The 71410-nt window shown below is 46.0% G+C and overlaps 6 protein-coding genes across 6 annotated transcripts in view; all 6 read right to left on the bottom strand.

Moving 5' to 3' along the window:
* LOC307243072 (protein NLRC3-like) overlaps positions 1-6460 on the bottom strand; it is a 7971-nt gene extending 1511 nt beyond the window's left edge. Inside the window, exons 1-7 of the mRNA XM_080017722.1 lie at positions 6396-6460; positions 6193-6306; positions 5147-5222; positions 4777-5008; positions 1750-3553; positions 1449-1622; positions 1-82 (exon numbers count right to left, since the gene is read on the bottom strand). The exon at positions 1-82 is cut by the window's left edge and continues 92 nt beyond it. Coding sequence (XP_079873848.1) covers positions 1-82; positions 1449-1622; positions 1750-3553; positions 4777-5008; positions 5147-5222; positions 6193-6306; positions 6396-6445 — 2532 coding nt within the window. The 5' untranslated portion in view covers positions 6446-6460. The remainder of the gene's footprint in view (positions 83-1448; positions 1623-1749; positions 3554-4776; positions 5009-5146; positions 5223-6192; positions 6307-6395) is intronic.
* An 11765-nt stretch (positions 6461-18225) lies between these two features.
* LOC307243479 (NLR family CARD domain-containing protein 3-like) lies at positions 18226-24833 on the bottom strand. Its single transcript, XM_080018304.1, has 6 exons — positions 24676-24833; positions 21495-23298; positions 21194-21367; positions 19664-19837; positions 19399-19445; positions 18226-19150 (listed from the first exon to the last, which is right to left on the bottom strand). The coding sequence occupies exons 1-6, from the start codon at positions 24710-24712 to the stop codon at positions 18621-18623; spliced, it is 2766 nt and encodes a 921-aa protein (XP_079874430.1). The 5' UTR covers positions 24713-24833; the 3' UTR covers positions 18226-18620.
* Positions 24834-26008: 1175 nt separating this feature from the next.
* LOC307243071 (uncharacterized protein) lies at positions 26009-27604 on the bottom strand (the record flags this gene model as incomplete). Its single annotated transcript, XM_080017721.1, has 4 exons — positions 26009-26126; positions 26216-26332; positions 26445-26539; positions 27470-27604. The coding sequence occupies 4 exons, from the start codon at positions 27602-27604 to the stop codon at positions 26009-26011; spliced, it is 465 nt and encodes a 154-aa protein (XP_079873847.1).
* Positions 27605-33244: 5640 nt separating this feature from the next.
* Positions 33245-41187, bottom strand: LOC307243477 (protein NLRC3-like). Its single transcript, XM_080018302.1, has 9 exons — positions 41094-41187; positions 40891-41004; positions 39791-39866; positions 39421-39652; positions 36395-38198; positions 36094-36267; positions 34583-34756; positions 34318-34364; positions 33245-34069 (listed from the first exon to the last, which is right to left on the bottom strand). The coding sequence occupies exons 1-9, from the start codon at positions 41141-41143 to the stop codon at positions 33531-33533; spliced, it is 3210 nt and encodes a 1069-aa protein (XP_079874428.1). The 5' UTR covers positions 41144-41187; the 3' UTR covers positions 33245-33530.
* Positions 41188-50481: 9294 nt separating this feature from the next.
* On the bottom strand, positions 50482-61868 carry LOC307243070 (sorting nexin-30-like; the record flags this gene model as incomplete). Its single annotated transcript, XM_080017720.1, has 5 exons — positions 50482-50652; positions 51122-51280; positions 52062-52101; positions 56060-56307; positions 61827-61868. 5 exons carry the CDS (start codon positions 61866-61868, stop codon positions 50482-50484), a joined length of 660 nt encoding a protein of 219 aa, XP_079873846.1.
* Positions 61499-69614, bottom strand: LOC307243478 (protein NLRC3-like). The gene is made up of 9 exons (XM_080018303.1): positions 69549-69614; positions 69346-69459; positions 68323-68398; positions 67953-68184; positions 64927-66730; positions 64626-64799; positions 63096-63269; positions 62831-62877; positions 61499-62582 (listed from the first exon to the last, which is right to left on the bottom strand). The coding sequence occupies exons 1-9, from the start codon at positions 69596-69598 to the stop codon at positions 62056-62058; spliced, it is 3198 nt and encodes a 1065-aa protein (XP_079874429.1). The 5' UTR covers positions 69599-69614; the 3' UTR covers positions 61499-62055.
* Positions 69615-71410: the final 1796 nt, after the last annotated feature.

Raw genomic sequence — 71410 nt, 5'->3', positions numbered from 1 at the left:
CTCTCTCAGATGGGACGGGTTGGAGCTCAGAGCTGAGGCCAGAGAAGCCACGCCCTCTTGTGTGAGCAGACAGCCTGACAAGCTGCAAACAACATGAAGCACCAGGTGTCAACATCAGGAAGACGGTTGCTACGGCAACAGACACTGACACATAACACAAGTTCAAGAGATGGAATATTGATGTGAGCCAGCCTGCGCACACACACACACACACACACACACACACACACACACACACACACACACACACACACACACACACACACACACACACGTTAGGAACTTATAATAATTCATCTACAAAGACATGATTGTGAGAATGGACTCATGGTTCTATGATTTGGCTTCAGAACACCTGGATTATGCAGCTTCACATTATGTTGAGTCCTTTTGTAAGAGCCAGAAATTTACTAATACATTGTTATGCTCTTACCTACACTGAATGTATTTGACTTAAGAGTAAAAACTAGTAATCAGTCAGATGGTAGTATACTGACAATGTGTATGCATGTACTAATGACACTGTGAGGTGGCTCCCTCTGCAGGCTGCTGGAGGAACTAAGGAACACACCTGAACTCATTTCAGTTCAGGTGTGGCTGCACTGGGAGCAGTGAGCACACACACATACAGATACTCAGAGCTCCTTGGTTTGAATTATAGACTTATTTTGTTTCACAATCTTGGCTGTGGAACAAAAGCATTGATTACCTTTATTTTTTGAACTACTCTGGACATTCAGCTCATTGGAGTTGTTTTTGGGTTACAATGAACATGGTGCTTGAAGACAAATCCCTCATTCAGTCCCACAGTGGTTATTATAAGAACATTTCATGGGAAATTAACCATTTAAAATAACCGCGACACCTTTGTTTTATTCCACGTTCACGTCTCTTCCAATATATTCTCATGTATAATTGGTAGTTTTGACATTGTGTGTTTTGCTGTTCTTAATTCCATGTCTCTCTTCCTCACTCTGCACCTATTGCTCTCCTAGCCATCCTGGAAGGAGGACCCCTCTCTCAAGTCCCTTCTCAAGGTTCCTTTATGTTTGTGTTTGGGATTCTGGGAATTTTTTCCTGATCCTTAATTGAGGGTTGGGGGGGTCGTCATCTAACTGTCCTTTGAATGTGAGGATGTAAAGGTGTGTGAGGCAGTAACTGTGATGGAAGTTGTGACTCTTTGGAACGTTGTTCAATGACATTGTTTGGAAAAAGGCTGTAGTTGAACTGTACGAGCTGTCTAAGAGATATGGAAGAAACAAATAGTTTTAACTAATAATGATTACCCTGATATGAGTATTATTTTCATTAATGTTATATTTATAATAATAAAGTGTATATATTATACGTATGTAATATTTTATAGTGTATATTGACATAGTTATCTACAGTTGTATACAAAACACAATATGACTGAAATATTGAGGTCAAGGTTGAGTAACACTGACCTGAGAGTGTCCAGTGCACAGTGTGGACTCCCCAGTCCAGCAGAGAGCAGCTTCACTCCTGAATCCTGCAGATCATTGTTGCTCAGGTCCAGTTCTCTCAGACGAGAGGAGTTGGAGCTGAGAACTGAGGCCAGAGCTTCACAGCTTCTCTCTGACAAATTACAGCCACTCAGCCTGCACATCAACATGACACAGATAAATACATAGTTTGATTTTAGATATACACAAATATTTACTTCAAATATCTCACCAGATTTCAAACAGTGTACAGTTAATATACGTATGTTATCTGTGCACCTACAGAGATGTTTTGGAGGCTTTGACCACGGGCAGCAGCCTCAGAAGAGCCTCCTCTGAAGCAGAGTATTTCTTCAGGTCAAACACTTCCAGCTCCTCTTCTGATGACAGTAAGATGAAGAGCAGAGCTGACCACTGAGCAGGGGAGAGCTTCTCTCTGGAGAGACGTCCTGATCTCAGGTGATGTTGGATCTGCTCCACTAGAGAACGGTCATTCAGCTCATTCAGACAGTGGAACAGGTTGATGCTTCTTTCTGGAGAGAGATTCTCACTGAACTTCTTCTTTATGTAAAGAACTGTTTTCTGATTGGTCACTGAGGTACTTCCTGTCTGTTCCAGCAGGCCTCGTAGGAGCAGCTGATTGGTCTTCAGTGAAAGGCCCAATAGGAAGCGAAGGAACAAGTCCAGGTGTCCGTTGAAACTCTGCAAGGCCTTGTCCACAGCACTCTGGTAGAGGGATTGTAAGTCAGGTTTCTTTTGAAAAAACTGAGAGAACTTTGATGTTGCCTGTGGTTCTGACAGCAGATTGACACCGGTGCTGGTAAACGTCATAAAGACATAAAGAGCAGCCAGAAACTCCTGGATGCTCAGATGGACAAAGCAGAACACCTTGTCCTGGTAAAGCCCACACTCCTCTTTAAAGATCTGGGTGAAGACTCCTGAGTACACTGAGGCTGCTCTGACATCAATGCCACACTCTGCCAGGTCTGCTTCATAGAAGATCAGGTTTCCTTTCTCCAGCTGCTCAAAGGCCAGTTTTCCCAGGGACAGAATGATCTTGTTGCTCTCTGTATTCCAGCGTGGATCTGTCCCAGATCCTCCACGATACTTGACGTTCCCCTGTATGGACTGAACCAGCAGGAAGTGGATGTACATCTCAGTCAGGGTCTTGGGCATCTCTCCTCTCTGGGCTGTTGTCAGGACGTGATCCAGAACTGTAGCAGTGATCCAACAGAAGACTGGGATGTGACACATGATGTGGAGGCTGCGTGATGCCTTGATTTTTGAGATGATGGCGTCAGCCTGCTCCTCCTCTCTGAATCTCTTCCTGAAGTATTCCTCCTTCTGTGGGTCGCTGAAGCCTCTCACCTCTGTCACCATGTCCACACACTCAGGAGGGATCTGATTGGCCGCTGCGGGTCGTGTGGTTATCCAGAGGCGAGCGGAGGGAAGCAGGTTGCCCCGGATGAGGTTTGTCAGCAGAACGTCCACTGAGGTGGACGCTGTGACATCAGTCCACGTCTCATTGTTCTGGAAGTCCAGAGGAAGTCGACACTCATCCAGACCGTCCAAGATGAACACAACTTGGAAGTTGTCGTAGCTGCAGATTCCTGATTCTTTGGTTTCAAGAAAGAAGTGATGAACAAGTTCCACCAAACTGAACTGTTTCCCTTTCAGCAAGTTCAGCTCTCTGAAGGTGAATGGGAAGGTGAAGTGTATGTCCTGGTTGGCGTTGTCTTCAGCCCAGTCCAGAGTGAACTTGTGTGTTAACACTGTTTTACCAATGCCGGCCACGCCCGTTGTCATCAGTGTTCTGATTGGTTGATCTTGTCCAGGTAAGGGTTTAAAGATGTCTTGACATTTGATGACTGTTTCTTCTGTCACTGTTTTCCTGGAAGCTGCTTCAATCAGTCTGACCTCATGTTCCTGGTTGACCTCCTCACCCCCTCCCTCTGTGATGTAGAGCTCTGTGTACATCTGGTTCAGAAGTGTTGCTTGTCCTGCTTTAGCGATTCCCTCATACAAACACTGGAACTTCTCCTTCAGATGAGACTTCAGTTGACGTCGGCAGACAGGAGCAAGAATTACTGAATGAACAAACAACAGAGAACATCAATGAGTAGATGTTAAGGTCAATGAGGGTCATGTCAATATTTCCTGCTCAACGTGTACAACTCACAAACCCATGTTGTCTATTTAGCTCATCACAGTTGGAACAAGCAGACTGACTGACTGGATGTGTGTGATGTGGAGGTTAACTGTGCAGCTGCTTATAAATCTGCAGCTTTACTCATATGAACATGTTCCACCATGACAACCAACATGTAGCTTTACTGGCTTATTAGTAGAACACCATTCTACTCTGATACCGAGGTGTAGAAATATCCCATTAAAAAGGTACTAGTACTACTATAAATCTCCCATTAAAATGGAACTACTAGCAGTCTCAAAATGTAAACACCTTATTTGTTGCTTCAGTATTGATTATATATTATTCCACGTGAAACAACATGAAAGTCCGAGTTTCTAGACTCAGTCATAGAGTGATTCCCAGCCCCTATACTGTCTCCTTACTCCCCACTGTCTCCTAGCGAATGTGTCCTTGCGACTGTGTCCTTACTCCCCACTGACTCCTAGCGACTGTCTCCTTGCAACCGTCTCCTAGCGACTGTGTCCTTGCGACTGTGTCCTTGCTCCCCACTGTCTCCTAGCAACTGTCTCCTTGCAACTGTCTCCTAGCGATTGTATCCTCGTGACTGTATCCTAGCGACTGTCACCTTACTCCCCGACTGTCTACTCGCGACTGTCTCCTAGCGACTCTCTCCTAGCGACTAGCTCCTAGCAACAGTCTCCTAGCGACTGTCTCCTTACTCGCCCACTATGTCATAGCAACGGTCTCCGAGCGACTGTCTCGTAGCGACTGTCTTCTAGCGACCGTCTCCTAGCGACTGTCTCCTAGCGACCGTCTCCTAGCGATTGTCGCCTTACTCCCCTACTGTCTCTGAGGGTCTGTCTCCTAGCCACAGTCTCCTAACGGCTGTGTCCTAGCGACTGTCTCCCAGTGATTATCTCTTTACTCCCCCACTGTCTGCTAGCGACCATCTCCTAGTGACCGTCTCCCAGCGACCGTCTCTCAGCGACTGTCTCCTAGCGACCGTCTTCCAGCGACCGTCTCCTAGCGACCGTCTCCTGGATGTATCTCTGAACTCTACATGTAGAGCTCTCATTTTCTTCTCAGAAACAGTTGTACTAATCAAGCAGAGAACCAGAATGGAATGTTCCTTTAAATGTGTGAAGCACAGTCTCTTACTGCTCTGCAGAGAGTCAGCCACATCCTCCTGCTTCATCCTCCTCAGGAAGTGCAGTGTGATGTTCACAACTCCCTCTCTGGCGCTCCTCCTCTGCTCCTCTTCCTCAGCGTCCACCTCATCATCCTCTTCATCCCTCTGCCTCTCTGAGCATCGTGGCTCATCTGGACTCAGAACCATCCGGAGCCTCTTCAGCTCCTCCTTCACAAAGGTGACCATGTTGTCCTCCAGCAGCTGGAACAGAAGAACATCAGTGAGAACTTTACTGTCCTGGATTCACATCCCACTGGTGTGAAGAGGAAGCATGGAGACCATCAGCACCACAACACATGCTGCTTCATGTCATTTGGAGCTTGTTGGACATTTACACACCAGGAATAAGGAGTCCAGGTCTGTTTGATGCTGCTGTCCAGACTGAGCACTGGTGACCTCTGACCTCTGCTGGTCTCTGTGGAGAACACACACACACACACACACACACACACACACACACACACACACACACACACACACACACACACACACACACACACACACACACACACAGTTAGAGGTGGTGTCTTGTAGTAAAAACACTCTTGGATGTGACAGAGTTTGAAGGTTCTGATGGGACTGAACAAGGAGCCGGGACTTTGACTCACAGAGCGACCCACCACACGAGTACTGTTCCCAAATACATATTCACACTCCACCTCCTTAGATACGGTGCTATGCTTGGCTGTTCTCACCTTTCTTTTCCTCTCCATTTCACTGTGGTTCACTACAACACAGTTGTTTGCTCAGTTGCACTCCCATCAATGAAAACAAGGCGGTATTCACCAATCGTGTTCTTCAAAACTGACGGACAAGTTCAAGTTTGGAGGGGTCACTGGTGCAGCCCCAGCCACACCTTTTTATTTGACACATTTGGATCGTTCCACACAAATAGAGATATATTTAGAGACAGAATTCAACATTTTAACAAATGGAAATATACCATAATAAGTACAAGACATTAATACAACTAAAACTACAATTCATCATAAAAAAGCAACAGACGGGATGAGTCATTTTAAAGGACATGTCCCACAATGCATCAGGACAGGTTGCCATGGTTGCAGCAGTTGATATCAATATCCAATATCACTGGAAGCTTGAATTCAGTGCACTACACGTTCTTTTAAAGTTGAAGTAGTCATTTCTATATTTTATACCTACCTACATTTTTTTGTATGTGACAAATAAAAAATCTTGAATCTCTTGAATACATGGATGTACACAACCATTTAAAAAGTGCCAACAAAAGCCCTCCCTGTCACTGACGTTGTGCTTTAACGCTGGTTCTGAACAATTCATTTGCTCCTGACTTGTTGCCTCTGCTCAGTAGAGAATGATAACAACCATCTCCTCTGTTTCCATCTTCTGTTTCAAAGTCCTACCTCTTCTCCCTGGAGGGGCGGCCATCTTTGAAGAGAATAGGAACACCCATAGACCAGTCACTCTTCATGGAGACACAGCTGGGTTCAGGACAGTCTGCTCTCTCCTGATGGAATCTACCAGATGAACAATAAGCAGCATCTGGACGTTAGGATTTGAGGATGTTTAGCTGTTTTATTTGATCAACTATTTGGTAAATCCTCACCTCTGCTCCGTACACTGATCTCCATCTTTAAACTTTAAAGGTGGAGCCATAGAGCGGTCACTCTTGAAGGAGACCCCACTGGGGGCAGGAGCCTCTGGACTCTCCTGCTGCTCTGGGCTTCAACACAACACACACAGAGCTTTTCCTCAGACTCATGAAGGTGCAGTGACATCACTGCTGAGCTCTGGGATGGACAACAGTCCCAGACGCTCAGAGATCCTCATCTTACCTCTTAGCTTTGCTCTGGCCGCCATGTTCCCCAGACAGAGTTGTTTTAGAGGTGGGACGCCCCTCCTCTCTCTCCTCACACACATTCATGGTTGACTGCAGACCTTTAAATTCAGATGATGTCATGATGATGTCACAGTGTTTCGGCCCGCGGGCCAAACAGGTTGGGCGACAAGATTTAAACAGAAAGAGTTTACAACAAGCTCTGCATGTCACTCATCACAACACACGTTGCACTTCAAACCAATAACAACAACACCTGCATCTCTGTCATCAGAACAAGCTCTGTATTTCTACCCAATCAGATGCAGCGAACAGCACCCTTCACTGATCACATTGAATGAGGGATGAATGTTGATCATCACTCCTCCAGTTTCAGAGCATTGAACTCAAACTGGAATGATTTACCGTCTCCAACAAGTCACCGTTCATCCATTGTGTCCAAACAGAAACACACTTTTCTTGACCTTGGCTCATGTGACCATGTGGTGGTCTCTCTCTCCCGCTCCATGAAGTGGCTCCGTCTCTCTCTCGCTGGTCTATCATCTCTGCTTTGAGATTCTGGAGTCGAGCTCTAGTGCTGAGGTTGCTGTGTAGTGTATCACTGCTCGTATTGTAGTATTGCAACTTGGACTACTGGACTGACTCTGTACATTTCACTGCTATTTGCTGATCTGCCAACAAGCTTGTGTTCCAGACACACCCCCTATTCAGGTAAGTCCTCTCTTATGTGGGCGTGCTCTTAGCCAGGTGCAACCCTAATCACACGAGCAGCTGTATTCTATCACCTATTTATGGTCCTGCCCTTGAAGCGTTAGCTTCAAGCCTTGGCCCATTTGTAGTCGCTCTCGTGTGAAGACGCACGTCTACCTCTGCACGTCAACCGAAGCAAGGACACCGAACAAGGCAAACCTGCCTTCTTTTTCTCACTCCATACAAAATGTGCTACAACCGCATCCCTACAACTTCAAGGTCACCCAGAAAGCGTCGTTATACCATACGCCGATGCAATCCGGGTAACCTCAGGTCCCTGCAGCAAACATCTTCTGCAAAGACCTCCTTCTCTGTTGGCTTGTGGAATTGTCGATCTGCAGTTAACAAGGCAGACTTCATTTCTGGTCATGCCAACCACCTCTCCTTAGAGCTCCTTGCTCTCACTGAGACATGGATTAAACCGGAAGATAGCGCAACCCCGGCTGCACTCTCCACTAACTACTCATTCTCCCACACATCCAGACCATCTGGCCGTGGTGGTGGGACTGGCCTGCTAATTTCCAACACATGGAAATTTAATCCACTGCTGCCTTTAAACAACTTTGCCTCCTTTGAATATCACGCCGTCTTGGTGACTGCTCCGGTGAAAGCCTATGTGGTCGTCATCTACCGTCCACCAGGACAACTAGGTGACTTCCTACATGAGCTTGACACCCTGCTGTCATCACCCTGAGTGTCCCATGCTCGTCCTCGGAGACATGAACATCCACTTGGACAGTGCGAGCTCGGCTGACTTCCTGTCTTTGGTTCGCTCGTTCGACCTAAGACAGATCCCGACTCCACCGACTCACAAGGCTGGCAAAGAGCTTGATCTCATTCTTGCTCGGAGCTGTACCACCGACAACCTATGGGTCACTCCTCTTCATCTCTCTGACCACTTCTTCATCCACTTCAATGTCCAGCTACCAAAACAACCCCCCACCTCCCCACCCATGGTTACTATCCGCAGCAATCTCCGCAACTTGTCTCCCACCCACTTCTCCTCTGTGCTCTCCTCTTCTCTTCCACCCCACGGCACTTTCTCCTCTCTGCAGGTTAATGATGCCACTGACTCCCTCTGCTCCACCTTGAGCTCATGTCTGGATAGCCTGTGTCCACTATCCACCAGACCTGCTCGTTCAACCCAGTCGCACCCTTGGCTGACACCCTCCGGACAACGCGCACTGACCTCAGAGCAGCCGAGAGGAAATGGCACAAATCCAAAACAACTGAGGATCTTGCAAGCTACCAGACACTGCTGTCCTCCTTCTCTTCCAGCATCACTGCTGCCAAGAAGGCCTTCTTCAACGATAGGATCAACGGTGCCACAGACACACGTAAGTTATTCACCACCTTCAAGTCTCTGCTTTACCCTCCACCACCTCCCCCAGCTACTAACCTCACTGCTGACTGCCTTGCCTCCTTTTTTACTAACAAAGTGGCAGCCAATAGCAGCCAATTCACTAAACAACTTACTCACAACCTGTCTTCTCCAGCCCTAGGCTCATCGTTCCCTGGTTTCACCCCCCTCGCTGAAAGTGAGGTATCTAAACTACTAACATGTAGCCGTCCTACTACCTGTCCGCTAGATCCGATCCCATCCAACCTCCTTCAAGCCATATCACCGACTATCACCCCGGCAATCACACATGTGATTAATTCTTCCCTAACTTCCGGCACTTTCCCTTCCGCTTTCAAAGCGGCTCGGGTCGCACCACTGCTCAAAAAACCCTCACTCGATCCCAATCAAGTAGGAAACTATCGGCCGGTCTCTCTCCTCCCATTCCTTTCCAAAACCTTAGAGAGGGCGGTCTCTAGACAGGTTACAGAGTACCTGTCAAGAAACAACCTTCTTGATACACTTCAATCTGGCTTCAAAAGTGGTCACTCCACCGAAACAGCCCTGTTGTCTGTGACAGAGGCCTTAAAAACTGCTAGAGCTGCTGCCAAATCCTCGGTTCTCATTCTGCTAGACTTATCAGCTGCTTTTGACACTGTCAATCATTGCATACTCCTGTCCATACTCTCAAGTATGGGCATAATGGGCTGTGCACTTTCCTGGTTCGAATCTTACCTTACTGGGTGCTCGTTCAGTGTGACATGGCGAGGACAGCTGTCTGTGCCTCACAACCTCACCACAGGGGTGCCCCAAGGCTCGGTGCTAGGACCCCTCCTCTTTGCCATATACACCACCTCACTGGGCCCGATCATCCGCTCACATGGCTTTTCATATCACTGCTATGCGGATGATACTCAACTCTATCTGTCCTTCCCGCCCGACGACCCTACTGTCTCGACGCGGATCTCGGATTGTCTCACTGACATATCCACATGGATGAAGGATTATCATCTTCAACTAAATCTGGCGAAAACGGAACTGCTGGTCTTCCCGGCCAAACAAGGTATTTATCACAACATTGATATTAAAATCGACTCTCTATCTCTTGTTCCTACCAAGGCTGCAAGGAATCTTGGTGTCATTATTGATGACCAACTGACATTCTCGGACCATGTTGCCGCCGTCTCCCGGTCCTGCCGCTTCGCACTACTCAACATCCGAAAAGTCAGTCCGTACCTGACCCAATATGCCACTCAACTGCTGGTACAAACCTTGGTGATGTCCCGTCTCGACTACTGCAACGCCCTCTTAACAGGCTTGCCGGCCTGTGCGGTGAAGCCACTTCAGATGATACAGAATGCGGCGGCGCGACTGGTGTTCAACCAGCCAAAGAGGGCACATGTCACTCCGCTGCTCATCGAGCTCCACTGGTTACCTGTAGCCGCCCGCATCAAGTTCAAGTCTCTGATGCTGGCCTACAGAGTGATTGCTGGGAATGCTCCCGCCTACTTAAGTGCTCTTGTAAGAGCACATGTTGCCCCCAGGATGCTGCGCTCGTCAAATGAGCGTCGCCTGGCTCTGCCGGCCATACAGCCACGGCAATCCAGGCTATTCTCATTTGTAGTTCCACGTTGGTGGAACGAGCTGCCAAAAATGACCAGAGCGGGGACCTCCCTCTCTGTCTTTAAGAAGCACCTGAAGACCCAGCTCTTCAGTGAGTACCTTCTGTCCTAATCTACAATTACTTAGCACCACCTTGCAGTATTTATTGCTACACCAATGTTGTTATTACACTAATCTCTGTCGCAATGTAGCTGAATGTTATTCTCCCTTGTAAGTCGCTTTGGATAAAAGCGTCTGCTAAATGACTAAATGTAAATGTAAATGTAAATTCTCTGGCTTGTGTTGATGTTTCTTTTTTCTCAAACGTTCCTTTCTATTCTCTACAAGTTAGAAAGGAATGACTTCCTGCAACACCACATTGTCTTCCATTTCCCGTAAATCTCACCCCTTCCAGTAAGACAGGCAGATAGACAGGTATATCTTAGGTGAGGCATAAGCAGTAAGGCAGGTATGTAAGCAGTAAGACAGGCAGATAGACAGGTAAATCTTAGGTGAGGCATAAGCAGTAAGGCAGGTATGTAAGCAGTAAGACAGGCAGATAGACAGGTATATCTTAGGTGAGGCATAAGCAGTAAGATACAGAATGCGGCGGCGCGACTGATGTTCAACCAGCCAAAGAGGGCACATGTCACTCCACTGCTCATCGAGCTCCACTGGTTACCTGTAGCTGCTTGGTTACCTGTAACCGCTTGGTTACCTGTAGCCACTTGGTTACCTGTAGCCGCTTGGTTACCTGTAGCCGCTTGGTTACCTGTAACCGCTTGGTTACCTGTAGCCGCCTGGTTACCTGTAGCCGCTTGGTTACCTGTAGCCGCTTGGTTACCTGTAGCCGCCTGGTTACCTGTAGCCGCCTGGTTACCTGTAGCCGCTTGGTTACCTGTAGCCGCTTGGTAACATGTAGCCGCTGGCATCAAGTTCAAGTCTCTGATGCTGGCCTACAGAGTGATTGCTGGGAATGCTCCCATCTACTTAAATGCTCTTGTAAAAGCACATGTTACCCCCCGGATGCTGCGCTCATCAAATGAGCGTGGCCTGGCTCTGCCGGCCGTACAACCACGGCAATCCAGGCTATTCTCATTTGTAGTTCCACGTTGGAGGAACGAGCTGCCAAAAACGACCAGAGCAGGGAGCTCCCTCTCTGTCTTTAAGAAGCACTTGAAGACCCAGCTCTTCAGTGAGTACCTCCTCTCCTAACCTACAATTACTTAGCACTACTTAGCAGTATTTATTGTTACACTAATGTCTCTGTCGCAATGTAGCTTGAATGTTATTCTCCCTTGTAAGTCGCTTTGGATAAAAGCGTCTGATAAATGACTAAATATAAATGTAAATGTAAAGGCAGGTATGTAAGCAGTAAGACAGGTACATGTATTTCTCCATATAAAGCTTGAAACTAAGCTCCTTCCCTTCTCCGACCTGGTGTTCTACATGAAGCGGATGCATCAAATGTTTTTCAGTCCAAACTGTGGAAGCTCTTCAAATAGAAGGTAAATGATCAACAAGAACCAACGTCACATTCTAGCTTTCTTCAAAAATACATGAGCTCATACAAATATGGTGTCGGGAGCTGTGTTCCTACCTGTGTTCCTTCATACGTCCACTGTTCCCTGGTGGCTTCCAGTCCCTTCAATCCACTGAGACATTTGACCTTCTTCATGTGTGGAGAGAAGACGCTGCTGTTCCTCCACAGTCCGTCCTGGCTGCTTGTGTTCATTTGTTCCTCCTCAGTAAAACTTTCCTTCTCAAGCGTCGTCACATGAGTGTGAAGTCAAACCGGTCCAACCTGGAACCGGGAACCAACTCCCACATCAGCGAGTGCAGACGGACTGAGCGGCAGGTGGAGATCTGGCTCCACCTCTAAAGCTCAGTGAGCAGGTACGACGAGACACACACACACTCAGACACACACACACACACATACACACGCACACACACACACACACACACAGACACACACACACACACACACAGACACAAACACAAACACACACACACAAACACTCTCACACACACAGACAGACACACACACACAAACACACACACACACACACACACACACACACACACACTCACACACACTCACACACACTCACACACACTCACACACACTCACACACACACACACACACACACACAGACACACACACACACACACACACACACACACACACACACACAGACACACACACACACACACACACACACACGCACACACACACACACCTGACTTATTCACAAACACACACTCAAAGCACTTCCTGTTTCCAGAGCGGGTGTTAAGCGTGTAGTAGCCCTATTCACGCTCCGCCCTGAAGCTGACGTCCAGCTCCTGCTGCGGGGAGCTGAGCACCATCAGGCGCTGCCTCCGCAGGGACTGCACATGCTGCAGCGCCTCCTTTCTACACCCCAGCGGGGGGGGCTCCGCAGATCACCGCCCCGGTGCGCAACCGGGTCGTCCACCGTGAGGCCGCTCTCCACCGGTTGGGGCGCCAAGCGCTCCCGCTCCGCAGGAACCACCATCGTCCCGCTCATTCTAGCGGCGACAAACAGGTTGTGGCCCCGACCTCCGGGGCCACAGCCTCCAGGACCCGCTCGGCACTCACACCGGGCTCCGACTGAACCCTAACTAACCCTAACCCTTTGTCGGATTCATGGAAACACACGTAAAAACCTTAATCCACAGAAACTCGTGACCACGTGGAATGAGTGGATGCATTCATGATCTGGGAAGACGTCAGAAAAACAGAAGCCGTGATACGGTAATTACTCACAGAAATACCACAACTTTTTTCGTACTTCATGGAAACACAACTTCTTGAAAACGTATTCCAAGGAAATAGGTCACCAATAAAAATAGGTAAGTTTGACTGCCTTGGTAAACCTCCGTAAATGTAATTGACGCGCACGAGACCAAACGTCACCTGCCGTCACTGAGACCACACATGTACTTACACACAACAAGGTGAGTTATAACAATGACATGGTTTGGTTTAAGGTAAAAAAAACTTCATGTATAAACAGCGTCCTACAGCTAAATATAGCAGATTTTGATGAAAAGACAAAACGTGTTAAGTATTGAAAAGTTCTTCCACAATAATTCTAAAGACAAACTAATGTTAAACTTCCATACACTTTGTCTGCGTTACAATATCGGCAAGTCGTGTCCTAAACGGAATTTTCCAATTGTAGACTGTTAACAGAAAAAATACAATGAAGTAGTAATTAATTTAAATTAAAACTAACAAGTATTCATTATGTTTGTGAGGTGACATGTATTTATTATTATTGTGATGTAAAGTAATTACACGACTAAACTGGACCCCGTGTATTGCTGCCTGCAGCTATATTTATTATAACAATGCAAGAACAGCAAAACAATGCACGGGAGAAAAATGAAACTGGATTGAACAATATCAACACAAATTGAAGGGAAGATTGATGAAACAGAAATAAATCATGGTTGATATCAAAAACTTTAACAAAGGCAAGGAATAATTACAAAAACCAAAAATAAAATATATACTGTAGGGTATTTGTTGGAATTTCACCAAATATTTAAACAAAGCGGTTAAACATTTATTGACCTTTTTGGTTTTCTATTGATTTTAGAGACTCCATAATGAAGCGCACATCGAAAATGTTGTAAACATGGAAAGGATTTAGCAAATCTTTGTTAAGAAATATAAAAGTTAGCCATAGGATGAGAAAGTTAATGTGCTGTTATGATCTACAAAACTGAAAATATGCAATGCCAAATCTTTCCAAAATGTTCTAATTATCTTACAGTCAAAAAAGTAATATTTGACCGTTTCCTCTTCCTGTCCACAACATGTACAGACACTTGAAACATTTGTACGTTTGGTAATAAAGGAGTTTACTGGGTCGATCATATGCAACACTTTAAAACTAACCGTGTTTTTCCCATTTTACATCATCAATACAAGACATGGAAAGGCAATTACGTACAGTGTTTATAAACTATGTGATAAAAACACTGAATATTCAGTTCACTAACCCTAACCCTAACACGGAGGAACCAGGACAAAACCTAAAAGCAGGGTGGAGTGGTTGAGTGAATGTGGTGTGGAAGGTGTGGAGGTGTCTCAGTGTGTCAGAGGAAGCATTTTGAAAAGCTGTATGAAGAAATATCACTGAACAGTCTGACCTCCAATCAGAAACAAATACCAGAAAAATGAAGAAAATTCGAAACAATGATCAAGAACGATCAGAAACCGCTTGATTACCAAATGACAGTAAAAGAATGAGGAGACAACATTAAAATGCTCAAATCAGGAAAGCCATGCGGTCCCGACAGTCAACTGTTCAACCTGCTCCTTCAGGCTGCTTCCGCGGGATCTGGAGTCGGGGGCTTATTTCCCCAACACACCTGTCTCCTTGTTGGCTCCAGGAGACAAACTGGAGCCAACAACTAGCGAAGCATCTGTGTGAGCAGTGACGTGGGGAAGGTTATCAATGCCTGAACGCTGCTCTTCCTTATGGAACACAACGTCCTGAGTAAAGGACAAATTGGCTTCCTCCCAAATCACCGCACTACTGATCATGTTTACACACTACACGCCCTCATCGATCAACACCCCCCCCCCCCAAAAAAACAATAGATTTTAGCATTATTTATCGACTTTCAGAAAGGCTTTGATTCAATCTGACAAGAGGGATTATACTGTTAGATTCTCTCAAGCGGTATAGGGGGTAAAGTTGATGACATCATTCAATCAATGTATATAAAAAATAAGTGCGGAATAGAAATTGTCAAAAAAAGAAGCAAGTTCTTCACTCAAGGGCAAGGTGTTCACCAGGGATGTAACTTCTCTCCAACCCTCTTCAACGTCTACGTTAAAGAGCTAGCCGTGTGGTTGGAACAATGTGCAGCCCTGCAGGCCACACCCTAAACAACAAGGAGGTGAAATTCCTGCTCTATGCAGACGACCTGGTGCTGCTGTCAGCCACAGAGCAGAGTCTGCAGCAGCATCTGGATCTGCTGGAGCAATACTGTCACAACTGGGCCCTGACAGTAAACTTAAAGAAGCAACAAAATAATGATGTTCCAGAAAAAGCCCAGATCTCAGCAAAACAGACACACGTTCAACCTCGGAAACACCGCACGAGAACACGTCCTGTCCTATGAAGACCTCGGTGCCTCTGGAAACTTTGCTCTGGCGGTGAATGCACTGAAAGAGAAGGCCTGCAGAGCCTTTAATGCAATTAGAAGAAACTTTCACCAAACAGACAAACCAACCAGAATCTGGAACAAAATATTTGATAGTATAATGGAACCGATAGCCCTGTATGGAAGTGAAGTGTGGGGTCCACTCCGTCAGCACCACTTCACTAGATGGACAAGCGTCCTATAGAGACCCTGCACGACACATTCTGCAGAAGTACATTGAACATACAAAGAAAAACAGCCACCAATGCATCAGGGCGGAATTAGGTCGATATCCATTCATAATAAACATTCAGAAAATAAACATTCCATTTTGGATGCATCTTAATTCAAGTCCCCAAGATGCACTGCAGCTTGAAGCACTGCAAAGCCAGGAACGGAACCCAAAAAGAATCCCCTCCGTCAGCTGCTCGTGAGACTTACTGAGCAACCAACACAGTTCCATCTCACACCACAACTTCATTGCTATCTTGGCAGTATGTAAACACACGAAAATGATTGTAATGTGATGTAATTATTGTACGATCATATAAAGAATGTTACTATTTATTATGTGCTCATTTGAACTTACGTATTTCTGGTAATGATGATGTGTAACGACCATTTTTGAAGTAGAAAAGTCCTGACAAATAAATAAATGAGTAAATAAATCGGACCCTATAATAATGCCGACGCAGTACCAAATACACACCATTACGGACCAGATCTTTCCGGGTCCGATAAAGTCAAAGAAAAGAACCTGGAGTTTTATTTTGGAAAGTGCTGAATCCTCTCGATTGGTTTAAGTTCCTCTGAAGTATTTTGGGAAAACTACCAATGAAGAAAGACTGTGCAGTGTCACCGCTTCCTAAGATAATATATATATCTGCATATCACACAAACCACTGCAGATGTTTTAGTACAGAACAAAATAACAAAAGAAAAAACTGCTTTGGCCGTTCATTTACATTAATTATTGCGTTGGCGAAATCACGTTCTGACACTTTAATGGCTCAAGGAACAAGTGTTCGACGTACGTGTTGATTCGCATATAGAGCAAAGAAGTGAGATCCCATCACACGTGGTGACTGAGACACGTGGAGAAAGATTCTAATGCAAGATGTGAACAAACGGACTAAGAGCTGTCCACTTGTGATCAGATCGCCCAAGACGCATGTTCATGCCCGGTGTGAACGATCCCCTCTGCGGCCATGCATTGAGCTAAGCTAGTTAGCATGAGATACTGGAAGGTGTATTTCCCTAACTTGACAGGAGCTAGGCTAGCCCATCCCCTCTGCGGCCATGCATTGAGCTAAGCTAGTTAGCATGAGATACTGGAAGGTGTATTTCCCTAACTTGACAGGAGCTAGGCTAGCCCACCCCTCTGCGGCCATGCATTGAGCTAAGCTAGTTAGCATGAGATACTGGAAGGTGTATTTCCCTAACTTGACAGGAGCTAGGCTAGCCCACCCCTCTGTGGCCATGCATTGAGCTAAGCTAGTTAGCATGAGATACTGGAAGGTGTATTTCCCTAACTTGACAGGAGCTAGGCTAGCCCATCCCCTCTGCGGCCATGCCTTGAGCTAGGCTAGTTAGCATGAGATACTGGAAGGTGTATTTCCCTAACTTGACAGGAGCTAGGCTAGCCCATCCCCTCTGCGGCCATGCATTGAGCTAAGCTAGTTAGCATGAGATACTGGAAGGTGTATTTCCCTAACTTGACAGGAGCTAGGCTAGCCCATCCCCTCTCATCTATCTCAGTACTGGTCGTTCAGGGATGAATCTGGTGTTGACCTTCTCTTCTGATTGTGGGTGAGATGGATGGACCAAAAGTGAATTCCTCTCAAACTTGACGTGTACATATACTGTGGTATCCTATTGTGTAAACTTCATTTTGGAGGATTTCTATTTTTAAAAAGTGTAATAGAAAGCTCAAGATTCTTTGGGGGGGAATTATGATTTTGTAAATATTTGTAATTAATGAAATCAACGTCTTTCAAATGAATCCACACAATTACACTTAAAGTTTTCAAAACATAAAAACAGAATAAAGTATAATGTAACAAAGATAAATACATGTTTTGGTGTATTATTAGTAAATTGGCTGCACGCTGTTCTTCCCTGAATCCTTTCACTCTCAGACTCAGCGTGAAGCACTAAACGAGCCCCAAAAGCCCAAACTCCACCTCGGTGGAGGCTCTGTAGGCGATGTAGGTCTCCATGGTGGAGACGTGCTTCTCGGGGTCGTCCACGGTGACCGATGGGCGGTGCGTTTCCGTGGCGACGTAGAGGTCGAGGGCGTCGCCGTCCGCCTCGTCGTCAAGCTGCAGCCGCTTGAGCAGCGACGACGCCGACGCCGACGGTCAGTCCCCAATCCTGCCGGACGGACGCCGTTACCGTGACGACGACGACAACGCCTCATTCTACGTCGATGGGAGCAACACACACAAATACATACACACACACACACACACACACACACACACACACAAATACACACACGCACACACGTATACACACACGCACACACATAACACACACATGTATACACACACATACAAATACACACACACGTATACACACACACACACGTACACACACAAATACATACACACACACGTATACACACACACACAGCACTAACATGGTATTTTGTAAAGTAAATAATGACATCACTGCTCCATCAATAACACAACAGATGACTTGGATTCCTCATCAACTGTTTCATCCAATTTACTTTAAAAAGTTGTTTTTAAAGATGTCACATCAAGAAAATTCAAACTTCCACATTCAATAGTTTTCATTATCACACATATTTGAACAAAGTGAGTCTTATGTTCCCATCAAAACATGAAAAGCATTTCTAGAGAGTTATGAAATAACAGTAACATGCAGAAGACTGAACAACAGCAGGTTGACAAACATCAACATGACTCCAACACTTATTTTGACAGTAAAGTTATACACAGATGAAGGAATAATTACTATAAAAACATGTCATGTACATGAATGTACCACAGCATGGAAAGGCAATTACATACAGTGTTTATAAACTATGTGATAAAAACACTGAATATTCAGTTCAGCTTTTAGAGAGAGGATACTACACCTCCTCCACCTATAACAGAGACACTGAGGAACCAGACCACCACAACCTAAAAGCCGGGTGGAGGGGTTGAGTGAATGTGGTGTAGAAGGTGTGGAGGTGTCTCAGTGTGTCAGAGGAAACTGAGTAGAAGGACAGAGTGCCAGCAGACCAGTCCACATACACTCCTACTCTTTGAGGACCAGAGGACGGAGGGAGATTTATGACTGTTCTACTGTTATTGTAGCAGACACAGTAACCATCATTAGAACAAGACAGAATCCAGTACTTGTCATTAGATCCAAGACAGCAGTCATCACTCCTTCCTTTCCTTGTGATTCCTCTGTATGTCATTCCTATATCAACCCCTCCTTTCCACTCTACCTCCCAGTAGCAGCGTCCAGTCAGACCTTCTCTACACAACACCTGTCTCAAGAAGTCAAATCTGTCTGTGTGATCAGGATGTGGCTGGTCCTCTTCAACCATCATCACCTTCCTGTTGTTGTCGGACAGACAGAGTTGTCTGTTTGCTGTGTTTGGGTCCAGTGTGAGTTTAACAGCATCTGGTGGAGAACAAGACACAAAACAGCAACAGTTTATAATCTAACATCCCTGTTTGGTTCATATATTGTGGATTGATCAACAGACAGATTGTCCATTTATCAGCAGTGTGATGAAGACACATGATGTCCACCATCATCTTCATTCTTAGTAGGATGTGAATGGATGGACGTCCCGTACTGCTGTGTGGATGGACTTTCCATCTAAATAGTTGATAAATAGTAATGAATCAAACTAAACAGACACTTACACTTCCTCACTCCTGGTTTCAGCCTCCACGCTCCACCCTGCTCCACCCTGGGAAGAACACAGTCAGAGCAGAACGTTCTCTGAGATCAGGGAAACACGGACATTAAGAAGCTTCCGTATCCATGGTTTCCCATCATGCATCGGTCATATGTGCTGTCTAACAACAAAGCATGTTCCCCAGCATCCCAGTATGATTGACCACATGGTTGTAGAGCGTCCTCCTTGTAGAAGAGCTTGTCAGGGAGTGTCAGCTGGTCTCTTCATACCTGAGAGTGTCCAGTCTCCAGCGTGGCTCCTCCAGGCCAGCAGAGAGCAGCCTCACTCCTGCCTCTCCTGGGTGGTTGTAGCTCAGGTCCAGCTCTCTCAGATGGGACGGGTTGGAGCTCAGAGCTGAGGCCAGAGAAGCCACGCCCTCCTGTGTGAGCAGACAGCCTGACAAGCTGCAAACCACATGAAGCATCAGGTGTCAACATCAGGAAGACGGTTGCTACGGCAACAGACACTGACACTTAACACAAGTTCAAGAGATGGAATATTGATGTGAGCCAGCCTGCACACACACACACACACACACACACACACACACACACACACACACACACACACACACACACACACACGCTAGGAACTTATAATAATTCATCTACAAAGACATGATTGTGAGAATGGACTCATGGTTCTATGATTTGGCTTCAGAACACCTGGATTATGCAGCTTCACATTATGTTGAGTCCTTTTGTAAGAGCCAGAAATTTTACTAATACATTGTTAGGCTCTTACCTACACTGAATGTATTTGACTTAAGAGTAAAAACTAGTAATCAGTCAGATGGTAGTATATTGACCATGTGTATGCATGTACTAATGACACTGTGAGGTGGGTCCCTCTGCAGGCTACTGGAGGAACTAAGGAACACACCTGAACTCATTTCAGTTCAGGTGTGGCTGCACTGGGAGCAGTGAGCACACACACATACAGATACTCAGAGCTCCTTGGTTTGAATTATAGACTTATTTTGTTTCACAATCTTGGCTGTGGAACAAAAGCATTGATTACCTTTATTTTTTGAACTACTCTGGACATTCAGCTCATTGGAGTTGTTTTTGGGTTACAATGAACATGTTGCATGAAGACAAATCCCCCATTCAGCACCACAGTGGTTATTATAAGAACATTTCATGGGAAATTAACCATTTAAAATAACCACGACACCTTTGTTTTATTCCACTTTCACGTCTCTTTCCAATATATTCTCATGTATAATTGGTAGTTTTGACATTGTGTGTTTTGCTGTTCTTAATTCCATGTCTCTCTTCCTCACTCTGCACCTATTGCTCTCCTAGCCATCCTGGAAGGAGGATCCCTCTCTCAAGTCCCTTCTCAAGGTTCCTTTATGTTTGTGTTTGGGATTCTGGGAATTTTTTCCTGATCCTTAATTGAGGGTTGGGGGGGTCGTCATCTAACTGTCCTTTGAATGTGAGGATGTAAAGGTGTATGAGGCTGTAACTGTGATGGAAGTTGTGACTCTTTGGAACGTTGTTCAATGACATTGTTTGGAAAAAGGCTGTGGTTGAACTGTACGAGCTGTCTAAGAGATATGGAAGAAACAAATAGTTTTAACTAATAATGATTACCCTGATATGAGTATTATTTTCATTAATGTTATATTTATAATAATAAAGTGTATATATTATACGTATGTAATATTTTATAGTGTATATTGACATAGTTATCTACAGTTGTATACAAAACACAATATGACTGAAATATTGAGGTCAAGGTTGAGTAACACTGACCTGAGAGTGTCCAGTGCACAGTGTGGACTCCCCAGTCCAGCAGAGAGCAGCTTCACTCCTGAATCCTGCAGATCATTGTTGCTCAGGTCCAGCTCTCTCAGACGAGAGGAGTTGGAGCTGAGAACTGAGGCCAGAGCTTCACAGCTTCTCTCTGACAGATTACAGCCACTCAGCCTGCACATCAACATGACACAGATAAATACATAGTTTGATATTAGATATACACAGATATTTACTTCAAATATCTCATCAGATTTCAAACAGTGTACAGTTAATATACGTATGTTATCTGTGCACCTACAGAGATGTTTTGGAGGCTTTGACCACGGGCAGCAGCCTCAGAAGAGCCTCCTCTGAAGCAGAGTATTTCTTCAGGTCAAACACTTCCAGCTCCTCTTCTGATGACAGTAAGATGAAGAGCAGAGCTGACCACTGAGCAGGGGAGAGCTTCTCTCTGGAGAGACGTCCTGATCTCAGGTGATGTTGGATCTGCTCCACTAGAGAACGGTCATTCAGCTCATTCAGACAGTGGAACAGGTTGATGCTTCTTTCTGGAGAGAGATTCTCACTGAACTTCTTCTTGATGTAAAGCACTGTTTTCTGATTGGTCACTGAGGTACTTCCTGTCGTTTCCAGCAGGCCTCGTAGGAGCAGCTGATTGGTCTCTAGTGAAAGGCCCGATAGGAAGCGAAGGAACAAGTCCAGGTGTCCGTTGACACTCTGCAAGGCCTTGTCCACAGCACTCTGGTAGAGGGATTGAAAGTCAGGTTTCTTTATAAAAAGCTGAGGGAACTTTGATGTTGGTTGTGGTTCTGACAGCAGATTGACACCGGTGCTGGTGAACTTCATAAAGACATAAACAGCAGCCAGAAACTCCTGGATGCTCAGATGGACAAAGCAGAACACCTTGTCCTGGTAAAGCCCACACTCCTCTTTAAAGATCTGGGTGAAGACTCCTGAGTACACTGAGGCTGCTCTGACATCAATGCCACACTCTGCCAGGTCTGCTTCATAGAAGATCAGGTTTCCTTTCTCCAGCTGCTCAATGGCCAGTTTTCCCAGGGACAGAATGATCTCCTTGCTCTCTGTATTCCAGCGTGGATCCGTCCCAGATCCTCCACAATACTTGACGTTCCCCTGTATGGACTGAACCAGCAGGAAGTGGATGTACATCTCAGTCAGGGTCTTGGGCATCTCTCCTCCCTGGGCTGTTGTCAGGACGTGATCAAGAACTGTAGCAGTGATCCAACAGAAGACTGGGATGTGACACATGATGTGGAGGCTGCGTGATGCCTTGATGTTTGAGATGATGGCGTCAGCCTGCTCCTCCTCTCTGAATCTCTTCCTGAAGTATTCCTCCTTCTGTGGGTCGCTGAAGCCTCTCACCTCTGTCAGCATGTCCACACACTCAGGAGGGATCTGATTGGCCGCTGCAGGTCGTGTGGTTATCCAGAGGCGAGCGGAGGGAAGCAGGTTGCCCCGGATGAGGTTTGTCAGCAGAACGTCCACTGAGGTGGACGCTGTGACATCAGTCCACGTCTCATTGTTCTGGAAGTCCAGAGGAAGTCGACACTCATCCAGACCGTCCAAGATGAACACAACTTGGAAGTTGTCGTAGCTGCAGATTCCTGATTCTTTGGTTTCAAGAAAGAAGTGATGAACAAGTTCCACCAAACTGAACTGTTTCCCTTTCAGCAAGTTCAGCTCTCTGAAGGTGAATGGAAATGTGAAGTGTATGTCCTGGTTGGCGTTGTCTTCAGCCCAGTCCAGAGTGAACTTGTGTGTTAACACTGTTTTACCAATGCCGGCCACGCCCGTTGTCATCAGTGTTCTGATTGGTTGATCTTGTCCAGGTAAGGGTTTAAAGATGTCTTGACATTTGATGACTGTTTCTTCTGTCACTGTTTTCCTGGAAGCTGCTTCAATCAGTCTGACCTCATGTTCCTGGTTGACCTCCTCACCCCCTCCCTCTGTGATGTAGAGCTCTGTGTACATCTGCTTCAGAAGTGTTGCTTGTCCTGCTTTAGCGATTCCCTCAAACAAACACTGGAACTTCTCCTTCAGATGAGACTTCAGTTGACGTCGGCAGACAAGAGCAAGAATCACTGAATGAACAAACAACAGAGAACATCAATGAGTAGATGTTAAGGTCAATGAGGGTCATGTCAATATTTCCTGCTCAACGTGTGCAACTCACAAACCCATGTTGTGTATTTAGCTCATCACAGTTGGAACAAGCAGACTGACTGACTGGATGTGTGTGATGTGGAGGTTAACTGTGCAGCTGCTTATAAATCTGCAGCTTTACTCATATGAACATGTTCCACCATGACAACCAACATGTAGCTTTATGGCTTATTAGTAGCACACCATTCTACTCTGATACCGAGGTGTAGAAATATCCCATTAAAAAGGTATTAGTGCTACTATAAATCTCCCATTAAAAAGGAACTTATACTACTATAAATCTCCCATTAAACAGGTACTAGTACCACTATAAATCTCCCATTTAAATGGTACTACTAGCAGTCTCAAAAAGTAAACACCTAATTTGTTGCTTCAGTATTGATTATATATTATTCCACGGGAAACAACATGAAACTCCGAGTTCCTAGACTCAGCCATAGAGTGATTCCCAGCCCCTATACTGTCTCCTTACTCCCCACTGTCTCCTTGCAACTGTCTCCTAGCGACTGTATCCTAGCCACTGTGTTCTCGCGACTGTGTCCTTACTCCCCACTGTCTCCTAGCGACTGTCTCCTTGCAACCCTCTCCTAGCGACTGTATCCTTGTGACTGTATCCTAGCGACTGTCTCCTAGCGACTGTCACCTTACTCCCCGACTGTCTACTTGCGACTGTCTACTAGCGAATGTGTCCTCGCGACTGTGTCCTTACTCCCCACTGACTCCTAGCGACTGTCTCCTTGCAACTGTCTCAAAGCGACTGTGTCCTTGCGACTGTGTCCTTACTCCGCACTGTCTCCTCGCGACTGTCTCCTTGCAACTGTCTCCTAGCGACTGTATCCTCGTGACTGTATCCTAGCAACTGTCACCTTACTCCCCGACTGTCTACTCGCGACTGTCTCCTAGCGACTGTCTCCTAGCGACTAGCTTCTAGCAACGGTCTCCTAGCGACTGTCTCCTTACTCGCCAAATATGTCATAGCAACGGTCTCTGAGCGACTGTCTCGTAGCGACTGTCTTCTAGCGACCGTCTCCTAGCGACTGTCTCCCAGTGATTGTCTCTTTACTCCCCCACTGTCTGCTAGCGACCTTCTCCTAGCGACCATCTCCTAGTGACCGTCTCCCAGCGACCGTCTCCTAGCGACCGTCTCCTAGCGACCGTCTCCTAGCGACCGTCTCCTGGATGTATCTCTGAACTCTACATGTGGAGCTCTCATTGTCTTCTCAGAAACAGTTGCATAATCAAGCAGAGAACCAGAGTGGAATGTTCCTTTAAATGTGTGAAGCACAGTCTCTTACTGCTCTGCAGAGAGTCAGCCACATCCTCCTGCTTCATCCTCCTCAGGAAGTGCAGTGTGATGTTCACAACTCCCTCTCTGGCGCTCCTCCTCTGCTCCTCTTCCTCAGCGTCCACCTCATCATCCTCTTCCTCCCTCTGCCTCTCTGAGCATCGTGGCTCATCTGGACTCAGAACCTTCCGGAGCCTCTTCAGCTCCTCCTTCACAAAGGTGACCATGTTGTCCTCCAGCAGCTGGAACAGAAGAACATCAGTGAGAACTTTACTGTCCTGGATTCACATCCCACTGGTGTGAAGAGGAAGCATGGAGACCATCAGCACCACAACACATGCTGCTTCATGTCATTTGGAGCTTGTTGGACATTTACACACCAGGAATAAGGAGTCCAGGTCTGTTTGATGCTGCTGCCCAGACTGAGCACTGGTGACCTCTGACCTCTGCTGGTCTCTGTGGAGAACACAAACACACACACACACACACACACACACACACACACACACACACACACACAGTTAGAGGTGGTGTCTTGTAGTAAAAACACTCTTGGATGTGACAGAGTTTGAAGGTTCTGATGGGACTGAACAAGGAGCCGGGACTTTGACTCACAGAGCGACCCACCACACGAGTACTGTTCCCAAATACATATTCACACTCCACCTCCTTAGATACGGTGCTATGCTTGGCTGTTCTCACCTTTCTTTTCCTCTCCATTTCACTGTGGTTCACAATCAACACAGTTGTTTGCTCAGTTGCACTCCCATCAATGAAAACAAGGCGGTATTCACCAATCGTGTTCTTCAAAACTGACGGACAAGTTCAAGTTTGGAGGGGTCACTGGTGCAGCCCCAGCCACACCTTTTTATTTGACACATTTGGATCGTTCCACACAAATAGAGATATATTTAAAGACAGAATTCAACATTTTAACAAATGGAAATATACCATAATAAGTACAAGACATTAATACAACTAAAACTACAATTGATCATAAAAAAGCAACAGACGGGATGAGTCATTTTAAAGGACATGTCCCACAATGCATCAGGACAGGTTGCCATGGTTGCAGCAGTTGATATCAATATCCAATATCACTGGAAGCTTGAATTCAGTGCACTATACGTTCTTTTAAAGTTGAAGTAGTCATTTCTATATTTTATACCTACCTACATGGATGTACACAACCATTTAAAAAGTGCCAACAAAAGCCCTCCCTGTCACTGACGTTGTGCTTTAACGCTGGTTCTGAACAATTCATTTGCTCCTGACTTGTTCCCTCTGCTCAGTAGAGAATGATAACAACCATCTCCTCTGTTTCCATCTTCTGTTTCAAAGTCCTACCTCTTCTCCCTGGAGGGGCGGCCATCTTTGAAACCAATAGGATGTTCCATAGACCAGTCACTCTTCATGGAGACACAGCTGGGTTCAGGACAGTCTGCTCTCTCCTGATGGAATCTACCAGATGAACAATAAGCAGCATCTGGACGTTAGGATTTGAGGATGTTTAGCTGTTTTATTTGATCAACTATTTGATAAATCCTCACCTCTGCTCCGTACACTGATCTCCATCTTTAAACTTTAAAGGTGGATCCATAGAGCGGTCACTCTTGAAGGAGACCCCACTGGGGGCAGGAGCCTCTGGACTCTCCTGCTGCTCTGGGCTTCAACACAACACACACAGAGCTTTTCCTCAGACTCATGAAGGTGCAGTGACATCACTGCCGAGCTCTGGGATGGACAACAGTCCCAGACGCTCAGAGATCCTCATCTTACCTCTTGGCTTTGCTCGGGCCGCCATGTTCCCCAGACAGAGTTGTTTTAGAGGTGGGACGCCCCTCCTCTCTTTCCTCACACACATTCATGGTCGACTGCAGACATTTAAATTCAGATGATGTCATGATGATGTCACAGTGTTCCGGCCCGCGGGCCAAACAGGTTGGGCGACAAGATTTAAACAGAAAGAGTTTACAACAAGCTCTGCATGTCACTCATCACAACACACGTTGCACTTCAAACCAATAACAACAACACCTGCATCTCTCAGTCATCAGAACAAGCTCTGTATTTCTACCCAATCAGATGCAGCGAACAGCACCTTTCACTGATCACATTGAATGAGGGATGAATGTTGATCATCACTCCTCCAGTTTCAGAGCATTGAACTCAAACTGGAAGGATTTACAGTCTCCAAGAAGTCACCGTTCATCCATTGTGTCCAAACAGAAACACACTTTTCTTGACCTTGGCTCATGTGACCATGTGGTGGTCTCTCTCTCCCGCTCCATGAAGTGGCTCCGTCTCTCTCTCGCTGGTCTATCATCTCTGCTTTGAGATTCTCTGGCTTGTGTTGATGTTTCTTTTTTCTCAAACGTTCCATTCTATTCTCTACAAGTTAGAAAGGAATGACTTCCTGCAACACCACATTGTCTTCCATTTCCCCTAAATCTCACCCCTTCCAGTAAGACAGGCAGATAGACAGGTATATCTTAGGTGAGGCATAAGCAGTAAGGCAGGTATGTAAGCAGTAAGACAGGCAGATAGACAGGTATATCTTAGGTGAGGCATAAGCAGTAAGACAGGTACATGTATTTCTCCATATAAAGCTTGAAACTAAGCTCCTTCCCTTCTCCGACCTGGTGTTCTACATGAAGCGGATGCAGATCAAATGTTTTTCAGTCCAACCTGTGGAAGCTCTTCAAATAGAAGGTAAATGATCAACAAGAACCAACGTCACATTCTAGCTTTCTTCAAAAATACATGAGCTCATACAAATATGGTGTCGGGAGCTGTGTTCCTACCTGTGTTCCTTCATACGTCCACTGTTCCCTGGTGGCTTCCAGTCCCTTCAATCCACTGAGACATTTGACCTTCTTCATGTGTGGAGAGAAGACGCTGCTGTTCCTCCACAGTCCGTCCTGGCTGCTTGTGTTCATTTGTTCCTCCTCAGTAAAACTTTCCTTCTCAAGCGTCGTCACATGAGTGTGAAGTCAAACCGGTCCAACCTGGAACCGGGAACCAACTCCCACATCAGCGAGTGCAGACGGACTGAGCGGCAGGTGGAGATCTGGCTCCACCTCTAAAGCTCAGTGAGCAGGTACGACGAGACACACACACACACACACACAGCAGCATTATTCAAATAAAAACAAAGAGTAAACCTTACTGCCTGATCATAATTCCCCTCATTTGTTTCCTTGTCATTGTACATAGATCTATGTTCTACAAGATATGAAGGAAGTTCAATCTTTCTTCATCAGCTCAAGGACCATTCAAGGGTTGTACTCCTCAGGTTTTGGAACAAAGTTCAAACCCAGAGTTTATTGCATGTATGGAAGGACGTGACCTTGTGGTTGTGCTTGAAACATGGTGCTGGCAGGACACAGACACCCACCGTCCCCCAGGATACGCAGAAACCTTACAGCCATCCCTCAAGCAGAGAAACACCACACACGGAGAGACTCGGGTGGGGTTATTGTACGGTACAAAGAGGATGAGTCAAGCCAATTAAAACCCGGTGTTGTCAGTGACTTCATCAACCAGTGGGAAAAATGCCTCAGTGTGGCATCCCGATACCGGATCAATAAGCAGTATCGGTAAGAGTAGTAGAACTGTTAAAACCATAACGATACCCATCCCTACTCACGCCCCGTTACTCCAAATGAAACAACTAAAAAAGAGGAACAGGGCGCACGGAGAGGGTGACCTGCTGGGATGAGGGTCATGTGACCTACTGGGATGAGGTGTGTGGGCTGGCTGTCCTCCAGTTTGCTCCTCAGTCAAAGTCCTGTTAGCGCCGCAGTATTCTGGCAGGTCGAAAGCCATCCGAGTGATCTGCAAAACAAACACACACACACACACACACACACACACACACACACACCTGTGTGAACGTAGTTTGTAATTAACAGCAGCCGGTCAGAATCAGCTCAGACATGTGGTCGTGGTTAGAGATGAACCGATTGCAATTTTCTTGGCCCAATCTGATTCTGAGCGGCCGATTCTGATTTTCTTTCAGTTGTATGTTGATAATAAAACATTGACTATTAAATAACTTGTGCACCGTCGTCCCATCATTTTGAGTTCATATCATGGATCATTTGGTGTCATTGGGTCGATCTGCTGTACGTCAACGACAGACACATGGAGTGATGTGATGACGCTCACGTGACAGGACAACTGCAAATATGGAGCCATGCAATTTGATAGATATTATACTAATATACTGCCGCAATAATATATATGATACTGTTCATTATTCACTGTGGAACAATAATAGAACATGAAATTGTCCCCTAGTTACAGTAAAATACAACATGGAACTGTCACCAAGTTTCAGTAGAATACAACCTGTAAGTCATTGAGGTTTAGTAGAACACAACCTAAAACTAACATGGAAATGTCCAGTTCAACCTTCAAATCAAAGTCTCTTTCACTTCAAGTGCAAATATACCTTTCTACTGTATTGATGTGGTACTTGCCGTTCCAAAATAAAGTCGTCATAATAAATGTGCGACTCTTGTCACTGTGCTTCACTGGAAGTCCTCCTTCACTCAGCCATCGTGCAAAATTCCAACCCGCGAGCGCCCGGGGGGCAGCGGTATCTGTATCTACAAACAGCCTATACCATAAACATAACTCTATTCCCTTTACTTCTATTTTGTAGCCCCACTCTGAATCACCTTTTTGAGTCTTATTTTAATTTAATTTTATTTTATATTCTATTCACTAACTGTATTCGGCTTTAGGAATCAGTTAGTTCAGTTAGTTGCTAGGTAGTTGTTTCTTAGCTGTTATGTTCGGTTTAGTAACTATTGTACATAATCTCTGGGTGTGTTCAGTAACATTTCACTGCATATATGTATGAACGTATGTTTATGTACGTGACCAATAAACCTCTTGAATCTTCAATCTGGCATTAAAACGGACCATTTTGATTGTCCAGTGGGATCAGGGTTTTTGGGACACGGTAACGGTATAGTTTCAGTATCTTTATATTTAAGGAAAATCTTTCAAAAAAAGTTCAAAGTTCAAAGGTGTAAAACATTTTTGACAGGAGTCCTCCATAAATAACTAGTGTAACACTGTAAATAACTAGTGTAACACTGTGGGTATGACTGTGGGGGTTAGGGTTCATTGGTGGTTGTTATAATTTGCATGAGTTCATCAGATTGGAGGGAAACGTCCAGGATAATGGATAATTCAAGTATTAATTTCCATCAGTTATATATAATAAATATTTTAAAAACGTTTATCAATAATAAATAAACTAAAGCACTACCATAGTTGTTTTTGTGCTGAACAGTCATGAACAGTGTTGGGAGAGAAGACGACAGCCTTCACGAGGCCTCTCCTGTGAGTAGTGAGAAGTGGTGCAAGACCAACTCACAAAACTAATGTCGCCAAAGAATCATCGAGCTGGCAGACCAAGGTACAAGCCAAGGCCAAAACCAAGGCAGAGAACATCCTCTTTAGGACGGGCGGACACCCCCACCGTCGAAAACCAAGGTCTGTCGGTGCTCCAACTCAATGTCGAGGGCCTTACCATCGCCAAACTCGAAGTCATCAGGCATCTCGCCGATTCCAACAAAGTGGCAGCGGTCCTCCTGCAAGAGACACACTGGGTGTCAGATGAAAACCTCAAGCTTCCTGGGTTCTCCCTCGCTGGATCCATCCACAGCAAGAAGCATGGAATGGCAACCTTCGTCCGAGATGGTTTGAGCTGGGCAGCCACCAGCCAATCTCCATCTGGCTGCAACATCGAGTGGCTGGTCACTAAAATCCAAGAAACATCTGTCGTGAACGTATATAAGCCCCCACCAACAGCGCTGACTGCATCATCACTTCCATTCGTGACTGCTCCTGCCATCTATGCAGGTGACTTCAACTGCCAACATACGGATTGGGGTTACCAACACACATCACAGGATGGAGAAGCACTGAGTGAGTGGGCCTCTAACATTGAGGCACTACTGCTGTACGACCCAAAGGAGCCCCCAAGCTTCTGCTCTGCACGTTGGAACTATTACACCAACCCAGATCTGGCCTTCGTCATATGCCACAGTAACGACCTGAAACCGGAGAGACGTGTCTTGGACAGGTTCCCTCGCTCACACCACCGGCCATCCATCATCAAAGTACCATCCCTAGTACAGCCGGTAGCTGGCAAACCGGTCAGGAGATGGAACTTCAGGAAGGTGAACTGGCAGTCGTTTACGGTGGAAACAGAAAGAAGAACTGCTGGTCTCATGGACCCAGAAGCAGAAGATGTGGATGCTGCATACAGTGCCTACTGTGAAGTCCTCCTAAGGGCAGCAAAGCACAACATCCCACGTGGCTACAATAAAAACTATATCCCGGGCTGGGATGAGGAGTGCAGCTGCCTGCTGCACCAACACCAGCAGGCGAGCTCCAGGGTAGAAATGGACGCAACAGCAACAACCCTACTGCAGAAGCTGGATGACACCCCAAGGGCTAGGTGGACGGAAGTAGCGGAATCCATCGACTTCACCCAGTATGGCGGGAGGCGTGGCAGACCATCAACTTGCTCTCAGGGAGAAAAACAACACCTCGTAGGTGTCCAGTGACTGCAGATGCTATTGCTTCCCAGCTCCTGAAAAATGGTCGCTTCCCTGATGCGGACAAAAACCTACCTCACACGACTGACATCGTGTGAGGTATCATCCCTCTCCAGAGCAGCCAGCGCTGATGCTAATCTCTCAGGAGACTTCACAGCAGCCGAGCTAAAGGCAGCAATCAAAAAACTGAAGCTGGGCAAATCACCAGGTCGAGACAATATCCATCCAGAGTTTGTCATGCACCAAAGAGAAAGAACATCTCAATGGCTACGCACATTCTTCTAATCATGCTTCCGGAGGTCCAAGTTCCCAAAGACCTGGCACCGTGCTTCCGTCATAGCCAAAGCTAGCCAAGGCCATGCACTGAGCTAACTTAGTTAGCTTGAGATGCTGGAAGGTGTATTTCCCTAACTTGACAGGAGCTAGGCTAGCCCATCCCCTCTGCGTCCATGCATTGAGCGAAGCTGGTTAGCATGAGATACTGGAAGGTGTATTTCCCTAACTTGACAGGAGCTAGGCTAGCCGATCCCCTCTGCGGCCATGCATTGAGCTAAGCTAGTTAGCATGAGATACTGGAAGGTGTATTTCCCTAACTTGACAGGAGCTAGGCTAGCCCATCCCCTCTCATCTATATCAGCACTGGTCGTTCAGGGATGAATCTGGTGTTGACCTTCTCTTCTGATTGTGGGCGAGATGGATGGACCAAAAGTGAATTCCTCTCAAACTTGACGTGTACATATACTGTGTCAACGTCTTTCAAATTAATCCACACAATTACGCTTAAAGTTTTCAAAACATAAAAACAGAAGAAAGTATAATGTAAGTAAGATAAATACATGTTTTGGTGTATTATTAGTAAATTGGCTGCACGCTGTTCTTCCCTGAATCCTTTCACTCTCAGACTCAGCGTGAAGCACTAAACGAGCCCCAAAAGCCCAAACTCCACCTCGGTGGAGGCTCTGTAGGCGATGTAGGTCTCCATGGTGGAGACGTGCTTCTCGGGGTCGTCCACGGTGACCGACGGGCGGTGCGTTTCCGTGGCGACGTAGAGGTCGAGGGCGTCAAGCTGCAGCCGCTTGAGCAGCGACGACGCCGACGCCGCTGGTCAGTCCCCAATCCTGCCAGACGGACGCCGTTACCGTGACGACGCCTCTTTCTACGTCGAAGGGATGTGACATGTTTACATACACACAAGCATGTATATACATACACATGTATACACACCCACATACAAATACACACACACACACACAGCACTAACATGGTATTTTGTAAAGTAAATAATGACATCACTGCTCCATCAATAACACAACAGATGACTTGGATTCCTCATCAACTGTTTCATCCAATTTATTTTAAAAAGTTGTTTTTAAAGATGTCACATCAAGAAAATGTCACGACCAGAACTGGGAGAGACCAAAACGCACGACACAGGGAGACGGAAGGCAGGCAAAGGATGTTTATTAGCCGGGACGGTGGAGCCGGCCGCGGGGACCCGGTCGGGTAGGGATGGAGCAGGGCAGGGATGATGATGACCAGGAGACGGGGTCCAGGATCCGGGTGGAGAGACGGGGAACCAAGCTGGATGGAGATGGACGGGCAGCCATGGTCGACGAGCGGAGACAGGCAGGTAAACCGGGCTGGCTGGATTTGGAGAGACAGACTGGGTCGACGAGAGGAGACAAGCAGGTAAGGGGAAGACGAGACAACGAGACATAAACTAGGAACTAGGAATATGCACTAGGAACTTGGAAGGGAGCCAATAGCGCTACAACTCAGGAAAGCTAGTTAACGGTCTGGCAAGGAATGACTGGGAAGCTGGGACTAAATACTGTGCTGGTAATTGATCCCAGGTGTGTGCAATCGGGCTTGAGTAGGGAGCTGCAGATGGGGCAAGGACGGCCTCTAGTGGCGCTGGGAGGCCGTGGGCCTAACAGAAAATTCAAACTTCCACATTCAATAGTTTTCATTATCACACATATTTGAACAAAGTGAGTCTTATGTTCCCATCAAAACATGAAAAGCATTTCTAGAGAGTTATGAAATAACAGTAACATGCAGAAGACTGAACAACAGCAGGTTGACAAACATCAACATGACTCCAACACTTATTTTGACAGTAAAGTTATACACAGATGAAGGAATAATTACTATAAAAACATGTCATGTACATGAATGTACCACAGCATGGAAAGGCAATTACATACAGTGTTTATAAACTATGTGATAAAAACACTGAATATTCAGTTCAGCTTTTAGAGAGAGGATACTACACCTCCTCCACCTATAACAGAGACACTGAGGAACCAGGCCACAACCTAAAATCCAAATAAAAACCAGGGTGGAGTGGTTGAGTGAATGTGGTGTAGAAGGTGTGGAGGTGTCTCAGTGTGTCAGAGGAAACTGAGTAGAAGGACAGAGTGCCAGCAGACCAGTCCACATACACTCCAACTCTGTGAGGACCAAAGGACGGAGGGAGATTTATGACTGTTCTACTCTTATTGTAGCAGACATAGTAACGATCATTAGAACAAAACAGAATCCAGGACTTGTCATTAGATCCAAGACAGCAGTCATCACTCCTTCCTTTCCTTGTGATTCCTCTGTATGTCATTCCTATACAAACCCCTCCTTTCCACTCTACCTCCCAGTAGCAGCGTCCAGTCAGACCTTCTCTACACAACACCTGTCTCAAGTCGGTAAATCTGTCTGTGTGATCAGGATGTGGCTGCTCCTCTTCAACCAACACCACCTTCCTGTTGTTGTCAGACAGACGGAGTTGTCTGTTTGCTGTGTTTGGGTCGAGTGTGAGTTTAACAGCATCTGGTGGAGAACAAGACACAAAACAGCAACAGTTTATAATCTAACATCCCTGTTTGGTTCATATATTGTGGATTGATCAACAGACAGATTGTCCATTTATCAGCAGTGTGATGAATACACATGATGTCCACCATCATCTTCATTCTTAGTAGGATGTGAATGGATGGACGTCCCGTACTGCTGTGTGGATGGACTTTCCATCTAAATAGTTGATCAATAGTAATGAATCAAACTAAACAGACACTTACACTTCCTCACTCCTGGTTTCAGCCTCCACGCTCCACCCTGCTCCACCCTGGGAAGAACACAGTCAGAGCAGAACGTTCTCTGAGATCAGGGAAACACGGACATTAAGAAGCTTCCGTATCCATGGTTTCCAATCATGCATCGGTCATATGTGCTGTCTAACAACAAAGCACGTTCCCCAGCATCCCAGTATGATTGACCACATGGTTGTAGAGCGTCCTCCTTGTAGAAGAGCTTGTCAGGGACTGTCAGCTGGTCTCTTCATACCTGAGAGTGTCCAGTCTCCAGCGTGGCTCCTCCAGGCCAGCAGAGAGCAGCCTCACTCCTGCCTCTCCTGGGTGGTTGTAGCTCAGGTCCAGCTCTCTCAGATGGGACGGGTTGGAGCTCAGAGCTGAGGCCAGAGAAGCCACGCCCTCCTGTGTGAGGAGACAGCCTGACAAGCTGCAAACAACATGAAGCATCAGGTGTCAACATCAGGAAGACGGTTGCTACGGCAACAGACACTGATACATAACACAATGAGATGGAATATTGATGTGACCCAGCCTGCACACACACACACACACACACACACACACACACACACACACACACACACACACACACGTTAGGAACTTATAATAATTCATCTGCAAAGACATGATTGTGAGAATGGACTCATGGTTCTATGATTTGGCTTCAGAACACCTGGACTATGCAGCTTCACATTATGTTGAGTCCTTTTGTAAGAGCCAGAAATTTTACTAATACATTGTTATGCTCTTACCTACACTGAATGTATTTGACTTTAGAGTAAAAACTAGTAATCAGTCAGATGGTAGTATATTGACCATGTGTATGCATGTACTAATGACACTGTGAGGTGGCTCCCTCTGCAGGCTACTGGAGGAACTAAGGAACACACCTGAACTCATTTCAGTTCAGGTGTGGCTGCACTGGGAGCAGTGAGCACACACACATACAGATACTCAGAGCTCCTTGGTTTGAATTATAGACTTATTTTGTTTCACAATCTTGGCTGTGGAACAAAAGCATTGATTACCTTTATTTTTTGAACTACTCTGGACATTCAGCTCATTTGAGTTGTTTTTGGGTTACAATGAACATGTTGCATGAAGACAAATCCCTCATTCAGTCCCACAGTGGTTATTTCATGGGAAATTAACCATTTAAAATAACCACGACACCTTTGTTTTATTCCACGTTCACGTCTCTTCCAATATATTCTCATGTATAATTGGTAGTTTTGACATTGTGTGTTTTGCTGTTCTTAATTCCATGTCTCTCTTCCTCACTCTGCACCTATTGCTCTCCTAGCCATCCTGGAAGGAGGATCCCTCTCTCAAGTCCCTTCTCAAGGTTCCTTTATGTTTGTGTTTGGGATTCTGGGAATTTTTTCCTGATCCTTAATTGAGGGTTGGGGGGGTCGTCATCTAACTGTCCTTTGAATGTGAGGATGTAAAGGTGTGTGAGGCTGTAACTGTGATGGAAGTTGTGACTCTTTGGAACGTTGTTCAATGACATTGTTTGGAAAAAGGCTGTGGTTGAACTGTACGAGCTGTCTAAGAGATATGGAAGAAATAAATAGTTTTACCTGCTAATGCTTATTATATTTATTGAAGTTATATTTAGAAGAATATTTTTTATATATAATATATATTATTTTAAATAATATTGTGTTACATTTATTTAATAGTGTATATTGACATAGTTATCTACAGTTGTATACAAATCTCAATATGACTGAAATATTGAGGTCAAGGTTGAGTAACACTGACCTGAGAGTGTCCAGTGCACAGTGTGGACTCCCCAGTCCAGCAGAGAGCAGCTTCACTCCTGAATCCTGCAGATCATTGTTGCTCAGGTCCAGCTCTCTCAGACGAGAGGAGTTGGAGCTGAGAACTGAGGCCAGAGCTTCACAGCTTCTCTTTGACAGATTACAGCCACTCAGCCTGCACATCAACATGACACAGATAAATACATAGTTTGATATTAGATATACACAGATATTTACTTCAAATATGTCATCAGATGTCAAACAGTGTACAGTTAATATACGTGTGTTATCTGTGCACCTACAGAGATGTTTTGGAGGCTTTGACCACGGGCAGCAGCCTCAGAAGAGCTTCCTCTGAAGCAGAGTATTTCCTCAGGTCAAACACTTCCAGCTCCTCTTCTGAAGACAGTAAGATGAAGAGCAGAGCTGAGCACTGAGCAGGGGAGAGCTTCTCTCTGGAGAGACGTCCTGATCTCAGGTGATGTTGGATCTGCTCCACTAGAGAACGGTCATTCAGCTCATTCAGACAGTGGAACAGGTTGATGCTTCTTTCTGGAGAGAGATTCTCACTGAACTTCTTCTTGATGTAAAGCACTGTTTTCTGATTGGTCACTGAGGTACTTCCTGTCTGTTCCAGCAGGCCTCGTAGGAGCAGCTGATTGGTCTCCAGTGAAAGGCCCAATAGGAAGCGAAGGAACAAGTCCAGGTGTCCATTGACACTCTGCAAGGCCTTGTCCACAGCACTCTGGTAGAGGGATTGTAAGTCAGGTTTATTTTTCTTTCCATGAGAGAACTTTGATGTTGGTTGTGCTTCTGACAGCAGATTGACACCAGTGCTGGTCAATGTCATAAAGACATAAACAGCAGCCAGAAACTCCTGGATGCTCAGATGGACAAAGCAGAACACCTTGTCCTGGTAAAGCCCACACTCCTCTTTAAAGATCTGGGTGAAGACTCCTGAGTACACTGAGGCTGCTCTGACATCAATGCCACACTCTGCCAGGTCTGCTTCATAGAAGATCAGGTTTCCTTTCTCCAGCTGCTCACAGGCCAGTTTTCCCAAGGACAGAATGATCTTCTTGCTCTCTGTATTCCAGCGTGGATCTGTCCCAGATCCTCCACGATACTTGACGTTCCCCTGTATGGACTGAACCAGCAGGAAGTGGATGTACATCTCAGTCAGGGTCTTGGGCATCTCTCCTCTCTGGGCTGTTGTCAGGACGTGATCCAGAACTGTAGCAGTGATCCAACAGAAGACTGGGATGTGACACATGATGTGGAGGCTGCGTGATGCCTTGATGTTTGAGATGATGGTGTCAGCCTGCTCCTCCTCTCTGAATCTCTTCCTGAAGTATTCCTCCTTCTGTGGGTCGCTGAAGCCTCTCACTTCTGTCACCATGTCCACACACTCAGGAGGGATCTGATTGGCCGCTGCAGGTCGTGTGGTTATCCAGAGGCGAGCGGAGGGAAGCAGGTTGCCCCGGATGAGGTTTGTCAGCAGAACGTCCACTGAGGTGGACGCTGTGACATCAGTCCACATCTCATTGTTCTGGAAGTCCAGAGGAAGTCGACACTCATCCAGACCGTCCAAGATGAACACAACTTGGAAGTTGTCGTAGCTGCAGATTCCTGATTCTTTGGTTTCAAGAAAGAAGTGATGAACAAGTTCCACCAAACTGAACTGTTTCCCTTTCAGCAAGTTCAGCTCTCTGAAGGTGAATGGAAATGTGAAGTGTATGTCCTGGTTGGCGTTGTCTTCAGCCCAGTCCAGAGTGAACTTGTGTGTTAACACTGTTTTACCAATGCCGGCCACGCCCGTTGTCATCAGTGTTCTGATTGGTTGATCTTGTCCAGGTAAGGGTTTAAAGATGTCTTGACATTTGATGACTGTTTCTTCTGTCACTGTTTTCCTGGAAGCTGCTTCAATCAGTCTGACCTCATGTTCCTGGTTGACCTCCTCACCCCCTCCCTCTGTGATGTAGAGCTCTGTGTACATCTGCTTCAAAAGTGTTGCTTGTCCTGCTTTAGCGATTCCCTCAAACAAACACTGGAACTTCTCCTTCAGATGAGACTTCAGTTGACGTCGGCAGACAGGAGCAAGAATTACTGAATGAACAAACAACAGAGAACATCAATGAGTAGATGTTAAGGTCAATGAGGATCATGTCAATATTTCCTGCTCAACGTGTACAACTCACAACCCCATGTTGTGTATTTAGCTCATCACAGTTGGAACAAGCAGACTGACTGACTGGATGTGTGTGATGTGGAGGTTTAGTGTGCAGCTGCTTATAAATCTGCAGTTTTACTCATATGAACATGTTCCACCATGACAACCAACATGTAGCTTTACTGGCTTATTAGTAGCACACCATTCTACTCTGATACCGAGGTGTAGAAATATCCCATTAAAAAGGTACTAGTACTACTATAAATCTCCCATTAAAATGGAACTACTAGCAGTCTCAAAATGTAAACACCTTATTTGTTGCTTCAGTTTTGATTATATATTATTCCACGTGAAACAACATGAAAGTCCGAGTTTCTAGACTCAGTCATAGAGTGATTCCCAGCCCCTATACTGTCTCCTTACTCCCCACTGTCTCCAAGCAAATGTGTCCTCGCGACTGTGTCCTTACTCCCCACTGACTCCTAGCGACTGTCTCCTTGCAACCGTCTCCTAGTGACTGTGTCTTGCGACTGTGTCCTTGCTCCCCACTGTCTCCTAGCGACTGTCTCCTTGCAACTGTCTCCTAGCGACTGTATCCTCGTGACTGTATCCTAGCGACTGTCACCTTACTCCCCGACTGTCTACTCGCGACTGTCTCCTAGCGACTGTCTCCTAGCGACTAGCTCCTAGCAACAGTCTCCTAGCGACTGTCTCCTTACTCGCCCACTATGTCATAGCAACGGTCTCCGAGCGACTGTCTCGTAGCGACTGTCTTCTAGCGACCGTCTCCTAGCGACTGTCTCCTAGCGACCGTCTCCTAGCGATTGTCGCCTTACTCCCCTACTGTCTCTGAGGGTCTGTCTCCTAGCCACAGTCTCCTAACGACTGTGTCCTAGCGACTGTCTACCAGTGATTGTCTCTTTACTCCCCCACTGTCTGCTAGCGACCATCTCCTAGTGACCGTCTCCCAGCGACCGTCTCTCAGCGACTGTCTCCTAGCGACCATCTTCCAGCGACCGTCTCCTAGCGACCGTCTCCTGGATGTATCTCTGAACTCTACATGTGGAGCTCTCATTTTCTTCTCAGAAACAGTTGTACTAATCAAGCAGAGAACCAGAGTGGAATGTTCCTTTAAATGTGTGAAGCACAGTCTCTTACTGCTCTGCAGAGAGTCAGCCACATCCTCCTGCTTCATCCTCCTCAGGAAGTGCAGTGTGATGTTCACAACTCCCTCTCTGGCGCTCCTCCTCTGCTCCTCTTCCTCAGCGTCCACCTCATCATCCTCTTCATCGCTCTGCCTCTCTGAGCATCGTGGCTCATCTGGACTCAGAACCTTCCGGAGCCTCTTCAGCTCCTCCTTCACAAAGGTGACCATGTTGTCCTCCAGCAGCTGGAACAGAAGAACATCGATAAGAACTTTACTGTCCTGGATTCACATCCCACTGGTGTGAAGAGGAAGCATGGAGACCATCAGCACCACAACACATGCTGCTTCATGTCATTTGGAGCTTGTTGGACATTTACACACCAGGAATAAGGAGTCCAGGTCTGTTTGATGCTGCTGTCCAGACTGAGCACTGGTGACCTCTGACCTCTGCTGGTCACTGTGGAGAGCACAAACACACACACACACACACACACACACACACACACACACACACACACACACACACACACACACACACACACAAACACACACACACACACACACACACACACACACACACACACACACACACACACACACACACACACACAGTTAGAGGTGGTGTCTTGTAGTAAAAACACTCTTGGATGTGACAGAGTTTGAAGGTTCTGATGGGACTGAACAAGGAGCCGGGACTTTGACTCACAGAGCGACCCACCACACGAGTACTGTTCCCAAATACATATTCACACTCCACCTCCTTAGATACGGTGCTATGCTTGGCTGTTCTCACCTTTCTTTTCCTCTCCATTTCACTGTGGTTCACAATCAACACAGTTGTTTGCTCAGTTGCACTCCCATCAATGAAAACAAGGCGGTATTCACCAATCGTGTTCTTCAAAACTGACGGACAAGTTCAAGTTTGGAGGGGTCACTGGTGCAGCCCCAGCCACACCTTTTTATTTGACACATTTGGATCGTTCCACACAAATAGAGATATATTTAGAGACAGAATTCAACATTTTAACAAATGGAAATATACCATAATAAGTACAAGACATTAATACAACTAAAACTACAATTCATCATAAAAAAGCAACAGACGGGATGAGTCATTTTAAAGGACATGTCCCACAATGCATCAGGACAGGTTGCCATGGTTGCAGCAGTTGATATCAATATCCAATATCACTGGAAGCTTGAATTCAGTGCACTATACGTTCTTTTAAAGTTGAAGTAGTCATTTCTATATTTTATACCTACCTACATTTTTTTGTATGTGACAAATAAAAAATCTTGAATCTCTTGAATATATGGATGTACACAACCATTTAAAAAGTGCCAACAAAAGCCCTCCCTGTCACTGACGTTGTGCTTTAACGCTGGTTCTGAACAATTCATTTGCTCCTGACTTGTTCCCTCTGCTCAGTAGAGAATGATAACAATCTCCTCTGTTTCCATCTTCTGTTTCAAAGTCCTACCTCTTCTCCCTGGAGGGGCGGCCATCTTTGAAGAGAATAGGAACACCCATAGACCGGTCACTCTTCATGGAGACACAGCTGGGTTCAGGACAGTCTGCTCTCTCCTGATGGAATCTACCAGATGAACAATAAGCAGCATCTGGACGTTAGGATTTGAGGATGTTTAGCTGTTTTATTTGATCAACTATTTGATAAATCCTCACCTCTGCTCCGTACACTGATCTCCATCTTTAAACTTTAAAGGTGGAGCCATAGAGCGGTCACTCTTGAAGGAGACCCCACTGGGGGCAGGAGCCTCTGGACTCTCCTGCTGCTCTGGGCTTCAACACAACACACACAGAGCTTTTCCTCAGACTCATGAAGGTGTAGTGACATCACTCCTGAGCTCTGGGATGGACAACAGTCCCAGACGCTCAGAGATCCTCATCTTACCTCTTAGCTTTGCTCGGGCCGCCATGTTCCCCAGACAGAGTTGTTTTAGAGGTGGGACGCCCCTCCTCTCTCTCCTCACACACATTCATGGTAGACTGCAGACCTTTAAATTCAGATGATGTCATGATGATGTCACAGTGTTTCGGCCCGCTGGCCAAACAGGTTGGGCAACAAGATTTAAACAGAAAGAGTTTACAACAAGCTCTGCATGTCACTCATCACAACACACGTTGCACTTCAAACCAATAACAACAACACCTGCATCTCTCAGTCATCAGAACAAGCTCTGTATTTCTACCCAATCAGATGCAGCGAACAGCACCTTTCACTGATCACATTGAATGAGGGATGAATGTTGATCATCACTCCTCCAGTTTCACAGCATTGAACTCAAACTGGAAGGATTTACAGTCTCCAAGAAGTCACCGTTCATCCATTGTGTCCAAACAGAAACACACTTTTCTTGACCTTGGCTCATGTGACCATGTGGTGGTCTCTCTCTCCCGCTCCATGAAGTGGCTCCGTCTCTCTCTCGCTGGTCTATCATCTCTGCTTTGAGATTCTCTGGCTTGTGTTGATGTTTCTTTTTTCTCAAACGTTCCTTTCTATTCTCTACAAGTTAGAAAGGAATGACTTCCTGCAACACCACATTGTCTTCCATTTCCCCTAAATCTCACCCCTTCCAGTAAGACAGGCAGATAGACAGGTATATCTTAGGTGAGGCATAAGCAGTAAGGCAGGTATGTAAGCAGTAAGACAGGTACATGTATTTCTCCATATAAAGCTTGAAACTAAGCTCCTTCCCTTCTCCGACCTGGTGTTCTACATGAAGCGGACGCAGATCAAATGTTTTTCAGTCCAAACTGTGGAAGCTCTTCAAATAGAAGGTAAATGATCAACAAGAACCAACGTCACATTCTAGCTTTCTTCAAAAATACATGAGCTCATACAAATATGGTGTCGGGAGCTGTGTTCCTACCTGTGTTCCTTCATACGTCCACTGTTCCCTGGTGGCTTCCAGTCCCTTCAATCCACTGAGACATTTGACCTTCTTCATGTGTGGAGAGAAGACGCTGCTGTTCCTCCACAGTCGGTCCTGGCTGCTTGTGTTCATTTGTTCCTCCTCAGTAAAACTTTCCTTCTCAAGCGTCGTCACATGAGTGTGAAGTCAAACCGGTCCAACCTGGAACCGGGAACCAACTCACACATCAGCGAGTGCAGACGGACTGAGCGGCAGGTGGAGATCTGGCTCCACCTCTAAAGCTCAGTGAGCAGGTACGACGAGACACACCCACACTCAGACACACACACACACATACACACACACACACACACAAACACACACACGCACACACACACACACACACAGACTTATTCACAAACACACACTTGCACCCCAACACAGACACACACACACACACACACACACTCACACACACACACACACTCACACACACACTCACACAAACACAGACACACACACACACACACACACAGACACACACACACACAGACACACACACACACAGACACACACACACACACACACACACACACACACACACACACACACACACACACACTCAGACACACACACACACACACACACACACACTCAGACACACACACACACACACACACACTCAGACACACACACACACACACACACTCAGACACACACACACACACACACACACACACACACACACACACACACACACACACACACACACACACACACACTCAGACACACACACACTCAGACACACACACACACACATTCAAATAAATATATATATATATATCAAATATAAACAAAGAGTAAACCTTACTGCTTGATCATAATTCCACTCATTTGTTTCCTTGTCATTGTACATAGATCTATGTTCTACAAGATATGAAGGAAGTTCAATCTTTCTTCATCAGCTCAAGGACCATTCAAGGGTTGTACTCCTCAGGTTTTGGAACAAAGTTCAAACCCAGAGTTTATTGCATGTGTGGAAGGACGTGACCTTGTGGTTGTGCTTGAATCATGGTGCTGGCAGGACACAGACACCCACCGTCCCCCAGGATACGCAGAAACCTTACAGCCATCCCTCAAGCAGAGAAACACCACACACGGAGAGACTCGGGTGGGGTTATTGTACGGTGCAAAGAGGATGAGTCAAGCCAATTAAAACCAATCAAAACAGCAGCAACACATATGTGGCTTCAATTCAACACAACCACATCACATGTGATGAGGCTTTATATATATGTGCAGCCTACACCCCCCCCCCAGGAACCTCCCTATTTGAACAAAAACCTTTTTGACCTTCTCCAAGCAGAGATCAACCACCACCACCCAGGGTGGTGTTCTGCTGATGGGTGCTCTGGGCTGCCTGTGCGGGCACCCTGCCTTCTTGTGCCCTACGTCCCCACACTCAAAGCACTTCCTGTTTCCAGAGCGGGTGTTAAGCGTGTAGTAGCCCTATTCACGCTCCACCCTGAAGCTGACGTCCAGCTCCTGCTGCGGGGAGCTGAGCACCATCAGGCGCTGCCTCCGCAGGGACTGCACATGCTGCAGCGCCTCCTTTCTACACCCCAGCGGGGGGGGCTCCGCAGATCACCGCCCTGGTGCGCAATCGGGTCGTCCACCGTGAGGCCGCTCTCCACCGGTACGGCCGCCAAGCGCTCCCGCTCCGCAGGAACCACCATCGTGCCGCTCATTCAAGCGGTGACAAACAGGCTGTGGCCCCGACCTCCAGGGCCACAGCCTCCAGGACCCGCACTCACACCGGGCTCCGACTGAACCCGCGCTCAGCGCCGCAGGGACAGAGCCTGCGTCAGCAACAGACAAACAAACTGAAGGAAAAAGTAAAACTAAACAAGAAATGAAAACAAAAGTTACATGACAACACACACAAAGTACTACAACTATATAATGATACAAAGCTATGTTAATATTCATAGTTTGAATTGTGTTTTCTTCAAGTATGTTTTCCTTGCACTGCATTCTCTGTCTGGTTGTAAGATTAAATAATGTAATGCTATTTAAAATTACTTTTAGGAGGATTTAAATGTATATTTAATACAACACAGTCAATTAATTCTATTATATAATTATAGGACCCAGAATTGCGATTGTGGCGCCTCCCCTTGCGGCTGCCTGCGCGAGCATCTTGTGTCGATTACGCACATTTTGGTATTTTTTAGTATTTATAGAGCTTATTGTGCGTAATCACCGGGTGTCATGACATTTCACTGCATATATGTATGAACGTATGTATATGTATGTGACAAATAATCTCTTGAACTTGAACTTGAACATGAACAAAGAAGAGAAAATACACAGAAAAACTGTAAAGTGCTTCAAGTTTGTGGAACAAACAAATGACCACGTTCCCAGCTTCTCAGAGAGACAGACAGACAGACAGACAGACAGACAGGGAGATCATTTTTTTTAAATATCATAAACATAAACAAATCAATAAATATCAAGGAATGAAAAACAAAACATACTTAGGTAGAGTACGGTATATTTTCACATGTTACCTCTGTCATTTGTCCAAAGGCAGATGTTACAGTCCTCTGTGCCGCCTTGTCAAGATATGTGCAGTACACGTAGTATCTGCTTCCTATGTATAGTGTTTTTTTATTAGTATGTTTCTATATATTTGATATTTTTTATAGCGTGTACCTTCATATGCTCTATTTTCTGCTGTTCCCCTTTTTGCTGCTGGAACGATGTCAATTTCCCCGTTGTGGTTCTAATGAAGGTTTATCTTATCTTCAAACAAAACCAGGCTGAAGTTTGCACCTTATTCGATCTGTTTTGTTTATACATATATTCCATTAAAATGCACGGTGGACAGTCATTGTGTGTATTATTTTTCTCAATACAGAGTATTCATAACAGATGATTCATTGTTGAAATGTGTGGATAGAGGCCTCTGCAGCACAGGACAGAGATGAGTCACCACATAGAGCCACCTACAGGCCAAACAACGGTACTGCAGCCATTTAAGGTGGACTGAGAAGTTCAACTCAGGGCACGAGGTGTAGCGTGCTAGCAGCTAGCCTCGTTAGCTTAGCTTAGCTCGGTTGTCTTCAGAGAAGTCACCGAGACGGGGAAAGAAACGCAGCGAAAACTGAGAAATCCTCGTTGGTCCTGGATCTCTTGGTGCACTTTTCAGCTGCTTTGAAACGTTGAAAGTGCTGCTAAAACTTCAAAATAAAAAACTTTTTCCCCCTTTTCTCCGCCTCCAACTCAACTGCTTTTCATGTCGTCTTCAGTTGAAAAGGTTTTTGTCCTCGTCCAACTGCAACGTGTGTCATTCAAACAAGAACAAGTGATGAATAAAATCCATACAAGCAGCTGTTATTATCAAACAGAAGTTTTTGTTGAATACATGTATTGATACTGGAGGTATTGGGACATGTTTGATCATTGGGAGCCTCATTGGTTTCTTATTAGAAGCCTCCTTTTCTCTCCACAGTTGAAGAAACTACTCAAATCAACTTGGTTCAAAAGTTGTATTTGTGCTTCACAAGCTCCAAAGCTGGATTCCAGCTCCTGTGTGTCCAGGCTGTTTCAAGAATGTTTCAAGGCTGTTTCAAGGCTTCATGGGATGATACTGTTTTTGGGGCTGAGACAGTGACTGACAAAGTGTCCCTTCAACAAGGAAACTCAGTAAAATACAATCCCTGTCAAATAAAAACACACCTTTTATTTGTTGTATTTGGAAGAATACCTTCGCTCGCTCCTGTCAAAGAAAAAAAAGAACCCAGTTTATTTCACAAACCTGCCCAAATTTTATGTTCCCGTCCAATGCCATTTGTTCCAGCCCGATGTGATCAAAAGTAGCCCAAGAGGGAGGAAAATCACCCAACCTGGCAACCCTGGAGGCAGCTATCACACCGAGCTGCAACGGCCTGCTGCAGACCTCCCTCCTGAGACCCCTGGGTCTGTCAGCCAATGGGGTTTGAGAATGACCTCCCTCCTGAGGCCCCTGGGTCTGTCAGCCAATGGGGTTTGAGAATGACCTCCCTCCCGAGGCCCCTGGGTTTGTCAGCCAATGGGGTTTGAGAATGACCTCCCTCCTGAGGCCCCTGGGTCGGTCAGCCAATGGGGTTTGAGAATGACCTCCCTCCCGAGGCCCCTGGGTCGGTCAGCCAATGGGGTTTGAGAATAACCTCCCTCCCGAGGCCCCTGGGTCTGTCAGCCAATGGGGTTTGAGAATGACCTCCCTCCCGAGGCCCCTGGGTCTGTCAGCCAATGGGGTTTTAGAATGACCTCCCTCCTGAGGCCCCTGGGTCTGTCAGCCAATTGGGTTTGAGAATGACCTCCCTCCTGAGGCCCCTGGGTCTGTCAGCCAATGGGGTTTGAGAATGACCTCCCTCCTGAGGCCCCTGGGTCTGTCAGCCAATGGGGTTTGAGAATGACCTCCCTCCTGACGCCCTGGGTCTGTCAGCCAATGGGGTTTGAGAATGACCTCCCTCCCGAGGCCCCTGGTTCTCTCAGCCAATGGGGTTTGAGAATGACCTCCCTCCCGAGGCCCCTGGGTCTGTCAGCCAATGGGGTTTGGTTTGGATTGTCGTTCCACTTAAATGTGTTTCGGGACCAATGAGAGTTGAGAAACAATCAATCCAGTTGGTGAATCCTCATCATCTCACATCTACGAGGCCTCGTTTCAAAGTTTGTTCTGCTTCCGTTGCCGTGCTTCCATCTTGTGGGAGACACGGAAGCCAAGCAGCAGCGCCCCAAACCCCTCCCCATGGAAGTAACTTTAGTCTAATACTACTTGATGTCATCAGATATTACAACAACGCTGCAAACGTATTCATATTTGTACCACAATAAAGGCTTTGTTGTTGAAAATGTATTTAGGGCTGCGAGCGCCGGCCTCTTAACTCACTACTATCATTTGCCAGCAGTTGAGGCAGTTTCAGCCCTAATGAAACGCTGATGATTCATCAATAATCCATCATTCTTCAGTGTTGTGTCATGTTGATCAAGCTTCACTCGTTCAAATCATTGTTTTGTCATGAGTGCTGTGAGGACAACATGTAATAACTACACCTGTCCACCAGAGGGAGCGACAACACCTACACCTGTCTATCTGATCTTCTTCTACGTTTACTTTGAAATGTTTTACTGTGTGAGGGACACAGTGCGTCCACTGGACATTGGCTGTTGTCCAGCAATGTTCCCACAGCTATGATGTATTGACTGTTCATGACGCCATTATTCAACCATTTCAACCATGATCCATCCAGCTTTTTAACACCTCGTGAAACGATGGGAGTGGTTTATTTTGCTCACCCTATTTTTCACTCGTTTCAGTTGTATAACCTCATAAAAATGTCAAGTCTTTGATCCAGTTTGTTGTAAAATGAATAAAAATAAATACATAATAATACTGTTTATATATATACACAAACAAGATGAGGCTGATGACGTCAGAAGTAACGTGGCATCATGGGAGTCGTGGTCTTCACCAACCAATAGTGACGGTGCGACCTCCCAGTTGAAGGGGGAATTGAAGCTCCTCTATCGGCTTCATATGTGTGGACGTCTGCCTCTGATACTTTGCTTTTTATTGCAGCTCTTTTAACAATACAATGATACCAATAATGGATACCAGTTGGGTTTCAGCAGATACATACGTCAAGGTACAAATAGGTAAATAAAGGACAAACACATCAACCATAGAAAGAGGGTTTGATCAATAGCAGATCAAATAAAATATGCCAGGGGGCAACATAAATAAAGAGAAAGTGACTTCAGTGAAAACATTCAAATGGCAGCACAGTCTCACAGTTTTAATATATTTTTTTGTATTTTAGTTAGTGTTAATATATAGCTTTATATTATTATAACTTTATATTTCATTCTTGAAAACATGCTAGTGAGGTTTTCCTTTCGCAAATTTACATTTGTGAACACAAAAAATTGCAAAAAATCTGCGATTGATTAGAAAATACTGTGTGTTGATCCTTAAAAGGAAACTAAACATGTATTTTCCAGCAGACGCTTAAAGTTACAGATAATATTATCCGAGATAAATGTGCAAATATCCTGCCACAGATGAGGGCTATACATCCATTTCAGTCTCAGTTTGGGAATCACAGAAGGCCTGGCTCTGATAGCAGCCAGTGCCTCCCAGGCCACTGACCTCAGCACACGTCATGATGTCGCTACAGAGAGGACACATCGGTAGTGACCACATCTACTGACAGATGATGCCTTGTTGAGGATGGCATCAGAACATCAACATGTGTCAACATGAGTAGGTGACACTCAACGTTCCCCTCATCTTTTTATTGATTTATTTACATTTAAAAAACACAACCTTCATTTCAGTCACAGTGAATTAGAAAACAAACATCAGAGCAGTAAACGTTCCCCGAATTAAAGTTCCTACTGAACATGTAGGTACCTTCTAGTACCAAGAGTCACCACTAGGTGTCCCCAACATTTCCTTTACAAAGAGCATTGTTTTCATTTGTCCGTTAAAAGTCAGATGGGCACCAGCAAATTAGAAAGATTGAAACAGCGAATACAGCAGCAGTGACAATCATATTTTTTATTTTTAATTTTCGACACAATAGACTTCAAATTGAAGTGAAGATTGATTAATCAATAATAAATAGATTTAGCGATAACAAACTTCAATAAAATGAATGTATAACAACAACAAAAAAAATAATATATATACTGTAAGGTACTGTCATGTTGGGATTACACCAAATATTTGGACAAAGCAGACAAACATTAAAGGGGCAATAGACAACTTTTCAACTCTACCCCAGTGTTTCCAAGGGGTATTTTTTATTGTGCTGCTGTCACAAAGACAGCCGCATCGCTTTACGTTTTCCTCAGAGCGCTGCGTGGAAATGATCGACAGCGCTTTGGAAATAAAAGAAGTGTCACAATTTGATTTACTTTGGTTGAACAATCATAGACATATATACACAGACGCTGCATTGACGGCTTCAGACCGTCGGTGGGATGCGTCACTAGACACTAGACCCACCGCAGCTAAACCCGCTACTTTGTGCATTTCTAAAATCGCCAGGAACCGCCAGAGTCAAGTAAGTTGAAAAAACCTTTGTAGAAGGAAAATTAGATTTTTCCAGATTTGTGTTCCTTTGTGTTTTTTTTTTAGTTTTTTTAATCTCTCAACGTATTTTTCAAAACCGAGTTTCATTTATAAATAGTCGAAAAAAGTTTCACCATGTAGTTAAATATTATTATATGGGGAAACACAGTTCACTTACCGAGACGTTGAACAGCGCTGAACAGCGTCGATCGATTTTTTCCTTTAAAGCTACGGTCCAGGTGAAGATTATTCCTCCATATGCCATGTGATGTGAAGTCACAATGTGAAACCGTTTTGATAGAGTTCAGCCTTAAATTCGTACTACTTTAACACACACCTGGATCCATCGTTGTGAAAGGGTGAAACCATCTAAGAAGAAAAGCTGACGTCACTTCCTAAAAGAGATGGTTGAAGCGCAGGACGAGGATTCTTCGATTCTTCTGACCAGTGCGATAGATCCAAGTCAGTGTAAGCAGCGCGGACTGGTCTTCGTTTTCTGCGATGATAGTCAGTTCTCCGACAGCGACGCAGAGAACGACAGCGATGCTGGATCTGATACCGGTGTAATCCCGGACTTGGAGAACATTTCAAACAGCAGATTTCAACCTGAATGTGACAATTAAAAACAAAATTTTTTCAAGAACCACTGGAGGAGACTGACGAAGACTGACTGGAGGACACGCCCGTTGTTGTTAGAACGGAAGAAGTTGATGATGTGATGAAGTCCGTTGAGGTTTGTGAGGCATTGTGTGAGGAACAAGTAGCATTGCATTAGATTCTCAAGTTTACTTGCAAATGCAGCCAGGGGCGAAAAGAAACTGGCAGGCTTGACCAGGAATCATGTACAGAGAAACTGAATCCTGATTTAATCTATAGATCACGTTACATGACAGCAGCCTTAACAAAGCAGGAAACAGACATGTTTATCATGGGACAGCTATTCTGCAGTGGGAGACACAGTGAAATGACTTCAGACAACAAGAAAACACCAACCAAAAGAAAGAGGGAGTGGACCCAGTACTCGGTGGATGGTGTACAAATCTGCAGAGGTGTTACCTGTCTGCTCCTTGAGGATTCACTGCGCGATGCGGTCGATGGTTCCCAGCTTTTGGTTGAACATGTCGAGGTAATCTCCCATGATGCAATACTCTGCCGGCCGCGCCCGCAGCTTGTAGCCGCCGGCGACCTGCTTCACCGACTCTCCCACCTTAGTCAGCAGGGCCAGACCCTGGCGCTTGTTCAGGTCCTGGGGAGGAAGAAAACACACACATCTTACATTTACAAAAGACTAGAGTTAAATATTAGAGAAGTCATACTGGGACATTTTTTTACTCATATCGCACAGTCATCATTTATTGAAACTAGAAAACTGTGAACGATGATCAGACGCCTTTTTCATTTCATGAAAGTACTGATGTATTGTCCGTCCTGCGTGAGTAGTACCAGCAGTACCAGGTGGCGATGCCTGTTACGGCCCTTGCCCTTATTGACGCCTAAGACACATACAGATGAATGTCAAATAATGGATGGAATTGACATTGCATTATGCCTTTAAATCAACAAAATAAACCATGAAACTACATCTACCGTTGTCGAGATATTCATGAAAATTGTGGATCCCCTCCAGAGTAGAGTAGAGTAGAGGTAGAGCAGAGGCAGAGTAGGTATGTAAAATGTGTTAGTAGTTCAGGAGCAGTATTTACATCATCCCTTACCTTGGCAGTGAGGAAGGTATTGAGGTGGGGGGAGAAGGAGAGCACAGGGTGGTCCGCCACCCGCTTCAGGAACTTGTCCAGGGCTTTCGTCCTCATCTCCACAAACTCTTCTGAAAAACGATCCACCACTCCCTTCATCACAAACTTCTCTGGCAGCGGCGGGAGAGAGAGGAGCAGGAGATGGAGAGTCCAGTCACTAAATGTGCCTTAAACAACTGCAACTGTCATTCCTACCTTTAGCAAAGATGTTACATCCACGTTGAAAATAAATGCATTTCAAAAAGAATAAAATCTTCGAATAAGAAGTACTTTCTTCGATACCAACTATTGCCTAAAACTAGGGCTGTACCCGACTCAGAGTTTTGTCAGTCGAATCGAATTCAGGTGTTTAATGCCAATATTCGACTATTGGGCCGGGGCTACAACATTAAAGAACGTAGTATTTATAAGCTCCATACATTACCGGTACTGTTAACGGTGTTGGAGGAATAAATGGAGGAAGGGGGCGGGGCCGACTCCCCTCAAATTAAAAAACTCAAATTGTGTCATAAATCGCACGCGACAAAGTGAACGTGGCTTGGAGTCTGCGGAGTCACATTTCACTTATGACGGGAGGAGAGGAGGGAGGGTTGTACAAGACCTTAGATCAGGTCTAGATCAGGACCTGTCTCCCTCCCTCCGTGCATAACGGGGACACCAGGCCCGCACCATGTGGTAACACCGGTGTTGTCAGTGACTTTATCAACCGGTGGGAAAAATGCCTCAGTGTGGCATCCCGATACCGGATCAATAAGCAGTATCGGTAAGAGTAGTAGAACTGTTAAAACCATAACGATACCCATCCCTACTCACGCCCCGTTACTCCAAATGAAACAACTAAAAAAGAGGAACAGGGCGCACGGAGAGGGTGACCTGCTGGGATGAGGGTCATGTGACCTACTGGGATGAGGTGTGTGGGCTGGCTGTCCTCCAGTTTGCTCCTCAGTCAAAGTCCTGTTAGCGCCGCAGTATTCTGGCAGGTCGAACGCCATCCGAGTGATCTGCAAAAAAAAAACACACACACACACACACACACACACACACCTCTGTGTGAACAGGTTGCAATTTTCTTGGCCCAATCTGAGTCTGAGCGGCCGATTCTGATTTTGTTTCAGTTGTATGTTGATAATAAAACATTGACTATTAAATAACTTGTGCACCGTCGTCCCATCATTTTGAGTTCATATCATGGATCATTTGGTGTCATTGGGTCGATCTGCTGTACATCAACGACAGACACATGGAGTGATGTGATGACGCTCACGTGACAGGACAGCTGCACATACGGAGCCATGCAATTTGATAGATATTATACTAATATACTGTCGCAATAATATATATGATACTGTTCATTATTCACTGTGGAACAATAATACAACATGAAACTGTCCCCTAGTTACAGTAAAATACAACATGGAACTGTCACCAAGTTTCAGTAGAATACAACCTGTAAGTCATTGAGGTTTAGTAGAACACAACCTAAAACTAACATGGAAATGTCCAGTTCAACCTTCAAATCAAAGTCTCTTTCACTTCAAGTGCAAATATACATTTCTACTGTATTGATGTGGTACTTGCCATTCCAAAATAAAGTCGTCATAATAAATGTGCGACTCTTGTCACTGTACTTCACTGGAAGTCCTCCTTCACTCAGCGCGCATGAAACCAACTGAATCAAATGGAACGACTGCTTTTACTGAGTGACTGGTCAAGAAGCGAGTGTCAAAAAGGAGTGGAACCTTTGCACCATGAAGCAGCAGAGCAGACGCTGCTGTAGTGACACTGATACAAACACAGTTGACTTGGGCCATCGTGCAAAATTCCAACCCGCGAGCGCCGGGGCAGCGGTATCTGTATCTACAAACAGCCTATCCCATAAACATAACTCTATTCCCTTTACTTCTATTGTAGCCCCACTCTGTATCAACTTTTTGAGTCTTATTTTAATTTAATTTAATTTTATATTATTCTATTCACTAACTGTATTCGGCTTTAGGAATCAGTTAGTTCAGTGAGTTGCTAGGTAGTTGTTTCTTAGCTGTTATGTTCGGTTTAGTAACAATTTTACATAATCTCTGGGTGTGTTCAGTAACATTTCACTGCATATATGTATGAACGTATGTATATGTACGTGACCAATAAACCTCTTGAATCTTCAATCTGGCATTAAAACGGACCATTTTGATTGTCCAGTGGGATCAGGGTTCAGTGTGAATCAGGGTTTTTGGGACACGGTAACGGTATAGTTTCAGTATCGTTATATTTAAGGAAAATCTTTCAAAAAAAGTTCAAAGTTCAAAGGTGTAAAACATTTTTGACAGGAGTCCTCCATAAATAACTAGTGTAACACTGTAAATAACTAGTGTAACACTGTGGGTATGACTGTGGGGGTTAGGGTTCATTGGTGGTTGTTATAATTTGCATGAGTTCATCAGATTGGAGGGAAACGTCCAGGATAATGGATAATTCAAGTATTAATTTCCATCAGTTATATATAATAAATATTTTAAAAACGTTTATCAATAATAAATAAACTAAAGCACTACCATTGTTGTTTTTGTGCTGAACAGTCATGAACAGTGTTGGGAGAGAAGACGACAGCCTTCACGAGGCCTCTCCTGTGAGTAGTGAGAAGTGGTGCAAGACCAACTCACAAAACTAATGTCGCCAAATAATCATCGAGCTGGCAGACCAAGGTACAAGCCAAGGCCAAAACCAAGGCAGAGAACATCCTCTTTAGGACGGGCGGACACCCCCACCGTCGAAAACCAAGGTCTGTTGGTGGTCCAACTCAATGTCGAGGGCCTAACCATCGCCAAACTCGAAGTCATCAGGCATCTGGCCGATTCCAACAAAGTGGCAGCGGTCCTCCTGCAAGAGACACACTGGGTGTCAGATGAAAACCTCAAGCTTCCTGGGTTCTCCCTCGCTGGATCCATCCACAGCAAGAAGCATGGAATGGCAACCTTCGTCCGAGATGGTTTGAGCTGGGCAGCCACAAGCCAATCTCCACCTGGCTGCAACATCGAGTGGCTGGTCACAAAAATCCAAGAAACATCTGTCATGAACGTATATAAGCCCCCACCAACAGCGCTGACTGCATCATCACTTCCATCCGTGACTGCTCCTGCCATCTATGCAGGTGACTTCAACTGCCAACATACGGATTGGGGTTACCAACACACATCACAGGATGGAGAAGCACTGAGTGAGTGGGCCTCTAACATTGAGGCACAACTGCTGTACGACCCAAAGGAGCCCCCAAGCTTCTGCTCTGCACGTTGGAACTCTTACATCAACCCAGATCTGGCCTTCGTCATATGCCACAGTAACGACCTGAAACCGGAGAGACGTGTCTTGGACAGGTTCCCTCGCTCACACCACCGGCCATCCATCATCAAAGTACCATCCCTAGTACAGCCGGTAGCTGGCAAACCGGTCAGGAGATGGAACTTCAGGAAGGTGAACTGGCAGTTGTTTACGGTGGAAACAGAAAGAAGAACTGCTGGTCTCATGGACCCAGAAGCAGAAGATGTGGATGCTGCATACAGTGCCTACTGTGAAGTCCTCCTAAGGGCAGCAAAGCACAACATCCCACGTGGCTACAATAAAAACTATATCCCGGGCTGGGATGAGGAGTGCAGTTGCCTGCTGCGCCAACACCAGCAGGCGAGCTCCAGGGAAGAAATGGACGCAACAGCAGCAGCCCTACTGCAGAAGCTGGATGACACCCCAAGGGCTAGGTGGACGGAAGTAGCGGAATCCATTGACTTCACCCACTCCAGCCGGAAGGCGTGGCAGACCATCAACTTGCTCTCAGGGAGAAAAACAACACCTCGTAGGTGTCCAGTGACTGCAGATGCTATTGCTTCCCAGCTCCTGCAAAATGGTCGCTTCCCTGATGCGGACAAAAACCTACCTCACACGACTGACATCGTGTGAGGTATCATCCCTCGCCAGAGCAGCCAGCGCTGATGCTAATTTCTCAGGAGACTTCACAGCAGCCGAGCTAAAGGCAGCAATCAAAAAACTGAAGCTGGGCAAATCACCAGGTCGAGACAATATCCATCCAGAGTTTGTCATGCACCAAAGAGAAAGAACATCTCAATGGCTACGCACATTCTTCTAATCATGCTTCCAGAGGTCCAAGTTCCCAAAGACCTGGCGCCGTGCTTCCGTCATAGCCAAAGCTAGCCAAGGCCATGCACTGAGCTAACTTAGTTAGCTTGAGATGCTGGAAGGTGTATTTCCCTAACTTGACAGGAGCTAGGCTAGCCCATCCCCTCTGCGTCCATGCATTGAGCGAAGCTGGTTAGCATGAGATACTGGAAGGTGTATTTCCCTAACTTGACAGGAGCTAGGCTAGCCGATCCCCTCTGCGGCCATGCATTGAGCTAAGCTAGTTAGCATGAGATACTGGAAGGTGTATTTCCCTAACTTGACAGGAGCTAGGCTAGCCCATCCCCTCTCATCTATCTCAGTACTGGTCGTTCAGGGATGAATCTGGTGTTGACCTTCTCTTCTGATTCTGGGTGAGATGGATGGACCAAAAGTGAATTCCTCTCAAACTTGACGTGTACATATACTGTGGTATCCTATTGTGTAAACTTCATTTTGGGGATTTCTATTTTTAAAAAGTTTAATAGAAAGCTCAAGATTCTTGGGGGGGAATTATGATTTTGTAAATATTTATAATTAATGAAATCAACGTCTTTCAAATGAATCCACACAATTACACTTAAAGTTTTCAAAACATAAAAACAGAATAAAGTATAATGTAACAAAGATAAATACATGTTTTGGTGTATTATTAGTAAATTGGCTGCACGCTGTTCTTCCCTGAATCCTTTCACTCTCAGACTCAGCGTGAAGCACTAAACGAGCCCCAAAAGCCCAAACTCCACCTCGGTGGAGGCTCTGTAGGCGATGTAGGTCTCCATGGTGGAGATGTGCTTCTCAGGGTCGTCCACGGTGACCGACGGGCGGTGCGTTTCCGTGGCGACGTAGAGGTCGAGGGCGTCGCCGTCCGCCTCGTCGTCAAGCTGCAGCCGCTTGACAGCGACGACGCCGACGGTGAGTCCCCAATCATGCCAGACGGACGCCGTTACCGTGACGACGATGACGCCTCTTTCTACGTCGATGGAAGCCTTGTGACCGCAACACACACACAAATACATACACACACACATGTTTACATACACACACAAGCATGTATATACATACATGGCACGTCGAGCTCTAGTGCTGAGGTTGCTGTGTAGTGTATCACTGCTCGTATTGTAATATTGCAACTTGGACTACTGGATTGACTCTGTACATTTCACTGCTATTTGCTGATCTGCCAACAAGCTTGTGTTCCAGACACACCCCCTATTCAGGTAAGTCCTCTCTTATGTGGGCGTGCTCTTAGCCAGGTGCAACCCTAATCACACGAGCAGCTGTATTCTATCACCTATTTATGGTCCTGCCCTTGAAGCGTTAGCTTCAAGCGTTGGCCCAATTTTAGTCGCTCTCGTGTGAAGACGCTCTGTGTAAAGACGCACGTCTACCTCTGCACGTCAAATAGAAGTGCATTACTGACTAAATCTGTTTTATTGTTGTCGTTTGTTGTTGTCCCTTGCTGTTGTTTTTCTTGTTATTATTTCTGGTTCAGTCTTATTTGGCACTTACTTTGTCCTAGCTGGTTTCAGGGTAGTACCGGCATATCTGCTGCTAACTGCTCAGCCATCAGCAAGGGTGTGAGCCAAGCAACTCCCTCTAATCAGTAAACCCTTTGTCTAACTTTCTGGGCGTGTCCTCCTTCCGCTGGACAGGGATAAATACCCTGCACTACAAACTAACTCTGAGTCGAGCTCTAGTGCTGAGGTTGCTGTGTAGTGTATCACTGCTCGTATTGTAATATTGCAACTTGGACTACTGGATTGACTCTGTACATTTCACTGCTATTTGCTGATCTGCCAACAAGCTTGTGTTCCAGACACACCCCCTATTCAGGTAAGTCCTCTCTTATGTGGGCGTGCTCTTAGCCAGGTGCAACCCTAATCACACGAGCAGCTGTATTCTATCACCTATTTATGGTCCTGCCCTTGAAGCGTTAGCTTCAAGCGTTGGCCCATTTGTAGTCGCTCTCGTGTGAAGACGCTCTGTGTAAAGACGCACGTCTACCTCTGCACGTCAAATAGAAGTGCATTACTGACTAAATCTGTTTTATTGTTGTCGTTTGTTGTTGTCCCTTGCTGTTGTTTTTCTTGTTATTATTGCTGGTTCAGTCTTATTTGGCACTTACTTTGTCCTAGCTGGTTTCAGGGTAGTACCGGCATATCTGCTGCTAACTGCTCAGCCATCAGCAAGGGTGTGAGCCAAGCAACTCCCTCTAATCAGTAAACCCTTTGTCTAACTTTCTGGGCGTGTCCTCCTTCCGCTGGACAGGGATAAATACCCTGCACTACAAACTAACTCTGAGTCGAGCTCTAGTGCTGAGGTTGCTGTGTAGTGTATCACTGCTCGTATTGTAATATTGCAACTTGGACTACTGGATTGACTCTGTACATTTCACTGCTATTTGCTGATCTGCCAACAAGCTTGTGTTCCAGACACACCCCCTATTCAGGTAAGTCCTCTCTTATGTGGGCGTGCTCTTAGCCAGGTGCAACCCTAATCACACGAGCAGCTGAATTCTATCACCTATTTATGGTCCTGCCCTTGAAGCGTTAGCTTCAAGCGTTGGCCCATTTGTAGTCGCTCTGTGTAAAGACGCACGTCTACCTCTGCACGTCAACCGAAGCAAGGACACCGAACAAGGCAAACCTGCCTTCTTTCTCTCACTCCATACAAAATGTGCTACTACCGCATCCCTACAACTTCAAGGTCACCCAGAAAGCGTCGTTATACCATACGCCGATGCAATCCGGGTAACCTCAGGTCCCTGCAGCAAACATCTTCTGCAAAGACCTCCTTCTCTGTTGGCTTGTGGAATTGTCGATCTGCAGTTAACAAGGCAGACTTCATTTCTGGTCATGCCAACCACCTCTCCTTGGAGCTCCTTGCTCTCACTGAGACATGGATTAAACCGGAAGATAGCGCAACCCCGGCTGCACTCTCCACTAACTACTCATTCTCCCACACATCCAGACCATCTGGCCGTGGTGGTGGGACTGGCCTGCTAATTTCCAACACATGGAAATTTAATCCACTGCTGCCTTTAAACAACTTTGCCTCCTTTGAATATCACGCCGTCTTGGTGACTGCTCCGGTGAAAGCCTATGTGGTCGTCATCTACCGTCCACCAGGACAACTAGGTGACTTCCTACATGAGCTTGACACCCTGCTGTCATCAATCCCTGAGCACGAGTGTCCCATGCTCGTCCTCGGAGACATGAACATCCACTTGGACAGTGCGAGCTCGGCTGACTTCCTGTCTTTGGTTCGCTCGTTCGACCTAAGACAGATCCCGACTCCACCGACTCACAAGGCTGGCAAAGAGCTTGATCTCATTCTTGCTCGGAGCTGTACCACCGACAACCTATGGGTCACTCCTCTTCATCTCTCTGACCACTTCTTCATCCACTTCAATGTCCTGCTACCAAAACAACCCCCCACCTCCCCACCCATGGTTACTATCCGCAGCAATCTCCGCAACTTGTCTCCCACCCACTTCTCCTCTGTGCTCTCCTCTTCTCTTCCACCCCACGGCACTTTCTCCTCTCTGCAGGTTAATGATGCCACTGACTCCCTCTGCTCCACCTTGAGCTCATGTCTGGATAGCCTGTGTCCACTATCCACCAGACCTGCTCGTTCAACCCAGTCGCACCCTTGGCTGACTGATACCCTCCGGACAACGCGCACCGACCTCAGAGCAGCCGAGAGGAAATGGCACAAATCCAAAACAACTGAGGATCTTGCTAGCTACCAGACACTGCTGTCCTCCTTCTCCCCCAGCATCACTGCTGCCAAGAAGGCCTTCTTCAACGATAGGATCAACGGTGCCACAGACACACGTAAGTTATTCGCCACCTTCAAGTCTCTGCTTTACCCTCCACCACCTCCCCCAGCTACTAACCTCACTGCCGACTGCCTTGCCTACTTTTTTACTAACAAAGTGGCAGCCATCAGCAGCCAATTCACTAAACAACTTACTCACAACCTGTCTTCTCCAGCCCTAGGCTCATCGTTCCCTGGTTTCACCCCCCTCGCTGAAAGTGAGGTATCTAAACTACTAACATGTAGCCGTCCCACTACCTGTCCGCTAGATCCGATCCCATCCAACCTCCTTCAAGCCATATCACCGACTATCACCCCGGCAATCACTCATGTGATTAATTCTTCCCTAACTTCCGGCACTTTCCCTTCCGCTTTCAAAGCGGCTCGGGTCGCACCACTGCTCAAAAAACCCTCACTCGATCCCAATCAAGTAGGAAACTATCGGCCGGTCTCTCTCCTCCCATTCCTTTCCAAAACCTTAGAGAGGGAGGTTACAGAGTACCTGTCAAGAAACAACCTTCTTGATACACTTCAATCTGGCTTCAAAAGTGGTCACTCCACTGAAACAGCCCTGTTGTCTGTGACAGAGGCCTTAAAAACTGCTAGAGCTGCTGCCAAATCCTCGGTTCTCATTCTGCTAGACTTATCAGCTGCTTTTGACACTGTCAATCATTGCATACTCCTATCCATACTCTCAAGCATGGGCATAATGGGCTGTGCACTTTCCTGGTTCGAATCTTACCTTACTGGGCGCTCGTTCAGTGTGACATGGCGAGGCCAGCTGTCTGTGCCTCACAACCTCACCACAGGGGTGCCCCAAGGCTCGGTGCTAGGACCCCTCCTCTTTGCCATATACACCACCTCACTGGGCCCGATCATCCGCTCACATGGCTTTTCATATCACTGCTATGCGGATGATACTCAACTCTATCTGTCCTTCCCGCCCGACGACCCTACTGTCTCGACGCGGATCTCGGATTGTCTCGCTGACATATCCACATGGATGAAGGATTATCATCTTCAACTAAATCTGGCGAAAACGGAACTGCTGGTCTTCCCGGCCAAACAAGGTATTTATCACAACATTGATATTAAAATCGACTCTCTATCTCTTGTTCCTACCAAGGCTGCAAGGAATCTTGGTGTCATTATTGATGACCAACTGACATTCTCGGACCATGTTGCCGCCGTCTCCCGGTCCTGCCGCTTCGCACTACTCAACATCCGAAAAGTCAGGCCGTACCTGACCCAATATGCCACTCAACTGCTGGTACAAACCTTGGTGATGTCCCGTCTCGACTACTGCAATGCCCTCTTAACAGGCTTGCCGGCCTGTGCGGTGAAGCCACTTCAGATGATACAGAATGCGGCGGCGCGACTGGTGTTCAACCAGCCAAAGAGGGCACATGTCACTCCGCTGCTCATCGAGCTCCACTGGTTACCTGTAGCCGCTTGGTTACCTGTAGCCGCTTGGTTACCTGTAGCCGCCCGCATCAAGTTCAAGTCTCTTATGCTGGCCTACAGAGTGATTGTTGGGAATGCTCCCGCCTACTTAAATGCTCTTGTAAGAGCACATGTTGCCCCCCGGATGCTGCGCTCGTCAAATGAGCGTCGCCTGGCTCTGCCGGCCATACAGCCACGGCAATCCAGGCTATTCTCATTTGTAGTTCCACGTTGGTGGAACGAGCTGCCAAAAATGACCAGAGCGGGGACCTCCCTCTCTGTCTTTAAGAAGCACCTGAAGACCCAGCTCTTCAGTGAGTACCTCCTGTCCTAATCTACAATTACTTTGCACCACCTTGCAGTATTTATTGTTACACCAATGTTGTTACACTAATCTCTGTCGCAATGTAGCTGAATGTTATTCTCCCTTGTAAGTCGCTTTGGATAAAAGCGTCTGCCAAATGACTAAATGTAAATACACATGTATACACACCCACATACAAATACACACACGTACACACACACAGCACTAACATGGTATTTTGTAAAGTAAATACTGACATCACTGCTCCATCAATAACACAACAGATGACTTGGATTCCTCATCAACTGTTTCATCCAATTTATTTTAAAAAGTTGTTTTTAAAGATGTCACATCAAGAAAATGTCACGACCAGAACTGGGAGAGACCCAAACGCACGACACAGGGAGACGGAAGGCAGGCAAAGGATGTTTATTAGCCGGGACGGTGGAGCCGGCCGGGGGGACCCGGTCGGGTAGGGATGGAGCAGGGCAGGGATGATGATGACCAGGAGACGGGGTCCAGGATCCGGGTGGAGAGACGGGGAACCAAGCTGGATGGAGATGGACGGGCAGCCATGGTCGACGAGCGGAGACAGGCAGGTAAACCGGGCTGGCTGGATTTGGAGAGACAGACTTGGTCGACGAGAGGAGACAAGCAGGTAAGGGGAAGACGAGACAACGAGACATAAACTAGGAACTAGGAATATGCACTAGGAACTTGGAAGGGAGCCAATAGCGCTACAACTCGAATTGATCCCAGGTGTGTGCAATCGGGCTTGAGTAGGGAGCTGCAGATGGGCTGGGAGGCCGTGGGCCTAACAGAAAATTCAAACTTCCACATTCAATAGTTTTCATTATCACACATATTTGAACAAAGTGAGTCTCATGTTCCCATCAAAACATGAAAAGCATTTCTAGAGAGTTATGAAATAACAGTAACATGCAGAAGACTGGACAACAGCAGGTTGACAAACATCAACATGACTCCAACACTTATTTTGACAGTAAAGTTATACACAGATGAAGGAATAATTACTATAAAAACATGTCATGTACATGAATGTACCACAGCATGGAAAGGCAATTACATACAGTGTTTATGAACTATGTGATAAAAACACTGAATATTCAGTTCAGCTTTTAGAGAGAGGATACTACACCTCCTCCACCTATAACAGAGACACTGAGGAACCAGACCACAAAGTAAAACCAGGGTGGAGTGGTTGAGTGAATGTGGTGTAGAAGGTGTGGAGGTGTCTCAGTGTGTCAGAGGAAACTGAGTAGAAGGACAGAGTGCCAGCAGACCAGCCCACATACACTCCTACTCTGTGAGGACCAGAGGACGGAGGGAGATTTATGTCTGTTCTACTGTTATTGTAGCAGACACAGTAACGATCATTATAACAAGACAGAATCCAGGACTTGTCATTAGATCCAAGACAGCAGTCATAGCTCCTTCCTTTCCTTGTGATTCCTCTGTGTGTCATTCCTATATCAACCATTCCTTTCCTCTCTACCTCCCAGTAGCAGCGTCCAGTCAGACCTTCTCTACACAACACCTGTCTCAAGTCGTCAAATCTGTCTGTGTGATCAGGGTATGGCTGCTCCTCTTCAACCAACACCACCTTCCTGTTGTTGTCAGACAGACAGATTCGTCTGTTTGCTGTGTTTGGGTCCAGTGTGAGTTTAACAGCATCTGGTGAAGAACAAGACACAAAACAGCAACAGTTTATAATCTAACATCCCTGTTTGGTTCATTCATTGTAGATTGATCAACAGACAGATTGTCCATGTATCAGCAGTGTGATGAAGACACATGATGTCCACCATCATCTTCATTCTCAGTAGGATGTGAATGGATGGACGTCCCGTACTGCTGTGTGGATGGACTTTCCATCTAAATAGTTGATAAATAGTAATGAATCAAACTAAACAGACACTTACACTTCCTCACTCCTGGTTTCAGCCTCCACGCTCCACCCTGCTCCACCCTGGGAAGAACACAGTCAGAGCAGAACGTTCTCTGAGATCAGGGAAACACGGACATTAAGAAGCTTCCGTATCCATGGTTTCCCATCATGCATCGGTCATATGTGCTGTCTAACAACACAGCACGTTCCCCAGCATCCCAGTATGATTGACCACATGGTTGTGGAGCGTCCTCCTTGTAGAAGAGCTTGTCAGGGAGTGTCAGCTGGTCTCTCCATACCTGAGAGTGTCCAGTCTCCAGCGTGGCTCCTCCAGGCCAGCAGAGAGCAGCCTCACTCCTGCCTCTCCTGGGTGGTTGTAGCTCAGGTCCAGCTCTCTCAGATGGGACGGGTTGGAGCTCAGAGCTGAGGCCAGAGAAGCCACGCCCTCCTGTGTGAGCAGACAGCCTGACAAGCTGCAAACAACATGAAGCACCAGGTGCCAACATCAGGAAGACGGTTGCTGCGGCAACAGACACTGATACATAACACAAGTTCAAGAGATGGAATATTGATGTGACCCAGCCTGCACACACACACACACACACACACACACACACACACACACACACACACACACACACACACACACACACACACGTTAGGAACTTATAATAATTCATCTACAAAGACATGATTGTGAGAATGGACTCATGGTTCTATGATTTGGCTTCAGAACACCTGGATTATGCAGCTTCACATTATGTTGAGTCCTTTGTAGGAGCCAGAAAATAGGTTGTTATGTTCTAACCTACAGATAATGTATTTGACTTGAGAGTAAAAACTAGTAATCAGTCAGATGGTAGTATATTGACAATGTGTATGCATGTACTAATGACACTGTGAGGTGGCTCCCTCTGCAGGCTGCTGGAGGAACTAAGGAACACACCTGAACTCATTTCAGTTCAGGTGTGGCTGCACTGGGAGCAGTGAGCACACACACAAACAGATACTCAGAGCTCCTTGGTTTGAATTATAGACTTATTTTGTTTCACAATCTTGGCTGTGGAATAAAAGCATTGATTACCTTTATTTTGAAACCACTTTGTACATTCACTTCACTGGAGTTGTTTTTGGGTTACAATGAACATGTTGCATGAAGACAAATCCCCCATTCAGTCCCACAGTGGTTATTATAAGAACATTTCATGGGAAATTAACCGTTTAAAATTACCACGACACCTTTGTTTTATTACACTTTCACGTCTCTTCCAATATATTCTCATGTATAATTGGTAGTTTTGACATTGTGTGTTTTGCTGTTCTTAATTCCATGTCTCTCTTCCTCACTCTGCACCTATTGCTCTCCTAGCCATCCTGGAAGGAGGATCCCTCTCTCAAGTCCCTTCTCAAGGTTCCTTTATGTTTGTGTTTGGGATTCTGGGAATTTTTTCCTGATCCTTAATTGAGGGTTGGGGGGGTCGTCATCTAACTGTCCTTTGAATGTGAGGATGTAAAGGTGTGTGAGGCTGTAACTGTGATGGAAGTTGTGACTCTTTGGAACGTTGTTCAATGACATTGTTTGGAAAAAGGCTGTGGTTGAACTGTACGAGCTGTCTAAGAGATATGGAAGAAATAAATAGTTTTACCTGCTATGATTATTATATTTATTGAAGTTATATTTAGAAGAATATTTTTTATATATAATATATATTATTTTAAATAATATTGTGTTACATTTATTTAATAGTGTATATTGACATAGTTATCTACAGTTGTATACAAATCTCAATATGACTGAAATATTGAGGTCAAGGTTGAGTAACACTGACCTGAGAGTGTCCAGTGCACAGTGTGGACTCCCCAGTCCAGCAGAGAGCAGCTTCACTCCTGAATCCTGCAGATCATTGTTGCTCAGGTCCAGCTCTCTCAGACGAGAGGAGTTGGAGCTGAGAACTGAGGCCAGAGCTTCACAGCTTCTCTTTGACAGATTACAGCCACTCAGCCTGCACATCAACATGACACAGATAAATACATAGTTTGATATTAGATATACACAGATATTTACTTCAAATATGTCATCAGATGTCAAACAGTGTACAGTTAATATACGTGTGTTATCTGTGCACCTACAGAGATGTTTTGGAGGCTTTGACCACGGGCAGCAGCCTCAGAAGAGCTTCCTCTGAAGCAGAGTATTTCCTCAGGTCAAACACTTCCAGCTCCTCTTCTGAAGACAGTAAGATGAAGAGCAGAGCTGACCACTGAGCAGGGGAGAGCTTCTCTCTGGAGAGACGTCCTGATCTCAGGTGATGTTGGATCTGCTCCACTAGAGAACGGTCATTCAGCTCATTCAGACAGTGGAACAGGTTGATGCTTCTTTCTGGAGAGAGATTCTCACTGAACTTCTTCTTGATGTAAAGCACTGTTTTCTGATTGGTCACTGAGGTACTTCCTGTCTGTTCCAGCAGGCCTCGTAGGAGCAGCTGATTGGTCTCCAGTGAAAGGCCCAATAGGAAGCGAAGGAACAAGTCCAGGTGTCCATTGACACTCTGCAAGGCCTTGTCCACAGCACTCTGGTAGAGGGATTGTAAGTCAGGTTTATTTTTCTTTCCATGAGAGAACTTTGATGTTGGTTGTGCTTCTGACAGCAGATTGACACCGGTGCTGGTAAACGTCATAAAGACATAAACAGCAGCCAGAAACTCCTGGATGCTCAGATGGACAAAGCAGAACACCTTGTCCTGGTAAAGCCCACACTCCTCTTTAAAGATCTGGGTGAAGACTCCTGAGTACACTGAGGCTGCTCTGACATCAATGCCACACTCTGCCAGGTCTGCTTCATAGAAGATCAGGTTTCCTTTCTCCAGCTGCTCAAAGGCCAGTTTTCCCAAGGACAGAATGATCTTCTTGCTCTCTGTATTCCAGCGTGGATCTGTCCCAGATCCTCCACGATACTTGACGTTCCCCTGTATGGACTGAACCAGCAGGAAGTGGATGTACATCTCAGTCAGGGTCTTGGGCATCTCTCCTCTCTGGGCTGTTGTCAGGACGTGATCCAGAACTGTAGCAGTGATCCAACAGAAGACTGGGATGTGACACATGATGTGGAGGCTGCGTGATGCCTTGATGTTTGAGATGATGGTGTCAGCCTGCTCCTCCTCTCTGAATCTCTTCCTGAAGTATTCCTCCTTCTGTGGGTCGCTGAAGCCTCTCACTTCTGTCACCATGTCCACACACTCAGGAGGGATCTGATTGGCCGCTGCAGGTCGTGTGGTTATCCAGAGGCGAGCGGAGGGAAGCAGGTTGCCCCGGATGAGGTTTGTCAGCAGAACGTCCACTGAGGTGGACGCTGTGACATCAGTCCACATCTCATTGTTCTGGAAGTCCAGAGGAAGTCGACACTCATCCAGACCGTCCAAGATGAACACAACTTGGAAGTTGTCGTAGCTGCAGATTCCTGATTCTTTGGTTTCAAGAAAGAAGTGATGAACAAGTTCCACCAAACTGAACTGTTTCCCTTTCAGCAAGTTCAGCTCTCTGAAGGTGAATGGAAATGTGAAGTGTATGTCCTGGTTGGCGTTGTCTTCAGCCCAGTCCAGAGTGAACTTGTGTGTTAACACTGTTTTACCAATGCCGGCCACGCCCGTTGTCATCAGTGTTCTGATTGGTTGATCTTGTCCAGGTAAGGGTTTAAAGATGTCTTGACATTTGATGACTGTTTCTTCTGTCACTGTTTTCCTGGAAGCTGCTTCAATCAGTCTGACCTCATGTTCCTGGTTGACCTCCTCACCCCCTCCCTCTGTGATGTAGAGCTCTGTGTACATCTGCTTCAGAAGTGTTGCTTGTCCTGCTTTAGCGATTCCCTCAAACAAACACTGGAACTTCTCCTTCAGATGAGACTTCAGTTGACGTCGGCAGACAGGAGCAAGAATTACTGAATGAACAAACAACAGAGAACATCAATGAGTAGATGTTAAGGTCAATGAGGATCATGTCAATATTTCCTGCTCAACGTGTACAACTCACAAACCCATGTTGTGTATTTAGCTCATCACAGTTGGAACAAGCAGACTGACTGACTGGATGTGTGTGATGTGGAGGTTAACTGTGCAGCTGCTTATAAATCTGCAGTTTTACTCATATGAACATGTTCCACCATGACAACCAACATGTAGCTTTACTGGCTTATTAGTAGCACACCATTCTACTCTGATACCGAGGTGTAGAAATATCCCATTAAAAAGGTACTAGTACTACTATAAATCTCCCATTAAAATGGAACTACTAGCAGTCTCAAAATGTAAACACCTTATTTGTTGCTTCGGTTTTGATTATATATTATTCCACGTGAAACAACATGAAAGTCCGAGTTTCTAGACTCAGTCATAGAGTGATTCCCAGCCCCTATACTGTCTCCTTACTCCCCACTGTCTCCTAGCAAATGTGTCCTCGCGACTGTGTCCTTACTCCCCACTGACTCCTAGCGACTGTCTCCTTGCAACCGTCTCCTAGCGACTGTGTCTTGCGACTGTGTCCTTGCTCCCCACTGTCTCCTAGCGACTGTCTCCTTGCAACTGTCTCCTAGCGACTGTATCCTCGTGACTGTATCCTAGCGACTGTCACCTTACTCCCCGACTGTCTACTCGCGACTGTCTCCTAGCGACTGTCTCCTAGCGACTAGCTCCTAGCAACAGTCTCCTAGCGACTGTCTCCTTACTCGCCCACTATGTCATAGCAACGGTCTCCGAGAGACTGTCTCGTAGCGACTGTCTTCTAGCGACCGTCTCCTAGCGACTGTCTCCTAGCGACCGTCTCCTAGCGATTGTCGCCTTACTCCCCTACTGTCTCTGAGGGTCTGTCTCCTAGCCACAGTCTCCTAACGACTGTGTCCTAGCGACTGTCTACCAGTGATTGTCTCTTTACTCCCCCACTGTCTGCTAGCGACCATCTCCTAGTGACCGTCTCCCAGCGACCGTCTCTCAGCGACTGTCTCCTAGCGACCATCTTCCAGCGACCGTCTCCTAGCGACCGTCTCCTGGATGTATCTCTGAACTCTACATGTAGAGCTCTCATTTTCTTCTCAGAAACAGTTGTACTAATCAAGCAGAGAACCAGAGTGGAATGTTCCTTTAAATGTGTGAAGCACAGTCTCTTACTGCTCTGCAGAGAGTCAGCCACATCCTCCTGCTTCATCCTCCTCAGGAAGTGCAGTGTGATGTTCACAACTCCCTCTCTGGCGCTCCTCCTCTGCTCCTCTTCCTCAGCGTCCACCTCATCATCCTCTTCCTCCCTCTGCCTCTCTGAGCATCGTGGCTCATCTGGACTCAGAACCTTCCGGAGCCTCTTCAGCTCCTCCTTCACAAAGGTGACCATGTTGTCCTCCAGCAGCTGGAACAGAAGAACATCAGTGAGAACTTTACTGTCCTGGATTCACATCCCACTGGTGTGAAGAGGAAGCATGGAGACCATCAGCACCACAACACATGCTGCTTCATGTCATTTGGAGCTTGTTGGACATTTACACACCAGGAATAAGGAGTCCAGGTCTGTTTGATGCTGCTGTCCAGACGGAGCACTGGTGACCTCTGACCTCTGCTGGTCTCTGTGGAGAACACACACACACACACACACACACACACACACACACACACACACACACACACACACACACACAGAGTTAGAGGTGGTGTCTTGTAGTAAAAACACTCTTGGATGTGACAGAGTTTGAAGGTTCTGATGGGACTGAACAAGGAGCCGGGACTTTGACTCACAGAGCGACCCACCACACGAGTACTGTTCCCAAATACATATTCACACTCCACCTCCTTAGATACGGTGCTATGCTTGGCTGTTCTCACCTTTCTTTTCCTCTCCATTTCACTGTGGTTCACAATCAACACAGTTGTTTGCTCAGTTGCACTCCCATCAATGAAAACAAGGCGGTATTCACCAATCGTGTTCTTCAAAACTGACGGACAAGTTCAAGTTTGGAGGGGTCACTGGTGCAGCCCCAGCCACACCTTTTTATTTGACACATTTGGATCGTTCCACACAAATAGAGATATATTTAGAGACAGAATTCAACATTTTAACAAATGGAAATATACCATAATAAGTACAAGACATTAATACAACTAAAACTACAATTCATCATAAAAAAGCAACAGACGGGATGAGTCATTTTAAAGGACATGTCCCACAATGCATCAGGACAGGTTGCCATGGTTGCAGCAGTTGATATCAATATCCAATATCACTGGAAGCTTGAATTCAGTGCACTATACCTTCTTTTAAAGTTGAAGTAGTCATTTCTATATTTTATACCTACCTACATTTTTTTGTATGTGACAAATAAAAAATCTTGAATCTCTTGAATATATGGATGTACACAACCATTTAAAAAGTGCCAACAAAAGCCCTCCCTGTCACTGACGTTGTGCTTTAACGCTGGTTCTGAACAATTCATTTGCTCCTGACTTGTTCCCTCTGCTCAGTAGAGAATGATAACAACCATCTCCTCTGTTTCCATCTTCTGTTTCAAAGTCCTACCTCTTCTCCCTGGAGGGGCAGCCATCTTTGAAGAGAATAGGAACACCCATAGACCGGTCACTCTTCATGGAGACACAGCTGGGTTCAGGACAGTCTGCTCTCTCCTGATGGAATCTACCAGATGAACAATAAGCAGCATCTGGACGTTAGGATTTGAGGATGTTTAGCTGTTTTATTTGATCAACTATTTGGTAAATCCTCACCTCTGCTCCGTACACTGATCTCCATCTTTAAACCTTAAAGGTGGAGCCATAGAGCGGTCACTCTTGAAGGAGACCCCACTGGGGGCAGGAGCCTCTGGACTCTCCTGCTGCTCTGGGCTTCAACACAACACACACAGAGCTTTTCCTCAGACTCATGAAGGTGCAGTGACATCACTGCTGAGCTCTGGGATGGACAACAGTCCCAGACGCTCAGAGATCCTCATCCTACCTCTTAGCTTTGCTCGGGCCGCCATGTTCCCCAGACAGAGTTGTTTTAGAGGTGGGACGCCCCTCCTCTCTCTCCTCACACACATTCATGGTAGACTGCAGACCTTTAAATTCAGATGATGTCATGATGATGTCACAGTGTTTCGGCCCGCGGGCCAAACAGGTTGGGCAACAAGATTTAAACAGAAAGAGTTTACAACAAGCTCTGCATGTCACTCATCACAACACACGTTGCACTTCAAACCAATAACAACAACACCTGCATCTCTCAGTCATCAGAACAAGCTCTGTATTTCTACCCAATCAGATGCAGCGAACAGCACCTTTCACTGATCACATTGAATGAGGGATGAATGTTGATCATCACTCCTCCAGTTTCACAGCATTGAACTCAAACTGGAAGGATTTACAGTCTCCAAGAAGTCACCGTTCATCCATTGTGTCCAAACAGAAACACACTTTTCTTGACCTTGGCTCATGTGACCATGTGGTGGTCTCTCTCTCCCGCTCCATGAAGTGGCTCCGTCTCTCTCTCGCTGGTCTATCATCTCTGCTTTGAGATTCTCTGGCTTGTGTTGATGTTTCTTTTTTCTCAAACGTTCCATTCTATTCTCTACAAGTTAGAAAGGAATGACTTCCTGCAACACCACATTGTCTTCCATTTCCCCTAAATCTCACCCCTTCCAGTAAGACAGGCAGATAGACAGGTATATCTTAGGTGAGGCATAAGCAGTAAGGCAGGTATGTAAGCAGTAAGACAGGTACATGTATTTCTCCATATAAAGCTTGAAACTAAGCTCCTTCCCTTCTCCGACCTGGTGTTCTACATGAAGCGGATGCAGATCAAATGTTTTTCAGTCCAACCTGTGGAAGCTCTTCAAATAGAAGGTAAATGATCAACAAGAACCAACGTCACATTCTAGCTTTCTTCAAAAATACATGAGCTCATACAAATATGGTGTCGGGAGCTGTGTTCCTACCTGTGTTCCTTCATACGTCCACTGTTCCCTGGTGGCTTCCAGTCCCTTCAATCCACTGAGACATTTGACCTTCTTCATGTGTGGAGAGAAGACGCTGCTGTTCCTCCACAGTCGGTCCTGGCTGCTTGTGTTCATTTGTTCCTCCTCAGTAAAACTTTCCTTCTCAAGCGTCGTCACATGAGTGTGAAGTCAAACCGGTCCAACCTGGAACCGGGAACCAACTCCCACATCAGCGAGTGCAGACGGACCGAGCGGCAGGTGGAGATCTGGCTCCACCTCTAAAGCTCAGTGAGCAGGTACGACGAGACACACCCACACTCAGACACACACACACACATACACACACACACACACACAAACACACACACGCACACACACACACACACACACACACAGACTTATTCACAAACACACACTTGCACCCCAACACAGACACACACACACACACACACACACACTCACACACACACACACACTCACACACACACTCACACAAACACAGACACACACACACACACACACACACAGACACACACACACACAGACACACACACACACAGACACACACACACACACACACACACACACACACACACACACAGACACACACACACACACACACACACACACACACACACACACACACACACAGAC

Source organism: Zeus faber, assembly GCF_960531495.2.
Source record: "Zeus faber genome assembly, chromosome: 17".
NCBI classification, from domain to species: domain Eukaryota; kingdom Metazoa; phylum Chordata; class Actinopteri; order Zeiformes; family Zeidae; genus Zeus; species Zeus faber.
Note: the sequence above shows the minus strand (reverse complement) of the source record. Positions and strands in the feature narration are given on the sequence as shown.

What these genes read in the sequence shown, in the direction of transcription:
- LOC307243478 (XM_080018303.1), bottom strand. Translation starts at nt 69,598, where the DNA reads ATGGCTCCACCTTTAAGGTTTAAAGATGGAGATCAGTGTACGGAGCAG. An exon ending in TGGAGACTGGACACTCTCAG is followed by an intron (nt 62,878 to 63,095) that starts GTATGGAGAGAC and finishes TGTTCTTCCCAG; the next exon opens with GGTGGAGCAGGGTGGAGCGT. An exon ending in GAAACCAGGAGTGAGGAAGT is followed by an intron (nt 62,583 to 62,830) that starts GTAAGTGTCTGT and finishes GTTCTTCACCAG; the next exon opens with ATGCTGTTAAACTCACACTG.
- LOC307243477 (XM_080018302.1), bottom strand. Translation starts at nt 41,143, where the DNA reads ATGGCTCCACCTTTAAAGTTTAAAGATGGAGATCAGTGTACGGAGCAG. An exon ending in CGCCCCTCCAGGGAGAAGAG is followed by an intron (nt 39,867 to 40,890) that starts GTAGGACTTTGA and finishes TGCTCTCCACAG; the next exon opens with TGACCAGCAGAGGTCAGAGG. An exon ending in GGCTGACTCTCTGCAGAGCA is followed by an intron (nt 38,199 to 39,420) that starts GTAAGAGACTGT and finishes TTGTTCATTCAG; the next exon opens with TAATTCTTGCTCCTGTCTGC.
- LOC307243479 (XM_080018304.1), bottom strand. Translation starts at nt 24,712, where the DNA reads ATGAAGCAGGAGGATGTGGCTGACTCTCTGCAGAGCA. An exon ending in GGCTGACTCTCTGCAGAGCA is followed by an intron (nt 23,299 to 24,675) that starts GTAAGAGACTGT and finishes TTGTTCATTCAG; the next exon opens with TGATTCTTGCTCTTGTCTGC. An exon ending in TGTGCACTGGACACTCTCAG is followed by an intron (nt 19,838 to 21,193) that starts GTCAGTGTTACT and finishes TGTGGTTTGCAG; the next exon opens with CTTGTCAGGCTGTCTGCTCA.